The sequence below is a fragment of the Vicia villosa genome, unplaced genomic scaffold (genome assembly GCF_029867415.1).
Source record: "Vicia villosa cultivar HV-30 ecotype Madison, WI unplaced genomic scaffold, Vvil1.0 ctg.003280F_1_1, whole genome shotgun sequence".
Lineage (NCBI taxonomy): Eukaryota > Viridiplantae > Streptophyta > Magnoliopsida > Fabales > Fabaceae > Vicia > Vicia villosa.
In genome coordinates this window covers 113,053-185,141 of record NW_026706164.1, presented here as the reverse complement: position 1 = coordinate 185,141, position 72,089 = coordinate 113,053, and the positions used below count along the sequence as shown (strand labels likewise).

The window sequence follows — 72,089 nt, the reverse complement described above, 5'->3', positions numbered from 1 at the left end:
GGTGATCAACTGTAGTCCTTTCATCGACGCGTCGAATATCCTTCTGGCCGCTTCGATGTCGGTGTTGATGGCGGCTACTCGTCCCCTTTTTGTGTAGAACTTCATCTTGAGGTGCACGGTCGAGGGGACGGCCGTGAGTTCGGCTAGAGTGGGTCGTCCGATGATGCAGTTGTAGAGAGTTTTGCAGTCGATCACCAGGAATCGTGTCTTGACTTGTCTAGAAGCTTCTCCTTCCCCGAAAGTGATGATGAGCTCGACGTAACCCCAGGGTTTAGTGGTGGTTTCGTTGAAGCCCTGGAGGTCGGAACCTACGTATGGAGTGAGGTGGGAGTCGTCCAGCTTGAGGGTTTTGAAGAGATGGGAGTACATGATGTCGACCGAGCTTCCCTCGTCGATCAGGATTCGATGGACGTCAAAATTAGCCATCCTTGCTCGAACGAGCACGGGAATCGTGGCATTTGGGGCTCCGCCGGGGAGCTCTTCGAGGTAGAAGGTTATCAGGTCTGATTTTCCCTTGAACTTCTGGAGGGTTGGACCGAGGTCTGAATTGGCGCTGATGAGCTCGTCAAACTTTCTCTTTACCGAGCTGATCGTGAGAGAGCCTGGATCTCCGCCGTTGGAGATGACCATGGCGGTCGGGAATCCTTCCCATGGGTCAGAGCGGAGGTCACTCCGACCAAGGGTATGAAGTCTTCTGGTTTGGTGACGGATAGAGCAACCTGCAGTGGTCTGTCATCCGGTGAATTGTCCTCGTCAGAGTTCCTTGGACCTTCTCTCCGGGAAGATTCTCCCTTCTTCATATACTTAGAAAGGCGACCTTCCTTAATTAGAGTCTCGATGGCATCTTTGAGGTGTATGCATTTGTCGGTCAGATGCCCGTGGCTCTTGTGATACTTGCAGTATTTGGACTTGTCAGTCCCCGGCCTGGTGGGATTTGGCTTCGGGGGCCTGACGTGTTAGAACAAGAATTGTTCTGATCAATTATCTTAGTTTTGATGATAACAATAATATGAATTTTGCTTAAGATTATATGGTACTCTAATCCAATGCAATTTCCTTTTCAGGAAATATATAAAGAGTATGCATAATTCAGCGCTCAGAAGTTTTGTCTCAAAGGGTTCAGCATGCAACATCAGAACATGGTCTGGCAAGACATCAGAAGATGGTCGAAGCAGAATCAGAACATGGGTCTATGGAAGCATCAGAAGAACAAGAGAACAGAAGCACTGAAGTTCTGATGGTATCACGCTCAGAAGCACTTCAAGGTCAGAAGATCAGAAGATGCTTTGCACCAAGCTGTTTGACTCTGATGATATTCAAACGTTATATTCACAAACATCAGATCAGAAGGAAGTACAAGTGGCAAGCTACGCTGACTGACAAAAAGAACGTTAAAAGCTACTAAAGGCTACGTCAGTAGACACAGCGTGAACAAGGCTCGAGGTAGTTGACAAAAGCGTATAACATTAAATGCGATGCTGTACGGAACACGCAAAGCATTAAATGCACTCAACGGTCATCTTCTCCAACGCCTATAAATATGAAGTTCTGATGAGAAGCAAGGTTAACGAATTCTACACCTATTCTGTGAATATCAACTTGCTGAAACGCTGTTCAAATTCAAAGCTCAGAAACTTCATCTTCATCAAAGCTCACTACATTGCTGTTGTAATATATTAGTGAGATTAAGCTTAAACGTTAAGAGAAATATCACAGTTTGTGATTATAGCTTTTAAGAAGCATTTGTAATACTCTTAGAATTGATTACATTAAGTTGTAAGGAACTAGAGTGATCGTGTGGATCAGTATACTCTAGGAAGTCTTAGAGGTTATCTAAGCAGGTTGTAACTAGAGTGATCGTGTGGATCAGTATACTCTAGAAAAGTCTTAGAGGGTATCTAAGCAGTTGTTCCTGGAGTGATCAGTGTGTGATCAGAAGACTCTGGAAGACTTAGTTTCTGACTAAGTGGAAAACCATTGTAATCCGTGCGATTAGTGGATTAAATCCTCAGTTGAGGTAAATCATCTCTGCGGGGGTGGACTGGAGTAGTTTAGTTAACAACGAACCAGGATAAAAATAACTGTGCAATTTATTTTTATCTGTCAAGTTTTTAAAGCTACACTTATTCAAACCCCCCCTTTCTAAGTGTTTTTCTATCCTTCAATTGGCATCAGAGCGCCGGTTCTAAGGTGCAAGCACTTAACCGTGTTTAGAAAAGATTCAGGAAGAGAAAAACGCTTCAGTAAAAGATGGTTGATGAAAGTGAAAAGTCTACACCTGCATCTACATCTGGCTCTGCTGAGCAATACAACGGTAACAATGGTTATACTAGACCGCCGGTATTTGATGGTGAAAACTTTGAATACTGGAAAGATAAATTGGAAAGTTACTTTCTTGGTCTAGATGGTGATCTATGGGATCTTCTGATGGATGGTTACAAACATCCAGTAAATGCCAGTGGCGTAAAGCTGACAAGGCAAGAAATGAATGATGATCAGAAAAAGCTTTTCAGGAATCATCATAAATGCAGAACTGTTTTGCTGAATGCTATCTCTCATGCTGAGTATGAGAAGATATCTAACAGGGAAACGGCCTATGACATATATGAGTCTTTGAAAATGACTCATGAAGGAAATGCTCAAGTCAAGGAGACTAAAGCTCTCGCTTTAATCCAGAAGTATGAAGCCTTCAAGATGGAGGATGATGAAGACATTGAAAAGATGTTTTCAAGATTTCAAACTCTTACTGCTGGATTGAGAGTTCTTGACAAGGGATACACCAAGGCTGATCACGTAAAGAAGATCATCAGAAGCTTACCCAGAAGATGGGGTCCTATGGTGACTGCATTCAAGATTGCAAAGAATCTGAATGAAGTTTCTCTGGAAGAGCTTATCAGTGCCTTGAGGAGTCATGAAATAGAGCTGGACGCAAATGAACCTCAAAAGAAAGGTAAGTCTATTGCATTAACATCCAATATCAAGAAATGCACTAACGCTTTTCAGGCTAGAGAAGAAGATCCTGAAGAATCAGAATCTGAAGAAGAAGATGAACTGTCCTTGATCTCCAGAAGGCTGAATCAACTCTGGAAGAACAAGCAAAGGAAGTTCAGAGGCGTCAGAAGTTCAAAGAAATTTGAACGTGGAGAATCTTCTGATGACAGAAGATTTGACAAGAAGAAGGTCATGTGCTATGAATGCAATGAGCCTGGACACTTCAAGAATGAATGTCCAAATCTTCAGAAGGAAAATCCCAAGAAGAAGTTTCATAAGAAGAAAGGTCTTATGGCAACCTGGGATGAGTCAGAAGATGATTCAGACTCTGAAGATGAGCAGGCTAACTGTGCGCTGATGGCGACAGAAGATGACGGATCAGAATCTACATCAGAATCAGATTCTGAAGAGGTATTTTCTGAACTTACTAGAGATGAGTTAGTTTCCGGTCTAACTGAACTTCTGGAACTCAAGTCTCAGATCAGTCTCAAATACAAAAAGCTGAAAAAGCTATTTGAATTTGAAACAAAGAAGCTTGAGTTGGAGAACTCTGAATTAAAAGAAAAACTTTTAAAATTATCCAATAATGTTGGATCTACTTCTGATTCAGAAAAATCCACTCCTAGTCTAAACCATATTCTGAAAGAATATGATTTAAGTTTCAGGAAGTTCTTATCTAGAAGTATTGGCAGAAGTCAGCTAGCTTCTATGATATATGCTGTGTCTGGAAACAAAAGAGTTGGCATTGGTTTTGAGGGTGAAACCCCATACAAACTTGAACCTGTTGATGAAATGAAATTCACATACAAGCCATTGTATGATCAGTTCAAGTATGGCCACTCCCATGATATTAGGCACACTTCACATGCTCAAAGTTTTCACATAACACACACCAAAAAGCATGTGACACAACCTAGGAAATATCATGAAACTCACATTAAAAATTATCATGCTGTTCCTCCTATTGCTTACAATGTTAAATCCAAGTTCAATCAGAACTTGAGAAAATCTAACAAGAAAGGACCCAAGAAAATGTGGGTACCAAAGAAAAAGACTATTTCTTTTGCAGATTCTCTTGGCGACAAAGAAGATAAAAGTCAACATGTCATGTCACCTGGACTCAAGTTGGTCTCAACACTTGAAGGGAAGAAGGACTGTCTTCCAAGTTCTGGTACTTAAATCTGTTGAAGAAACTTTGTCTGTAGGAGATCAGAAAAGATAGTTTATCAGTCTTGAAATCATTTGTCTTGTTTGTTTCTCAAGCAATGGTGTTTCGTTCTTGAGTATTCTAAATGCTCTAAATGCTACAGAATATACAATATTGAAACATTAATTGTGGACGAATCAATAAATATCTGGTTTGATGATAAACTTGTTTCTGATGAAACAAAGCAGCTTAAGAATTTCTGCAGATACAATTTTGTCGTATCAGAAGCTGCAGAACAAAGAAGTGAACCTCCAGAAGCTGTGTATATCAGAAGTAATGGATCAGAAGATCATTCAGATTTATATCAGCACACTTCAGAAGGAGTGTCTCCAGAAGAAAAACTTGATCAATTCAGAAGCAGTGATTGGAATCAGAAGGTGTAAAGCCTATCAAATTTACAGCTGTCATCTATTATCTGATGGTGAACACGTGTCTGTACGGTTAGTACGAAGCGTGCAGTTGAAAAGACGCCGACCTAGGTAACCGTTTTAAATCATTTCTTTTACCACAATCTCTCTCCTCACGTCACTCGTCATTTAATGAAAATGATTTCTTTTGATTCTGAAACTATTCAATTTGTTTATTTATTCTTTTTCATTTTCTAGTCTCCTTATATTCTTTTCAAATCATATCTTACATCTTTTTCGCTCCCTTGTCTCTCTCTCTTCTTGCATTCTCTCGTTTGAAAAGTTCTTAGCCGTTTTCTAAAAACCCTAATCGAAAACCCAGTTCGCTTTTCTTGTACGTTTTTGTTCATTCTGCATCCATGGCTGCCTTCTCATCCCAAAATGCTGAGTCATCTGTTCCTCATCATCTCCAAGAAGAAACTTTGCAACTCACCCCTGTTGTTGCATGCTCCATTCCTAAAGATGAATTGGAAGTTCTGTGTGAACTCATGGTTGACTTTGACAACATTGAAGAAAACCAATTTCACCTTAAAGAAGACATCATCTTTCAAGGATGGACCTCGTTGTTTGCTGAGTTCGTTGGTCCAGTTTATCCGGATCTTGTCAAGGAGTTCTGGGCACATGCTGTGGTTGCTCCAAAATCTATACTTTCTTTCGTCCATGGAAAGTTTGTTGTTATTACTGAAAACATCCTAAGAATGATGTTTGATCTGAAAAACCCTGAAGGGGTTTTTGAGTTTGATCAAAGGGCAGATTTGGGAGATGTTCTATCCACTCTCTATCCAAATGTCAAGAAAACAAAACACGTCAAGGATTTGAGAGATGTCTACAGAATCTGGACAAAGATCCTTCTTGGGTGTTTCTACCATAGGAAAGCAACACATGCCTCGGATTTCATCAGTAATGATCAAAGGTATATTCTTTATTGCATTGCCACTCAGAAGAAGGTTGATGCGATTTACATTATCTTCAACCATATGTGGAAAGCAGTAAAGGATTCCAGAAACGCTTTCAGAAAAGAAAATGGTGGAACAATCATTCCTTTTGGTAGAATTATTACAAACCTTCTGGTGCATTCCAAGATTGTTGAGAGTCTGGAGTCTGAAGGTATTATCAAAAACCTTGCTGTCACCTCTGGAGCCTGTCTGAATGCTTTTTCTTTAAAGAAGATGAAAATAATTGACACTATCCTCAAAGTTCCTCAACCTCTAGCTGGAACAAGAATCAGAAGAAAACCAGTACTAGCTGACTTTGAAACCTTCTTCAATAGTGAGGTACCTGAAGTCAGAACTAAGTATCTGAAGTCACAAAAAGAGGATAAGAGTCTTAAAGATCAAGACAAAGGTGCTCCTATTAAAGTGAATCGTAAGAAGGAAGAAAGGACCAAAAGAAAGTTTGATCATCCTGCTGCTACCACCAAGAAAGAAGTGGTCCCAGAAGAAGTCATTGCAAAGGTTGTTAAGGCTGTCTCTGCTGATTTTGAGAAGAAAAAGAAGGAAGCTGAGAAAAAGAAGAAGAAGTCAAATAACAATGCTAAGATTGTTGAAGTTGTTGAGAAGAAGAAAATCAGAAAAAGAAAGATGATTCTTCAAGAATCTGATGAAGAAAATATCTCTCAAGAGGCTGAGAATCAACCAGAAGTTCTGGCATATGTCAGAAGGAAAGAAATCGCTAGCGGCAAAGCAAAGATTATTGAAGAGCCGAAGAGTAAGAAGCAGAAGAAGACTGAGGATGTGGCCAAAGCTTTTCTGAGAGGTTCCAAAGGTATATGCATTTCTGAACCTGATTCTGTTCCTGCTGTTTGTTCAGAAGCTGCACCAATAGAGGTTGTCCCTACACCTGAACCAGAAAAAGCCACATCAGAATCACCTGTCTTTGTCCATGTTCTTACACCTCCATCTTCTCCTATAACCATTCCTTCCTCTCCACCTACCATAAATCCTGTTCTGGATATACCACCCCTTCAAACTCTCTTTCCATCTCAACCTTCTCTCAATGCCACCCTTGAACATACTCCCTCCACCTCTCAAAACAATCTTTGTGATTCTCCTCTTCCAACCTCTGCATCACATGAGCAGCTGCTCCGTGATTGCAACTACACTCCCAAGCCTCGTCCTGAAGCTGAAGTGGTAGTGTTAGATTCTGATACTGAAGCAGAATCTTCTTATAGGTTGGATAGAGAACCTCATCCGTACTTCACTTCCAACCCTGCCTTTTCAAAAACCCAAATAAAATTCCGCCCTGTATATCCTATTGGTGTAGTTTTTGAAAACATAAAGAGGAATCTCAGAAGTACCTTTGATACTCTCAGAATTGCTGAAAGTTCTGGATTGAATGATGTTGCTATGCGGAACTTCTGGAGGATTTTTCGCAGAGAATCAGATGCTCTGTTTTTAGAACTTCAGGAAGCCTGTGTAGCTGCTGCCCCACGGCCTCGTGGAATTCTGAGGAATTATGAAGACTTCTGGTTTGCTAGTCTCAAAGGAAGACATCTGTTGGAAGAGAAGCCCTTCTTGGATGAGATGGAACAATTAAGATTGGCTGCTGAAATGGAAGCAAATCAATGCAGGGATATTGTTATCTTTATTCCTGATTATCCTGTTCTGCTCGGGGACTTCAAGACTCTCTTTGACTATCTGAGGGAAAACCCTTCTGAGAAAGATCCAAGCTTGGTCATTCCAGAAGTTGATGACCCACCAGAAGTTGAAGGTCCTTCTGCTCCCAGGAATCTAGCTGCCATTCTTCAGGCACTTGAGAATGGAGACTCGGAAATTCCTGCTGCAGAATATGGAGATGCTTCTATGCAAAAAGCAGATGCTGAAGATCATGTTGCTGAATCAGATCCTGTTGAGGAAATCCCTGCAAATGATCTATCCATGGAAGCTACAGATCAAGTTGTGATTCCTGTGGTTGAAAGTGGTGAAGCTTCTTCTGATGAATCTTCTCGTCTTGCAAGGACTCTGGAAGAAATTCAGAAGAGACAGGATGAGCAAAGCTCACTCAATGATAAGTATAACGCTTTCATGGTGAGGCAAGAAGGACACAACAATGAGGTTAAAGAGATGCTGGCCAAGATCTTGTCAAGGCTAGGGCCATCTTAGATTGAGTCTGTGTTGTTTCTTTCTTTTCGTTGCATCTGTCTTTGTGCATCTGATCTTACTTATCTTCATGTACTTCTGTACCTGCTGTTTGAACTTCAATGAAATCATCTTCTTCCTCCGTGTGTTTCGTTTTGTTTGTCTCTGAATCTTTTTTGCTTTTTGATGATATGACAAAAAGGGGGAGAAATATGTGATAAATGATTTGATTTAATCAGTTGCATTTACTAACAAGAACTGCAAGTTCTATATGGTTTAAGTGTTTTGCAGGTATAAAGAAGTGAAGAGAATCTTCAAAGCAAACACCAGAAGCAAAACCATAAGAAGTGTTATTCTGTAAAAAGAATAAACTCATGGAAACTGAAGCAAGCTGAGTGCTGTCAAGCTTCAGAAATCAGAAGCACAGATAATAGAATTTGATCCATATTTGTCTATCTGCTCTGACAAAATTCTATTTGCTCTGATACATTATTTCAGCCTATATGGCTCTGATACATATCATGTGTTCTAATATACATTTTATGTTCTGACTCGTTCATGCTGACTTTTGTCGTTTAGTTTTTGTTCTGTAACATTTCAGGATGTAGAGATGCTCTGATGATGCTCTGGTACATTCAACAATGTTCTGATACAAATCTAGCATGAAGTGATGTTGGTAGAAATTCAAGGCTCTGAAGCTATCCGAGGGAAGCAGAAATCAGAAGCTGTGAATGTTCTAAAGATCCAGAAAACTCAAGTTCTGAAGCTGTCCTAAATGGAAGCAGAAATCAGAAGCTGTGAATGTTCAGAAGATCAAAGAAATTCAAGTTCTGAAGCTGTCCTAGATGGAAGCAGAAATCAGAAGCTGTGAATGTTCAGAAGATCAAAGAAATTCAAGTTCTGAAGCTGTCCTAGATGGAAGCAGGAATCAGAAGCTGTGAGTGTTCTAGGGGATCTAAAGAAATTCTAGTTCTGAAGCTGTCCTATGGAAGCAGAAGTCAGAAGCTATGAATTCTCTGAAGACAAGAAGCTTATGTGATCGTCTCTACCGAAATAATCAGGGAAGTCTTTTATTAAAGTTCTTCGAGTATTTATTTCAGGGGGGATTATTTATCTCAGGGGGAGATTGTTAATCTCAGGGGGAGACATATTCATATGCTTATGCTATAGCTGTGTAATTTGTCTTTTGCCGTCTGCTCTTTCTGATCGCAAATTCATATCATTTATATATGTTTTTGTCATCATCAAAAAGGGGGAGATTGTTAGAACAAGAATTGTTCTGATCAATTATCTTAGTTTTGATGATAACAATAATATGAATTTTGCTTAAGATTATATGGTACTCTAATCCAATGCAATTTCCTTTTCAGGAAATATATAAAGAGTATGCATAATTCAGCGCTCAGAAGCTTTGTCTCAAAGGGTTCAGCATGCAACATCAGAACATGGTCTGGCAAGACATCAGAAGATGGTCGAAGCAGAATCAGAACATGGGTCTATGGAAGCATCAGAAGAACAAGAGAACAGAAGCACTGAAGTTCTGATGGTATCACGCTCAGAAGCACTTCAAGGTCAGAAGATCAGAAGATGCTTTGCACCAAGCTGTTTGACTCTGATGATATTCAAACGTTATATTCACAAACATCAGATCAGAAGGAAGTACAAGTGGCAAGATACGCTGACTGACAAAAAGAACGTTAAAAGCTACTAAAGGCTACGTCAGTAGACACAGCGTGAACAAGGCTCGAGGTAGTTGACAAAAGCGTATAACATTAAATGCGATGCTGTACGGAACACGCAAAGCATTAAATGCACTCAACGGTCATCTTCTCCAACGCCTATAAATATGAAGTTCTGATGAGAAGCAAGGTTAACGAATTCTACACCTATTCTGTGAATATCAACTTGCTGAAACGCTGTTCAAATTCAAAGCTCTGAAACTTCATCTTCATCAAAGCTCACTACATTGCTGTTGTAATATATTAGTGAGATTAAGCTTAAACGTTAAGAGAAATATCACAGTTTGTGATTATAGCTTTTAAGAAGCATTTGTAATACTCTTAGAATTGATTACATTAAGTTGTAAGGAACTAGAGTGATCGTGTGGATCAGTATACTCTAGGAAGTCTTAGAGGTTATCTAAGCAGGTTGTAACTAGAGTGATCGTGTGGATCAGTATACTCTAGAAAAGTCTTAGAGGGTATCTAAGCAGTTGTTCCTGGAGTGATCAGTGTGTGATCAGAAGACTCTGGAAGACTTAGTTGCTGACTAAGTGGAAAACCATTGTAATCCGTGCGATTAGTGGATTAAATCCTCAGTTGAGGTAAATCATCTCTGCGGGGGTGGACTGGAGTAGTTTAGTTAACAACGAACCAGGATAAAAATAACTGTGCAATTTATTTTTATCTGTCAAGTTTTTAAAGCTACACTTATTCAAACCCCCCCTTTCTAAGTGTTTTTCTATCCTTCATGACGTTGGAGTTTTTGAACTCGGAGCTCTTGCACTCGGCCAGAATACGTTCGCGCGAAACGTTCAGGGGGGTGTAATCATTGAAACGACCAGCTGGTCCTCTGTGTTCCTTCGTGTCGCGGGGCCTGTCATCTTTTCTTTTTTCATGGCCTCGGCGCGAAAGAGAATAGTCTTGGCTCGAGCTGTGGGCAGTGTCGTTGCCTCTTGAGGCTTTCTTCACAGCCGCTTCGCCTTCCTCGAAAGCAATGTAGGCCTGGGCTTTGAGGAGGAGGGTGTCCATGGTGCACACCTTCTCAATTTTGATGGCTTTCTTGAAGTTGCTCCCGGGGAGGAGTTCTCGCTCCAGGAGGTATCTCTTCACGTGGTCGGTTGTTTGCACCTTGACGGCCTCTTTGTTGAACCTGTTGAGATATTCCCGGAGAGGCTCGCCGGTTCCTTGGATCACAACTTCGAGGGTCGCTTCAGACTTCGGTTGTCGGTGAGAGGTCGTGAAGTGGTTCGAGAAGAGTTTCTTGAGTTCCGGCTAGGAGTGGATGGAGTTAGGAGGGAGGTTCCTGTACCAAGTCATCGCTCCTTTTCTGAGTGTGGTCAGAAAGATCCGACATTTGATAGATCCTCGGACCACGTGGTAATCCATGACGGTCTCGATGCTCCGAATATGATCGTCAGGGTCTGTTCTCCCGTCGTAGAGGTTCAGGGTCGGGGGTTTCTCCATTCCCCGGGGCAGACGGGCTCTTCAGATCTCCTCCGACAAAGGGCTGCGGAAGTCTTCCTCGACGCTTGGTCCGGGGGAAGTTGAGTGTCTTCCGCGGTTGCTGTGCTTTCGCCGAGCTTTTACTTGCGGTTTTCCAGAAGCCTTGTGATTGTCCTCGGGAGGGGAACGTTTGCGGCTCTTCACCACGGTTTTGGCGGGGCCCCGATGTTGAAAGTATTTGTGGGTAAATATTTTCGGTAATATATCGTATCCACAGGGATTGGTTAATATCACTGCCGTTCTATAGTTAGTTATTATGAGTGAGAAAAAGTTAATTGGATTTGTTTTATGATTATAGTACTATCAAATTTAAATAATAATTTAAATGCAAATAATGAACGTTTGTTAACGATTAAGGAAATATGTTGAGCTTTAGGGTTCATCAACCTATTCCTATACAATTTATCAATTAATTCACAATTGAACAATCTTTTGAATTACTATCTTCACTTATCCTCAAATATGATTCCGTGTCTGCAAATCAAATTAGATAAACTTTTACCGGTATGAGATTCGATCTCTCCAAATATCAATATCGATAATAGTAATAAGGAACGATAATTATGAAAACTCAATCACAATTCCATCTCTGCAAATTGGGATCGAATCAATATAGTAACCTAGGGCAAAAGTTAAAATCCTTTCTTTCGATCAAAGATTCAACAATGGTGTAAAGTAAAAACAAGGTTTCTTATTGATAATAAATTCAAACAATTGTTCATAGGAATTAATTAATGGCATTGTATATTCATAGGTTAACTACTACCTTAAACTCAACAAGAGGAATTTAGCTCTCCATAGACATGAAGAACACACAAGAATTAATAGATGGATTCATCTTCATCAATGGAATATCTTTGATTGGTAAAGATTTGGCCTTCAATTGTTGTTCTTGACTGCAAACTCTGAATGCTCTCCTAATTTCGCTCCAAAAAATCTGGTTTACTTGGAAGCTAGGGCTTTTATTTATAAGTTTTGGGCTTTTAACGCCGCGGCCGCGGCGCGGCAACGGATGTGCGCGGCGCGATCAAAAACAGAGACTTTGGCGCGGCGCCGGCTAGAGCTCCCGCGGTGCGCCCTTGTCAAACTTCATCTTTTTGTTTTGCCTTTGAGACTTCCAGCTTTCTTTCCTCTTCATGTTTTCCTAAAGTTCCATTTCAGCTCTAAACCTGCATCAATAATACCCACAAGTGATTCGATTTGCTTTACACATGAACTAAACCTTTTTAGTTCAATTCTCATTAAAAACCTATGGATCTATCACAATTTGCATTAGTTTAGACCATAAATTACTTATATTAACACATGAATTTACCATTAATTCACTCCTAACACCCGACGATCTTGTTCGGGGGAGAGCCTTCCTGTTTCTTCCTCCTCGGGTTTCTAGTTTTTTGTGCCCTTTCGTCGAGGGGAGCGGGAGTAGGATCTTTGGCGATGGTACCTCTTGGGTGGAGAGCATGAAGATGAGGGTGAACGTCGGCAATATCTCCTCGGTGGGGAACGAGAAGACGAGGAGGAACGCGATCGGTAGTGCCTCCGCGGGGGAGATCGTGATCGTTGCTTCCTTTCTAGCCTGTCGATTCGTTCACTTTGTTGCTGGATGAGGCGGTTGGTCTTTTTGAGGGCCGCGAGAAGGAGGATGGCCGTGGGGTCGGCATCCTCGGGGATGTCGACTTGCTCATGGTTGTCCTCGTACTGGGTCTCTTGCCTTTGGGAGGTATGAGTGAAGGAGGAGGCGGGCTTCCCGTCTCTGTAGTCAGCTTCGTTGTTCTGGATTTGAGCTCGCTCGTTCCTGTTGTTTTGGACTTGAGATTGCTCGTTCCTGTTGTTTTGAGTTTGCTCGTTCCTGTTGTTTTGGACTTGAGCTCGCTCGTTCCTGGTTGGTTGGGAGATTTCGTGCCTTGGTCTCCCTTGCCCGTCAGCAGTGGACTGTTGCCCTTCCCGTCGGTGTCGATTCTGCCCGTCAACTGTGGCAGCGTGAATGAGGGGATCGAGTTGGAAGGGATCAGGATCTCGGTTGTTGTTGTTGTTGCCGACCATGATGATCGCAAGATGAATTTGCTTTGATCTTTGTTTGTTAAAGAAGGGGAAGCTTGGTTCCCACAGACGGCACCACTTATCGTACTTGATCAGAAGGATCGTCAAGGCCTGCTCAGAACTAGGTCTTTGAGAAGTGAAGAGGGGGTGTACCTGCAAGGTACTCCGATGCCAAAGTAAGAAAATGAGCAAGGGAGTGCAAGTACGAGCTAAAGGTTAGAAGAGATTGAATACCTGACCCTCTAGTGAAAGAGGATATTTATAGCCCCCAGCGCTGGGCCATGATCTCGCTACTGGGCTGGATTTCCAGGCCCAACTAGGAGACTGCCAGGTTTCCTAGGCGGAAATGTCAGAGATGCGTGAGTACTCTCCGTCCTAGTCAACCACTCCGAAGTTTAAGGGAGACGCGGTCTTTTAGGGACCACGTGGACTCCGCATTATTCGGGGGGTTGGATGTGAAGGAACCCTACGAGGAGAAGGGTCCTCGGCAATGTAGGTGCTCGCGGGGAGCGCGTGCGCCGGGCACCAGATAGCTCGTGGGGAGCGCTTGTGCCGGGCACGGAGTAGACGAGCGCTGTTTGCTCTTTGTGGGCCATGGGATGGTTTGGACTCCCAAGGTTAGGTGGGCCAAAAGTAGATTGGGCCGAATCTTTGCCCAGTCCAGAACATCAACCTTTATTGTTATTAATATTTTCATAACACTTCTGTTACACTTGTTGCTAATATTTTATCTAAACCTTTTTTAGGCGTGGATCATCTCTCACTTTGCTCGCATATCCAGCTGGGAACCTGATAATAACTACATTGAGGATTGACCACGTGCTTGTGCCTTTACTTCGTTTAAAGGGAATCAGGCGATAAAGGTGTTTAAGGTGTTTATTGACTGCTTTGTAGCAGATGACTCATGCTTCTGCCTGTACGAAGGGCGCAGTCACACACGTCCCTTGGACGACATAAATTCTACTTTGGATGGTTGGCTTGTGGGTCGTGCCAGATGTATCTATATCTTCCTGAGCGGGTCATGCACCAGTTCAAGTTTTTTCAAATTATTCCCCCTCTATGTCTGCTCCTCCGATAGTCCGCCATAGAGATCTTGATGCCATACTTGATAATTTATGTAATCATCTAATATCAGATGATGCACGCGGTGTGCCAGGTGGTGATCTATAGGCTGCTTGACAAGACTACATCCAATGGTTGTATCGCGTGCCACATCCTTACATGACACCAGATGCCGCGGGAGCACCACTTAGATCATCTCATCAAGAGATATTGAAGAGGAGCAAACTAGGGATAACCACGTCCATGATCTATTGTTGGTCTGTCAGCGTATTGCTACGAATGCGAGAGATGCCATAGAAAAAGGAGATTTTGAGGAAGACAGTTCTGGTATGGGCATTGTACATGCCATCTTAGTCGAGATACGAAATGTCTTACACTATAGGCGGCAGAGGAGAAACAAGGGGATTAAATATACAAAATAGTTTATTTGTATTTGTATTTTAGTAACATTTGTATTTTCTAAACAAATTATGTGTTGTGATAACGTTTTCGATTAATTCATTAATGTTTGAATTTATATTTTTATTTGATTTGATATATGGCATGTTTGAATTACATTAGTATAATTCGCATACTATATACTTAGTATAAATGACCTAAAAATATTAATTTGGGACACTTGTTGCCATGACAAAAATTTGCAAATGCTTTCACGTGTTATTTCGAAGATACATTTAAGCAATCACTCTAGAAAAATTACGGAGTTGCATCTCCGGAGTAACTCCTAAAAGCATTTGGGGTGGATGGTTCACCTATGAAGCTAAAACACAAAGTATTTTTAAAAATTAATCTGAGAATGCATCTTTATATTTTTTGGTGATTTCGTATATGTATCTCCATACAATTTATTTAATAATTATGGAATGGATGACTCACTTATGAATTAATTACTTTGTGCATTTAAAATAGTTCAAAGATAAATATATGAAAATGACAAACTCAAGTTTTTAGTGTGCTCACCATCCCATTCGTAGAATGGACCTAACGAATTGGTTTGTTTTGGATCTCGGATCGCAAGTCCACATCCACGACCAACCCTCCGTTTCTTAGGGTCCGTTTGGTTGGGGGGTTTTGGAGGGGAGGGGAGGGGAGGGGAGGGAATATTTAAAGTTAATTATGTTTGGTTCAATTTTTTATGAGGGGAGGGGAGGGGACCGGAGGTAATCAGATTCCCTCCTAGAGCAATTTTGTGTTTCCTCCAAATTGGAGGGATTTGGAGGGGAGGGGAGGGAGAGGAGTTATTATAAAATTTATTTTTTGTTATATTGACAAAATTATCCTCACTTTTTAATTAAAATCCTAAATTGTTTTTGATATATATTATACGTTAATTTTTGTCGCCTTATTCGAATTTCTCCATTTTTTACGACAACTCTATTATTTTTTCTTTATTATTTTTATTTTTTATTAATATGCTAACTTAACTTTCTTTATTTTTTCACATTTTTTATTGTATTCATTTTTATTTATTATTTTGTTTTTAAGAACTTAATTGTTTTATAAGTTATGTGTTGTATTATATATCTATATATAATTATAGTATATGAGCTATATTATCTATAATCTAACTTTATAAATATTTTATGAATTTGAAGGATCATCAAAATGATAAAATAATTCACATATTATTAATAATATTATTATTGTATGAAATTTATCAATATTTTATTTATGATTTAATATATTTTAAAGTATTTCAAATATTAAATATTTTGTGTTAGATTATCTATGTTTATGAATTGACAATTTTTTTAAAATATCACATTGTTTTTATTTTATTTAGCATGAGTGTTACAATATTTTAAGGGTTAAAAAGTAAATTAATTTTAAAATCCCTCCCCTCCCCTCCTGAACCAAACATATTTCTGATTAAAAATCCTCCCTCCCCTTCCCTCCCCCTCTTTTGAACCAAACATACTTTTAATTAAAATACTTCCCCTCCCCTCCCCTCCCTTCCCCTCCCCTTTATTAAAATCCCTCCCCTCCCCTCCGTTGAACCAAACGGACCCTTAGGCTATGTTTGCGAGTTTGGAGGGGAGGGGAGGGCTTCCAAAAATGAAATTTTAAAAAAATATTGGAATTTTTTTGACATTTTTTGAAAAAATGATTTTGTTTAGAATGATAAAAGAGTCATTATCATTACTAAATTTTTAATTTTTAGAATACTATAACAACCTAAAATATATTTGGAAAATTTATTTAAGCCCTTCAAAACCCTCCTTCAATATAATTTTTGAGTTCCCCCATTTTATGGGGTTTTTGGTGTTATGAATAAACTCAAACCCTCAAAAACCCTCCTACCTAAAATCTTTTTATCCTTTTCATCAAATTCTTCCTATTTTTCAAAGCCCTCCCCTCCCTTCCCCTCCAAACTCCCAAACATTAGCCTTATAAAACCGGTGTTATTCGGGGTAGGGCATAACAAACATTGTGTAATCTTAAAATATTATCAAATCATGTTAGGTTCACTCCGTGTTGCATAATTACATGTCAGGTTCAGAGTACAATAACAACACAAGTACGTCTTCGCTTACGTTAAGTCGACGAGAACTACTAGTATACTACTAGCTGCCAACAACACGCGTGTAAAATACTCGGCACGTGCAAAGTGGTTCATCATCCACATCCAATTTTCAGTAACTCAACAACACCTAGAGAGTGGCTTTCAACATGGGTTGGAGAGGAATATTGGGTTTCGAACATGGCATAGTTCAGGCACCATTAGGTCCTGATATCTCTGGTCCTCAACTTGTTGCTGCTGTCGCCAATGCTGGGGCCCTTGGCCTACTCAGAGCTCCTGATTGGGTAATTTCCTTATCATTTCAACACTCTGATTTTGTAGTATTATAAATGATTGAGTTTTATGTTCTATCAAGAATCCCCGGATTACTTGAGGGAGCTCATAAAGAAAACCAGGGCATTAACTGATAAACCCTTTGGGGTTGGTGTGGTTCTAGCTTTTCCTCATGAGGAGAATTTGAGGGTCATTCTTGATGAAAAAGTTGCAGTCTTGCAAACTTATTGGGGTGATTGTACACCTGAATTGGTTGCCAAGGTTCATTCAGCTGGGGTTAAAATTGTTCCACAAGTCAGTTTTTTCTTATGCCACCCCATTTCTAATTTTAGTTTTTGTTTTGATTCATATGCTGTTAATGATCTTTTTTGCTTATTTTATCTGATGCATAGAAGCATGGTCCTAGAGAGAACATTATAGCGAAAGTTTTTCTATTCCACTTAGTGGGATACTGTTTACCCATAAAAATGGTAAACAAGCGCTAGTTTCCTTTTTAAAGGTTACTTTTGCGGAATCAACTAGAATACTCCAGGACTAATTGCTTTATTTTGTTATATTATGTGTATCTGGTTTGTATTGAATGCAACAGTGACTTTAAAGTAAAAGTAAAACACTGAAATTAAAGGCTTTAAAGTAAATCAAAGCAATAAAAAGGCAGTAAATGTGCACTGAAAGATGAAAATATAAAGCAAAATGACTGCATTAATTAAACTGGTACGCATACGTACATTCCAAGGTTGCACTCGTCACTCATTATTACACAGAGATTTGAGTTTACTTGTGTTTTGTAGAAAATGCGGACCCCTAACTATTCCTATGGAACTTGCTTAAATAGTAAAATAAAATAACTACTAATAACGGTCGACTGATTATCAGTCAACACGTGTCTTCGACATGCAAGATCTTCAACTGTGAGACCTCCACGCGTCTCTTGTAACTGCTGAAAACTGTCTCCTTTTAACTTCTAATACCTCTCGACTTCCACTTCAGTTTCTGCAGCAAAATTCTTAAGTCTTCGCATACTTCTGATCGAACGCTGAAGCCTCTGATAATCTTTCTAGTCGAACAGCTTCGACTACTAAGCATTACTTAGTCGAACCACTTCAACCCAAATGGCAATGTAATTATTTAATTGAGGCCCAATTACCAATTTAGGGCCTTTCTACCAAATTGAGGCCCAATTACCAATTTTGAGCCCCAGTTGCCCATTTATTGGTAAGTCGAAATCCTAGGGTAACAAATTGCCCCCCAAGCGACTTCTTTCGACTGACTTTAGGAAAGAGAAAAGATGGCGTTTCAGTTCTTTCTTGGGTTTCGACTTTTGTTAATTCCCATTATGCCATGATTACATTACATTTTCCCAGGCACTAATTATTACCTAAACACTAGGTAGTGGGCTATTTACCTGTTCCCAACTTGCTTGTGTCAGTTTCCAAGATATTTAATATGACTCTTTGATTCTCTAACTTCCTTTCCCACGTTTGTCTTGCTGAAGTAACTACATATTCTCTATATATATATATAGCCTCATTCCTTCCATTTCCTTTTGCATTTCCCTACGCATAACATCTTAAACATTTTCATACCTCAATCTTTGTCTTCAAACCATGGCACAACCTTTAACAAACGCCCACATAAGATCCTGCATCAAGAAAGAATTTAAACTTTCTGAAGAAGAGTTTGATGCAAACCACATCAATGTTCGTGCTCTCTATGCTGGTCAGGGACTTGAGTTTTATCCTGAAATTTTAGATGGTAACATCTATCCCTGCATGCTGACTGAATTTTGGAGGTTTGCATCTTTGCGCATAGATCCAGAAGGGAGGACTACTATAACCTCCACCATTCGAGGGGCTCATGTCATCATCACTCCCTCAACAATCTCTGATTTGTTGAAATGCAGTAATACCGGTGAAACTTTTGGTGACAATATTTTCGACATGAACACTTCTAATATGTTAAGGGATCTCATGGGCAATGACCCCTTTTGTGCCAAAGTAATCAAAATTTGGCACCAACTTTTGGTGGGGAACTTTCGTCCATGCAACCATGATGAAAATAGCATCATGGTGGAAGACTTGGAATTCATTTCCTGTGCCCTTCAGGGGAAGAAAATCAACTTTCCTCTATTGATTCTTAAGCAACTTGTGGAAGCTGTCTCTTTGACTGCCTCTCGTCAAGGAGTGGTGACTTGTCTTCCTTATGGAAGATTCTTATCCTACCTATTCCTCAGGCAAGGTGTGGTGAGGAAAATGCGCAAGGCTGGACGTATGGATATGTTCGAAGCCGAAAGTCTGCCTCTACTATCCTTGAAAGACATCGACCGAAGGGTTAACTAATATTGGATATTTTAGTGACTTTGGTTTTTTTTTCCTTTTTTTTTTTGTATTCTTCGATCGCTCCACTTCTTTATGATTATTTTTGTAATAGTTGGCTACTTTTATAGCCATTTTTAATCTAATATTTCAGCTTCGGTCTATTATGCGTATTTCTTGAAGTGTAGGTTTATATTTTTTCAAATATTTACCATTCACCCTCAAAATTCGACCATCTGAATTTAATTCTTCAATTTCATATGCATTGTTTGAAAACACTTGCAAAATTTTAAACGGTCCTTCCCAACTTGGGGACCATTTACCCAATAACTTATTCCTTTGATCCATGGGCAGAATAACTTTCCATACATAATTACCTACCATGAATGTATTCTCTTTGACTTTCTTGTTGTAAGCCTTCGCCACTTTTTCTTTTTGTCTTATTAACCTATCCAACGCTATTAGCCTTTCTTCGTCTAATTCTACTAATTCATCTAACATCATATTCCAGTATTCGTCAGACGAGAGACTATTTTGTCGTTGAATTCTTGTCGACTGTAGATGAATCTCTGCAGGCAATACAACATCACGCCCAAAAGTCAAACGAAATGGGGTAGTATTTATTGCTTCCTTTGGTGACGTCCGACAAGCCCAAAGGATTTGGTCGAGCGTTTGATGCCAATTTCTTGGCTTTTTCCCCACATGCTTCTTTATTAAGTTTATAATAACTTTATTAGCAGCTTCGACTTGACCATTAGCCTGAGCATAATACGGAGTGGATGTTAGCAATTTAAATCCTGTCTCTGCTGCAAAAGCTTGCATCTTTCGACCAACAAAAACTGATCCTTGATCAGTAGTAATAGTTTCTAGAATCCCATATCTATAGATAATGTGTTTTTGTATGAAACTAATCACTGCTTCTTGATCAGCATTAACTAGTGGGATTGCCTCTATCCATTTAGTAAAATAATCTATTCCTACTAAAATGAATCTTTGTTGCTTAGAAGATGCAGGTTTGATGTCTCCTATTAAATCCAAAGCCCATCCTCTAAAAGGCCAAGGTTTGACAATGGCATGCAATTCACTGGCTGGAACATGTTGAATGCCTGAAAATTTCTGGCACTCTTGCATCCTCTTGCATATTCAATACAATCTTTTAACATTGTTGGCCAATATAAACCTTGTCTAAACAACAACCACTTCATCTTATGGCCTGATTGATGAGCTCCACAAACACCACTATGAACTTCTGACACAGCCAAATATGCTTCAGCTTCACTTAAGCATTTCAACAATACACCCTCGGCTGTTTTCTTGTATAAATCATTTCCTAATATCACATAGTTTAGAGCTCTATATTTAATCTTTCGATCAGTTCCTCCGACTGGATTATTTAGGTATTGGACCAATGGGTTTCTCCAATCAGCATCAGTCATATTGTCGATGGCAAAAATTTCCAAGGCATACAAATCTTTACTTTCAACTTTACTTTCAACATTATCACCTACCCCCTCAAATTTTGACGTCGACAATTGACCTAACTTGTCTAATACTTCATGGGTTTCTTTATTCTTGATCTCGACCATATCTTCTAACTTGTCTTTAGAAACTCTATACCCAGAAGCAATTTGTGCCAATTCATTGGCAATGCAATTGTTAGATCTTGGTACATGCAAGATCTCAACATGTTCGAATTTTTCTAATAAGCGTATCACAATTGCATAATACATTATTAGATTTTCTTTGATGCATTTATACTCTTTTTTGATTTGTCGAATTATTAGCTCAGAATCACCTCGAATCTCAACTCGTTTTGCCCCTAAATCTATTAGGGCCTTCAAACCAGTTATCAAGGCTTCATATTCGACCTCATTGTTAGAGCATACTTCTTTCATTTTATAATGGAACTTTGTTGGAAGTCCTTTGGGAGAAATAATCAAGACTCCAATGCCTGATCCAATTTTGTGACTAGAACCGTCAAAAAACAGTTTCCAGTTAGTTCGTTCGACTTGATTTACAGACAATTCGACTAACCCATGGTCGACTATAAAATCAGCCACAACTTGTCCTTTCATGGCTTTTAAAGGGACATATGTCAAGGAAAATTCAGTTAGCGCTAAGGCCCACTTACCAATTCGACTATGCAAAATTGGTTTAGACAACATATGTTTAACAACATCAAAATGAGAGGACACATACACATCAACAGGCTTTATATATTGCTTAAGTTTATTACATGAGAAGTACAAGCATAAGCATAATTTTTCAATATCATTATACCTAGTTTCAGCATCTACTAGGGTTCGACTTAGATAATATATAGCTCTTTCGACGCCATTATCATCCTCTTGGGCTAACATACTCCCAATTGTCGAGCCTGATGCAGCTATGTATAATTTCATACTTTTGGTCCTATTGGGGGGTAACAAAATAGGAGGCTTAGTTAAATAAGCTTTTATTTGGTCGAACGCCTGTTGATGTTCTTGCTCCCATTTGAATTGATCTTGGTTCTTGAGCTTCACAAGTGGTGAAAATATCTTCGTTTTGCCACTTAGATTTGAGATGAATCTCCTCAAGAAATTAATCTTCCCCAACAATGACTGGAGTTGTTTCTTTGTTTCTGGCGCCTTTAGCTTCAAGATTGCTTTCGTCTTATTTTGGTTTATCTCAATGCCTTTCTTGTGAACCACGAAGCCCAGGAAATCCCCTGCATGCACACCAAAAGCACATTTTAAAGGGTTCACTTTGAGTCCATATTTCCTCATTCGTTCAAAAGATTGTCGAAGATGGTCTAAGTGACCATTTTCAGAGTTAGATTTTATTACAATATCATCAATATAAACCTGCATAAACTTGTCAATAAAATCATGAAACATGGAATTCATGGCTTGTTGGTATGTAGCTCCAGCATTTTTTAAACCAAAGGGCATTACTACCCGTTCATAAGTTCCTAAAGCACCTGGGCATCGAAACGCCGTCTTAGGTACATCTTCTTCAACTATAAAAATTTGGTTATAGCCTGAATATCCATCCAATAAGCTGAGATATTCAAATCCGGCTGCAGAGTCGACTAACATTTCAGCAACCGGCATGGGATATTCATCTTTAGGGGTAGCCTTATTTAAATCTCTGAAATTTATGCATATACGAAGGCTACCATTTTTCTTTATCACCGGCACTATATTAGCTAACCATTCGACATACCTCGCAGTTCGAATAAACTTGCTTTTCAGCAATCTTTCAATTTCTACTTTGATTTTTTCCATAACCTCTGGCGCAAATCTTCTAGGAAGCTGCTTGGTCGGTTTTTTACCTGGGTTTAAAGGTAGTCGATGTTCCACCACCTGTCGACCCAAACCAGGAATTTCGTGATAATCCCAAGCAAAACAATCTTTGTATTCTCTTAGGAGTCGAATCAACTTGGTTTTTAAACAACTTGCAAGCTTCGTGCTCACATATGTAGGCTTTTTAATGATCCCATCACCCAAATCAACTTCTTCCAGGGGATCTTGAGCTTGCATTCTTTTGACTGATCCTAATGGATCCATTTCGAAACCTAAAGGTTCATCATCGTATATCCCATCAAGTCGTTCGACTTGGTGATCGACTTCAGGCCTGTCCTCATTTTTTACCAACATGGCCTCAATAGCCATATTTTTCTCTAACTCGGCTTCTAAAGCCGTTCTTTCTTTGTTTTCGGCCAAATAAGCCGTTATTCGAGCCAGGTATTCTGACTCAGTGGTCATCATCTTTGACTGATGTCCTCTGCTCTGGAGGACTTTCATGGTTCAATGGTTCATTAGGGTCTTCTTTATTCCAAATGAAACCATAATTTGGGTCTAAGTTCAGATACTTAGACACAATTTCGTCAGAAGAATACACCTCTTCTGCTTTGTAGCAAGGAGCTACATTTGCCAGATGTTGGTCGAAGTGTCTACGACCACTTTCAGTTTTGTAATAACTTTGGTCAGCTTCAATATTCTCCACTATACCATCTGGCCTCCAAATGGCCACACGCTGATGTAAGGTCGAAGGAACTGCCCCTACTCCATGGATCCATTCTCGACCCAACAGCAGTTTAAAATTTTCTTGCGATGCAATCACCATAAAGATGGTTGACCTGACAGTCGAACCAACAGCTAGTTTTACTTGAATTACTCCAAGTATTCCACTTGTTTTGCCCTCATAATTAGACAACACCATATTATGGGGCCTTAAATCTTTGTCAGATTTACCCACTTTCTGAAGTGAGGAATAAGGCATTAAGTTTACAGCAGCCCCACCATCGACAAACACTTTGTTTATTGGAACATCATCCACTTTTGCCCTTATGAATAAAGGCTTCAAATGATACATCATTCCTCGACCTGGCCTCTCAAACACAGCCTTTTGCTCTTCTACCACTCCTTTTCCCATTACATAGTAACAAACAGGTGTTTCTTCCACATTCTCGTCAGGAAGAAAATCATCTTCGTTCTCAGATACCTCAGATACTCTGTCGAACTCTGCTGGAAGTATAGAGACAATTCCACAGTCGATTAGCAACTCATCTGACTCTATGTCAAAGTTGTCGTCGACCTCTTCGTCCGACAGTGGAGAATACTCAGGCTCTTTTTCTGTATTGAGGGTCGGAGCATCATCGTCAACCAATTCTTTAATCAGTTTCTTTCCTAGGATCATTCCTGCAGCCAGTCTTTCATTTGCTATTTTAGCCTGCTCTTCAGTCAACTTCCTGTGAAAAAGCTTTGGCTGATAGTGAGAAAATCCTGCCTGCACCATTTTCGAATTTTCCTGTCCATTCTTATGGCTTCTTTGGTAACGCCTCCACTGCGTTCGAGTCATGGGGTTCTTTCCTTTGTAGTTTGGAGATATGTAATCTTTTCTTTTAGATCCACTATCCGTCCAAGAGCCTTCAGCATTGGTTCCCTCGCCTTGAATTTTCCATTCTGGGCGTTTACCTCTGAAGTTAATGGGTTTCACCCATTTGTCTTCAGGGACATCCGTCTTGGGACGGAAAGTCCTTGGTTTTTCAAACATCTTCCTGTATTCTCCAGCCCTTCGACCACTGTTTTCTCCTGTGTACATGAATTGACGATTCTTGCCTCGACGAGGATCGAACCTCACTTTGTTTGCAACATCGACATTGAAAACAGCATCACACCTTGGGCATAATCCAACTTGAGAGTTGTTATTGTGGCATCTCTCAAGGAATTTCAAAAGACTTTCATTTGGTTCAGGATAAACCATGTTCAAAACTTTGCCATCAGTAGCGCCGTTTTGCTTTCTAACGAAACCATCAGTAGTCTCGACCATCATCACATCAGCAAGCTCAGTATAGTGAGCCTCTTCGACTTGCAAAGGATCAATATCAACTTGCATTGATGACTTTGGCTTTTCTCCAAACTATAACCTTCCTTCTTTCAAAGCTTTCTGCACCAAATCCCTGAAAAGGACACATTGAGAAGTTTTATGACCCAAGAAATTATGAAATTTACAAAATCCTCTTTTTTTCTTTTGTTCGAGAGGAGGATTTTTAAGTCCTGGGGGTACTATGATTTGCCCATCAGAAACCAACAAATCAAATATTTCATCACATTTTGTTATATCAAATGAATACGTTTTACTAGAAAATTTTTCATTTTTACTTTCAATCAGATTTTTATCTTTTGAGGGCTTGAGCAATTTACAGATATATGGTGGCCCTGGCTTTAATTCAGCCACGTTGACCTCTCCCTCTTCGTATTCACTATCGCTAGTAGAGTCGAACTCACTTGTAGTGACATAAGCTATCTTTTCTTTCTTATGATATTTACTAGCTCTGGCTTTTTCAGCTTTTAGCCTTTCGACCTGGCGTACTCTATCTGCCAGTTGTGCCATATCTCTCAAATGTTGGGTGTCTAATTTCTTCCTTATGGAATAATCTAACCCACCTGCAGCCATTTCGACTAACTCATGTTCAGGAATTTGTGTGAAACATCTAGCTTTCAGTAACCTAAAACGGTTTAGATAGTCATCGACTGGTTCTGTACCCTTTCGCCTAACTCCAGCTAATTCTTTCAAATTAATTTTCGACTGTCCCATATAAAATTGTTCATGGAACAATCGTTCTAATTGGTTCCAGGAGAACAAAGATTGTGGAGATAAGGTCGTGAACCAAGTAAATGCATTTTTTGTTAAAGAACTTGGAAAATACTTCATCTTTAGATTTTCATTGTTTGCTATTTCTCCAGCCTCTATCTGGAACCTAGCAATATGTTCGACCGTCGACTCTCCAGTCTCACCAGCAAATTTGGTGACTTTTGGGACTTTCCACCCCCTAGGCAATTCTGTTTGCCTTACGTATTCTGACAACGGGGAAACGAAATTTGGTCTATGCAAACCTACATTTATTCCATTCTGAACTAAAATTTGTTCGACTACATTAGAGATATTACTGTGTCCAACATTGACATCTTGCTGGATGTTCCTAAGAACCTGGTCAGCATCTTGATGCCTTTGTACTATTCTAGGGATCTCTTGCTCAATTTGATCTCCTTGTCCTATATGTTCGACCCCTCTCACATTCGACCCTTGAGTAGTCGAAAGGTTTGGTTGTGGGGGCGCTCCAAAGAAATCTGCAATTCTGGCCATTTGTCCAGCCAATATTTCATAACTTTGGTTCGTGTTATTTATCATGGGAGTAAAAACAGTTCCCATTTGTTGAGTAAGGGCATTCACCATTTCATGATTACTTTCGTCTATTTGTTGTCGAATTGACAACATTGACGTAGTATTTAAAGATGGCAAAGCCTGGTGATTATATCCTATGCCTATAGGTCGACCCCCTGGATTTGATGTGCTTGTAGCCATCATGCTGTCAGAATATAATGAATGATTTGTGTGCAAACCTTGCATCATAGACGTGGGCATTCCAAACTGAGGGTTAAAACCTGGTGGAGGCATCATTCCATGAAATGGCGGTCGTAACGGATTAAACGGTGACCGTACATTCGTTGGTGATGATACCAATATTGCTGCCGTCGATCCACCAGTATTTGTTGTTCTAACTGGGGATGAATCTGCGGCACTTTGTGGTGTTGTTCCGGTCAGAACAACCCCTTGATTTCCAGAAAGATCAGAATTATTTGTATTAACTTCAGCCATGTTAGTTAATTTCCGACCACTTCTTAATATCATACATAACTATTATACTAACAAATATAAAACAAACAGCAATTGACGGATCCCACCGGGTGTGCCAATTTGTTTACCCAGAAAAATGGTAAACAAGCGCTAGTTTCCTTTTTAAAGGTTACTTTTGCGGAATCAACTAGAATACTCCAGGACTAATTGCTTTATTTTGTTATATTATGTGTATCTGGTTTGTATTGAATGCAACAGTGACTTTAAAGTAAAAGTAAAACACTGAAATTAAAGGCTTTAAAGTAAATCAAAGCAATAAAAAGGCACTAAATGTGCACTGAAAGATGAAAATATAAAGCAAAATGATTGCATTAATTAAACTGGTACGCATACGTACATTCCAAGATTGCACTCGTCACTCATTATTGCACAGAGATTTGAGTTTACTTGTGTTTTGTAGAAAATGCGGACCCCTAACTATTTCTATGGAACTTGCTTAAATAGTAAAATAAAATAACTACTAATAACGGTCGACTGATTATCAGTCAACACGTGTCTTCGACATGCAAGATCTTCAACTGTGAGACCTCCACGCGTCTCTTGTAACTGCTGAAAACTGTCTCCTTTTAACTTCTAATACCTCTCGACTTCCACTTCAGTTTCTGCAGCAAAATTCTTAAGTCTTCGCATACTTCTGATCGAACGCTGAAGCCTCTGATAATCTTTCTAGTCGAACAGCTTCGACTACTAAGCATTACTTAGTCGAACCACTTCAACCCAAATGGCAATGTAATTATTTAATTGAGGCCCAATTACCAATTTAGGGCCTTTCTACCAAATTGAGGCCCAATTACCAATTTTGAGCCCCAGTTGCCCATTTATTGGTAAGTCGAAATCCTAGGGTAACAAATTGCCCCCCAAGCGACTTCTTTCGACTGACTTTAGGAAAGAGAAAAGATGGCGTTTCAGTTCTTTCTTGGGTTTCGACTTTTGTTAATTCCCATTACGCCATGATTACATTACATTTTCCCAGGCTCTAATTATTACCTAAACACTAGGTAGTGGGCTATTTACCTGTTCCCAACTTGCTTGTGTCAGTTTCCAAGATATTTAATATGACTCTTTGATTCTCTAACTTCCTATCCCACGTTTGTCTTGCTGAAGTAACTACATATTCTCTATATATATATAGCCTCAATCCTTCCATTTCCTTTTGCATTTCCCTACGCATAACATCTTAAACATTTTCATACCTCAATCTTTGTCTTCAAACCATGGCACCACCTTTAACAAACGCCCAGATAAGATCCTGCATCAAGAAAGAATTTAAACTTTCTGAAGAAGAGTTTGATGCGAACCACATCAATGTTCGTGCTCTCTATGCTGGTCAGGGACTTGAGTTTTATCCTGAAATTTTAGATGGTAACATCTATCCCTGCATGCTGACTGAATTTTGGAGGTTTGCATCTTTGCGCATAGATCCAGAAGGGAGGACTACTATAACCTCCACCATTCGAGGGGCTCATGTCATCATCACTCCCTCAACAATCTCTGATTTGTTGAAATGCAGTAATACCGGTGAAACTTTTGGTGACAATATTTTCGACATGAACACTTCTAATATGTTAAGGGATCTCATGGGCAATGACCCCTTTTGTGCCAAAGTAATCAAAATTTGGCACCAACTTTTGGTGGGCAACTTTCGTCCATGCAACCATGATGAAAATAGCATCATGGTGGAAGACTTGGAATTCATTTCCTGTGCCCTTCAGGGGAAGAAAATCAACTTTCCTCTATTGATTTTTAAGCAACTTGTGGAAGCTGTCTCTTTGACTGCCTCTCGTCAAGGAGTGGTGACTTGTCTTCCTTATGGAAGATTCTTATCCTACCTATTCCTCAGGCAAGGTGTGGTGAGGAAAATGCGCAAGGCTGGACGTATGGATATGTTCGAAGCCGAAAGTCTGCCTCTACTATCCTTGAAAGACATCGACCGAAGGGTTAACTAATATTGGATATTTTAGTGACTTTGGTTTTTTTTTCCTTTTTTTTTGTATTCTTCGATCGCTCCACTTCTTTATGATTATTTTTGTAATAGTTGGCTACTTTTATAGCCATTTTTAATCTAATATTTCAGCTTCGGTCTATTATGCGTATTTCTTGAAGTGTAGGTTTATATTTTTTCAAATATTTACCATTCACCCTCAAAATTCGACCATCTGAATTTAATTCTTCAATTTCATATGCATTGTTTGAAAACACTTGCAAAATTTTAAACGGTCCTTCCCAACTTGGGGACCATTTACCCAATAACTTATTCCTTTGATCCATGGGCAGAATAACTTTCCATACATAATTACCTACCATGAATGTATTCTCTTTGACTTTCTTGTTGTAAGCCTTCGCCACTTTTTCTTTTTGTCTTATTAACCTATCCAACGCTATTAGCCTTTCTTCGTCTAATTCTACTAATTCATCTAACATCATATTCCAGTATTCGTCAGACGAGAGACTATTTTGTCGTTGAATTCTTGTCGACTGTAGATGAATCTCTGCAGGCAATACAACATCACGCCCAAAAGTCAAACGAAATGGGGTAGTATTTATTGCTTCCTTTGGTGACGTCCGACAAGCCCAAAGGATTTGGTCGAGCGTTTGATGCCAATTTCTTGGCTTTTTCCCCACATGCTTCTTTATTAAGTTTATAATAACTTTATTAGCAGCTTCGACTTGACCATTAGCCTGAGCATAATACGGAGTGGATGTTAGCAATTTAAATCCTGTCTCTGCTGCAAAAGCTTGCATCTTTCGACCAACAAAAACTGATCCTTGATCAGTAGTAATAGTTTCTAGAATCCCATATCTATAGATAATGTGTTTTTGTATGAAACTAATCACTGCTTCTTGATCAGCATTAACTAGTGGGATTGCCTCTATCCATTTAGTAAAATAATCTATTCCTACTAAAATGAATCTTTGTTGCTTAGAAGATGCAGGTTTGATGTCTCCTATTAAATCCAAAGCCCATCCTCTAAAAGGCCAAGGTTTGACAATGGCATGCAATTCACTGGCTGGAACATGTTGAATGCCTGAAAATTTCTGGCACTCTTGGCATCCTCTTGCATATTCAATACAATCTTTTAACATTGTTGGCCAATATAAACCTTGTCTAAACAACAACCACTTCATCTTATGGCCTGATTGATGAGCTCCACAAACACCACTATGAACTTCTGACACAGCCAAATATGCTTCAGCTTCACTTAAGCATTTCAACAATACACCCTCGGCTGTTTTCTTGTATAAATCATTTCCTAATATCACATAGTTTAGAGCTCTATATTTAATCTTTCGATCAGTTCCTCCGACTGGATTATTTAGGTATTGGACCAATGGGTTTCTCCAATCAGCATCAGTCATATTGTCGATGGCAAAAATTTCCAAGGCATACAAATCTTTACTTTCAACTTTACTTTCAACATTATCACCTACCCCCTCAAATTTTGACGTCGACAATTGACCTAACTTGTCTAATACTTCATGGGTTTCTTTATTCTTGATCTCGACCATATCTTCTAACTTGTCTTTAGAAACTCTATACCCAGAAGCAATTTGTGCCAATTCATTGGCAATGCAATTGTTAGATCTTGGTACATGCAAGATCTCAACATGTTCGAATTTTTCTAATAAGCGTATCACAATTGCATAATACATTATTAGATTTTCTTTGATGCATTTATACTCTTTTTTGATTTGTCGAATTATTAGCTCAGAATCACCTCGAATCTCAACTCGTTTTGCCCCTAAATCTATTAGGGCCTTCAAACCAGTTATCAAGGCTTCATATTCGACCTCATTGTTAGAGCATACTTCTTTCATTTTATAATGGAACTTTGTTGGAAGTCCTTTGGGAGAAATAATCAAGACTCCAATGCCTGATCCAATTTTGTGACTAGAACCGTCAAAAAACAGTTTCCAGTTAGTTCGTTCGACTTGATTTACAGACAATTCGACTAACCCATGGTCGACTATAAAATCAGCCACAACTTGTCCTTTCATGGCTTTTAAAGGGACATATGTCAAGGAAAATTCAGTTAGCGCTAAGGCCCACTTACCAATTCGACTATGCAAAATTGGTTTAGACAACATATGTTTAACAACATCAAAATGAGAGGACACATACACATCAACAGGCTTTATATATTGCTTAAGTTTATTACATGAGAAGTACAAGCATAAGCATAATTTTTCAATATCATTATACCTAGTTTCAACATCTACTAGGGTTCGACTTAGATAATATATAGCTCTTTCGACGCCATTATCATCCTCTTGGGCTAACATACTCCCAATTGTCGAGCCTGATGCAGCTATGTATAATTTCATACTTTTTGTCCTATTGGGGGGTAACAAAATAGGAGGCTTAGTTAAATAAGCTTTTATTTGGTCGAACGCCTGTTGATGTTCTTGCTCCCATTTGAATTGATCTTGGTTCTTGAGCTTCATAAGTGGTGAAAATATCTTCGTTTTGCCACTTAGATTTGAGATGAATCTCCTCAAGAAATTAATCTTCCCCAACAATGACTGGAGTTGTTTCTTTGTTTCTGGCGCCTTTAGCTTCAAGATTGCTTTCGTCTTATTTTGGTTTATCTCAATGCCTTTCTTGTGAACCACGAAGCCCAGGAAATCCCCTGCATGCACACCAAAAGCACATTTTAAAGGGTTCATTTTGAGTCCATATTTCCTCATTCGTTCAAAAGATTGTCGAAGATGGTCTAAGTGACCATTTTCAGAGTTAGATTTTATTACAATATCATCAATATAAACCTGCATAAACTTGTCAATAAAATCATGAAACATGGAATTCATGGCTCGTTGGTATGTAGCTCCAGCATTTTTTAAACCAAAGGGCATTACTACCCGTTCATAAGTTCCTAAAGCACCTGGGCATCGAAACGCCGTCTTAGGTACATCTTCTTCAACTATAAAAATTTGGTTATAGCCTGAATATCCATCCAATAAGCTGAGATATTCAAATCCGGCTGCAGAGTCGACTAACATTTCAGCAACCGGCATGGGATATTCATCTTTAGGGGTAGCCTTATTTAAATCTCTGAAATTTATGCATATACGAAGGCTACCATTTTTCTTTATGACCGGCACTATATTAGCTAACCATTCGACATACCTCGCAGTTCGAATAAACTTGCTTTTCAGCAATCTTTCAATTTCTACTTTGATTTTTTCCATAACCTCTGGCGCAAATCTTCTAGGAAGCTGCTTGATCGGTTTTTTACCTGGGTTTAAAGGTAGTCGATGTTCCACCACCTGTCGACCCAAACCAGGCATTTCGTGATAATCCCAAGCAAAACAATCTTTGTATTCTCTTAGGAGTCGAATCAACTTGGTTTTTAAACAACTTGCAAGCTTCGTGCTCACATATGTAGGCTTTTTAATGATCCCATCACCCAAATCAACTTCTTCCAGGGGATCTTGAGCTTGCATTCTTTTGACTGATCCTAATGGATCCATTTCGAAACCTAAAGGTTCATCATCGTATATCCCATCAAGTCGTTCGACTTGGTGATCGACTTCAGGCCTGTCCTCATTTTTTACCAACATGGCCTCAATAGCCATATTTTTCTCTAACTCGGCTTCTAAAGCCGTTCTTTCTTTGTTTTCGGCCAAATAAGCCGTTATTCGAGCCAGGTATTCTGACTCAGTGATCATCATCTTTGACTGATGTCCTCTGCTCTGGAGGACTTTCATGGTTCAATGGTTCATTAGGGTCTTCTTTATTCCAAATGAAACCATAATTTGGGTCTAAGTTCAGATACTTAGACACAATTTCGTCAGAAGAATACACCTCTTCTGCTTTGTAGCAAGGAGCTACATTTGCCAGATGTTGGTCGAAGTGTCTACGACCACTTTCAGTTTTGTAATAACTTTGGTCAGCTTCAATATTCTCCACTATACCATCTGGCCTCCAAATGGCCACACGCTGATGTAAGGTCGAAGGAACTGCCCCTACTCCATGGATCCATTCTCGACCCAACAACAGTTTAAAATTTTCTTGCGATGCAATCACCATAAAGATGGTTGACCTGACAGTCGAACCAACAGCTAGTTTTACTTGAATTACTCCAAGTATTCCACTTGTTTTGCCCTCATAATTAGACAACACCATATTATGGGGCCTTAAATCTTTGTCAGATTTACCCACTTTCTGAAGTGAGGAATAAGGCATTAAGTTTACAGCAGCCCCACCATCGACAAACACTTTGTTTATTGGAACATCATCCACTTTTGCCCTTATGAATAAAGGCTTCAAATGATACATCATTCCTCGACCTGGCCTCTCAAACACAGCCTTTTGCTCTTCTACCACTCCTTTTCCCATTACATAGTAACAAACAGGTGTTTCTTCCACATTCTCGTCAGGAAGAAAATCATCTTCGTTCTCAGATACCTCAGATACTCTGTCGAACTCTGCTGGAAGTATAGAGACAATTCCACAGTCGATTAGCAACTCATCTGACTCTATGTCAAAGTTGTCGTCGACCTCTTCGTCCGACAGTGGAGAATACTCAGGCTCTTTTTCTGTATTGAGGGTCGGAGCATCATCGTCAACCAATTCTTTAATCAGTTTCTTTCCTAGGATCATTCCTGCAGCCAGTCTTTCATTTGCTATTTTAGCCTGCTCTTCAGTCAACTTCCTGTGAAAAGGCTTTGGCTGATAGTGAGAAAATCCTGCCTGCACCATTTTCGAATTTTCCTGTCCATTCTTATGGCTTCTTTGGTAACGCCTCCACTGCGTTCGAGTCATGGGGTTCTTTCCTTTGTAGTTTGGAGATATGTAATCTTTTCTTTTAGATCCACTATCCGTCCAAGAGCCTTCAGCATTGGTTCCCTCGCCTTGAATTTTCCATTCTGGGCGTTTACCTCTGAAGTTAATGGGTTTCACCCATTTGTCTTCAGGGACATCCGTCTTGGGACGGAAAGTCCTTGGTTTTTCAAACATCTTCCTGTATTCTCCAGCCCTTCGACCACTGTTTTCTCCTGTGTACATGAATTGACGATTCTTGCCTCGACGAGGATCGAACCTCACTTTGTTTGCAACATCGACATTGAAAACAGCATCACACCTTGGGCATAATCCAACTTGAGAGTTGTTATTGTGGCATCTCTCAAGGAATTTCAAAAGACTTTCATTTGGTTCAGGATAAACCATGTTCAAAACTTTGCCATCAGTAGCGCCGTTTTGCTTTCTAACGAAACCATCAGTAGTCTCGACCATCATCACATCAGCAAGCTCAGTATAGTGAGCCTCTTCGACTTGCAAAGGATCAATATCAACTTGCATTGATGACTTTGGCTTTTCTCCAAACTATAACCTTCCTTCTTTCAAAGCTTTCTGCACCAAATCCCTGAAAAGGACACATTGAGAAGTTTTATGACCCAAGAAATTATGAAATTACAAAATCCTCTTTTTTTCTTTTGTTCGAGAGGAGGATTTTTAAGTCCTGGGGGTACTATGATTTGCCCATCAGAAACCAACAAATCAAATATTTCATCACATTTTGTTATATCAAATGAATACGTTTTACTAGAAAATTTTTCATTTTTACTTTCAATCAGATTTTTATCTTTTGAGGGCTTGAGCAATTTACAGATATATGGTGGCCCTGGCTTTAATTCAGCCACGTTGACCTCTCCCTCTTCGTATTCACTATCTCTAGTAGAGTCGAACTCACTTGTAGTGACATAAGCTATCTTTTCTTTCTTATGATATTTACTAGCTCTGGCTTTTTCAGCTTTTAGCCTTTCGACCTGGCGTACTCTATCTGCCAGTTGTGCCATATCTCTCAAATGTTGGGTGTCTAATTTCTTCCTTATGGAATAATCTAACCCACCTGCAGCCATTTCGACTAACTCATGTTCAGGAATTTGTGTGAAACATCTAGCTTTCAGTAACCTAAAACGGTTTAGATAGTCATCGACTGGTTCTGTACCCTTTCGCCTAACTCCAGCTAATTCTTTCAAACTAATTTTCGACTGTCCCATATAAAATTGTTCATGGAACAATCGTTCTAATTGGTTCCAGGAGAACAAAGATTGTGGAGATAAGGTCGTGAACCAAGTAAATGCATTTTTTGTTAAAGAACTTGGAAAATACTTCATCTTTAGATTTTCATTGTTTGCTATTTCTCCAGCCTCTGTCTGGAACCTAGCAATATGTTCGACCGTCGACTCTCCAGTCTCACCAGCAAATTTGGTGACTTTTGGGACTTTCCACCCCCTAGGCAATTCTGTTTGCCTTACGTATTCTGACAACGGGGAAACGAAATTTGGTCTATGCAAACCTACATTTATTCCATTCTGAACTAAAATTTGTTCGACTACATTAGAGATATTACTGTGTCCAACATTGACATCTTGCTGGATGTTCCTAAGAACCTGGTCAGCATCTTGATGCCTTTGTACTATTCTAGGGATCTCTTGCTCAATTTGATCTCCTTGTCCTATATGTTCGACCCCTCTCACATTCGACCCTTGAGTAGTCGAAAGGTTTGGTTGTGGGGGCGCTCCAAAGAAATCTGCAATTCTGGCCATTTGTCCAGCCAATATTTCATAACTTTGGTTCGTGTTATTTATCATGGGAGTAAAAACAGTTCCCATTTGTTGAGTAAGGGCATTCACAATTTCATGATTACTTTCATCTATTTGTTGTCGAATTGACAACATTGACGTAGTATTTAAAGATGGCAAAGCCTGGTGATTATATCCTATGCCTATAGGTCGACCCCCTGGATTTGATGTGCTTGTAGCCATCATGCTGTCAGAATATAATGAAGGATTTGTGTGCAAACCTTGCATCATAGACGTGGGCATTCCAAACTGAGGGTTAAAACCTGGTGGAGGCATCATTCCATGAAATGGTGGTCGTAACGGATTAAACGGTGACCGTACATTCGTTGGTGATGATACCAATATTGCTGCCGTCGATCCACCAGTATTTGTTGTTCTAACTGGGGATGAATCTGCGGCACTTTGTGGTGTTGTTCCGGTCAGAACAACCCCTTGATTTCCAGAAAGATCAGAATTATTTGTATTAACTTCAGCCATGTTAGTTAATTTCCGACCACTTCTTAATATCATACATAACTATTATACTAACAAATATAAAACAAACAGCAATTGACGGATCCCACCGGGTGTGCCAATTTGTTTACCCAGAAAAATGGTAAACAAGCGCTAGTTTCCTTTTTAAAGGTTACTTTTGCGGAATCAACTAGAATACTCCAGGACTAATTGCTTTATTTTGTTATATTATGTGTATCTGGTTTGTATTGAATGCAACAGTGACTTTAAAGTAAAAGTAAAACACTGAAATTAAAGGCTTTAAAGTAAATCAAAGCAATAAAAAGGCAATAAATGTGCACTAAAAGATGAAAATATAAAGCAAAATGATTGCATTAATTAAACTGGTACGCATACGTACATTCCAAGGTTGCACTCGTCACTCATTATTACACAGAGATTTGAGTTTACTTGTGTTTTGTAGAAAATGCGGACCCCTAACTATTCCTATGGAACTTGCTTAAATAGTAAAATAAAATAACTACTAATAACGGTCGACTGATTATCAGTCAACACGTGTCTTCGACATGCAAGATCTTCAACTGTGAGACCTCCACGCGTCTCTTGTAACCGCTGCAAACTGTCTCCTTTTAACTTCTAATACCTCTCGACTTCCACTTCAGTTTCTGCAGCAAAATTCTTAAGTCTTCGCATACTTCTGATCGAACGCTGAAGCCTCTGATAATCTTTCTAGTCGAACAGCTTCGACTACTAAGCATTACTTAGTCGAACCACTTCAACCCAAATGGCAATGTAATTATTTAATTGAGGCCCAATTACCAATTTAGGGTCTTTCTACCAAATTGAGGCCCAATTACAAATTTTGAGCCCCAGTTGCCCATTAATGGTAAGTCGAAATCCTAGGGTAACAGATACGGCATTGTTATTGTTGTTGTTTATGTTTATTTGGAATCGAACCAATTAATTGTGTTTTGTGATTCTATTATAGGTTGGCAGTGTCGAAAGCGTAAAACTGGCAATTGATGCAGGTGTCGATGGAATCATCGTACAAGGACGTGAGCAGTGGCGGATCCAGAGATTTTGTATAATGGGGGCAAAAAAATAATATTGTGAATTTCTTTTAATACATAAATAAGAGTGTATAATATTGAAATTTAAAAATAAAAAGTTTAAATTTGTTTAGTTAAAATTTTATATAAAATCTATTAAATTATTTTAACTTCTATAAATTAAGAGAAAAATTTATAAATTGTAACCATTACAAAATGTGCTAGACAATATAATGTCATAATTTTTCAAGTGAATTGTAGATTAGGTAATTACTAAATAGGAAGTATCAATTTTACTTTACAAATTATAAAGAAAATAATAAAATTCTATAGCTCATATGACTTTGAGTTTTATATATATTACTAGAATAAAACAGATAAAACATCAAAAAATTGTGGGGGCTAACTTCTTTAAACTTTTGCATATAGAGAGAAAATATTAGCATGGTCAAAGAGAGAGGCAACTAGATGGTGGGGGCTTAAGCCCCCATATCAATGTACATACATCCGCCCCTGGACGTGAGGCTGGTGGTCATGTTATTGGTCGGGTATGCATGTCTGTCATGGTTTTGACGCATGCCTAGGTTTTGATGTATGCATATGTTTTTAAGTATAAATCCCTAAATCACTTATACTGAAACAAACAGTACACGAAACCAGGGCCGTCTTTGAGGCTGTGCAAGACGGGCTATCGCACGAGGTTCGAAATGCGTCACAGTTAAACTGTAGTTAAATAGGGCCTCATAAAATATTATCACGGTTAAATCTTGGTCAATTAGGAACTTTATTTGCTTTGTTATGGTTGAACTGCAGCTAATCTACACATGACCTTCAAAAACTTTAGACGACTTTGCAAGATACTAACATGGACACTGATTATAACTGGAAAAGATAAAAAATATTGAATGTAAGCACATGTGTTAGTGCCTTACGAGTGTTGTACATTCGGACACACTTTTAACTTGGAGTGTTAGTGCTACATAGGTAGAAAAATTGCTGATATTTTGTTATTCGTTACTTTCTAGTGGTTTTTACTATTCTTGAGTAATGTTGTTAATGACTTGCACAATACCTACAGATTGACTACAACATACTCCATGTTTTAGTGCCTATTTTTTGAGGAAGTTGTGAATTAAAAAGCAAAACTTCATCTTTGATGTTTTTCTGTCATAAATTATGAGTTTAGTATTCAATGCCTATTTTTTCCCCATATCTGTAGTGAAAAAAAAATCTGGTTACAATTATTTTTGAAATTTTGTCAAGGGAAGGCAGTGACTTACATATGTAATGTTTATATCCTTTTAAAGAGTTCATCTTTTATTCTCGGGCATTGCTTTATTGATCTTAAGTAGCTGATGCAAATGATAGCTAATCATTCTTTTCGACTGAGTACAAAACCCTAGCCCTTTCAATTTCTGTAAGCTGTTGATAACAGATGGTGGTATTCCTCACTTTGTTTTATTGCAGGATAGTTTAATTTCATTGGTGCCGAGGGTGGTCGATCTTGTTGGCGACCGTGATATACCTGTTATCGCAGCTGGAGCAATTGTAGATGCGATAACAACTTCAGATTTCGATTGACATACAAACCACTCTACATCCTCAGATTTAAGAAGATTGAACAGGGGCAGCTGTCATACCCCAAAATTTGCCCATTACATTTCAAGATAATTGAGCTCAGTTAGTCTCCCCAGGCTCATATGATCCCTGACTGAAAGCATGTTCATTCTCCTCCTAAGCAATGAAGGTCAGAACTAGGGTTTGAATTTTCTCAAGGTTAATCAAATTCTGAGACCCCAAATAGGCTCCATGGCCTCTCATATGCCTCAAAGGACCCTCATGACAAATTTCAAGCCTTGATCCACAGGATTGCTCATTCGAACGCTCAAACGATCAACAGTCGACTATTTTTGACCTAGAAGTCAACTATGGACAAAGTACAGTCAAAACTCCCGATTTTTGGGCAACATCAACATTTCTATGTTATATTCATCATTTGATCAAAATTTGATCATGATTCATCAGGAAAAAGGTCCAAAATCATCAAAGGAAGAAGTTACTAAATTAGGGTTTTAAGGGGAAAGTCAACTGAACTTTGACTGATCATAACTCTCACATGGTTCATCAAAAATTTCCCAACCAAAGCCTATTCTCAAGGAAATTCAATTCTCTACAACTTTTATGTTGAGCCCGAGGTCAAGAAATGCTTCCGCATAAGAGATATAAGCCAAAACATTACAGGTCCTTCTAGGAACTCGCAAAAAGCAGTTTTCTCGCACAAGCCATATCATCAAGATAAAATCTCCAAATGGAAAAAAGCTTCCAAAGTAGCTTGTAGAGGACATCCTAAGCTTTCCAAAAAGTCCTAAAACACCTTTATACGATAAAAATTGGATGAGTTATGATCGGTGCAAGTTGGGCAAAATCTGAGAAATGCATAAAGCTTTAACTGACCAATTTCATATTTTTGAGCAATGGGCCATAACTTTTTGATCACCCACGAGATTCCAAGTTTATTAAAGGCCCAAAGACTATTTGATACTTATTTTATGATTGTATTATATTTATTTTTGGATTTATTTAATTAAATTCAATATAAATCAAATTAAATCAAAAAAATAAACCAAATCAAATTATTCAAAACTTTCCATATGTGTAAACATGTCCAAGTTCATTCCAATACCCCATTACACGTGAAAGAAAGGGGAGGAAAATAGATGGAAATTCAAAAAAGAAAGATTTGATTCAAAAAACAAATCAAATTTTCTTCAATCAAAACAAATGATTCTTTCCATCTTTTTAAACCCTAAAATAGCCTACTATATATTCATAACAATTGCAGCATGGTGGATCACGAAACCCTAGCCTCCAAAATACCTCTCCCATACTTGCAAAATTCTCAAAGAAAGTGAAAATTCGTGTTCACTATTGCAGTCACTTTCAAAGCTTTGCAACCATTCCAATCTCCACCTGAGGAAATTTAGGGTAAGTATGGATCCAAACATGAGCCCTTTAACGTTTAAAAACTCGTAGCATGCATGCTCATATTCCCTCATGATTGTGATTCTCGTTTTTTATTATACAGCATGTTTTGATTTGATTCGATGCTTTCAATGTGTTTGTAATGTTGTTTAGAACAAGTTTGGATCACTAAAGCTAAGCCATAATGCTTAGAACGCCTAGCACCATTGTTAGGGTTCCATGAGTTTTGTTTTCGGATCTCCGTATGCAGGAGTTTTTAACCAAAACTAATGGTTGATTTGGACTCAGAGGGACATGTTTATGTAACCTGGATGCCATTTATTATTGCTAGTTTCATTTTGTTCGTGTTTCCATGGCTGCAGGTTTAAGTATGGAGGAGATAGTAAAATCCGCAGGTAACTCGGTGGCAAATATCGCAACAGATTCCGCAGGTTCCAAGGAAGAGGATGATGAACAGTGATGCTGAAATATGGACACCTCTGCGTGGCGCAAAATATCTCTCCCATTGGCCGTTCAATGTTGTCAATTTCTCTCTCCGCGCCTGATTGGAGAGTCAACAAATTGGATTTCTCCCTCCTTACAATTAGCTGACACGCGCTACTACCATGGCCCACATTTGACTCTTGCTTTGAAAACACCATTTAAACCTTTGTTATACTATTTATTTCTTGTTTCAGGGATCACTAACAACAACTACTTGCAGCACAGATGGCAAACGCAGCCCTTGCAAGCCCCATGACCCTAGTTCGAGTCTAGTTGGGGGCGGCTTTGAAATTCTTTTTTTTCCTTTCTGATTTTTCCATTTATTTCCACCTCCTAACTTATTTTACATGTTTTTTTAATTAATTAGTAAAAATATATTAGGTTAGTTACATAATTTTAATTAGTTATCACCATTAAAAATAATTAGAATTAATTAGGTTTTGATAATTTTAAACATAGCTTTTTTATTTAAAATTTAATTAACTTAATAGATTTAGGATTAGTTAATTAATTAAATAATTTGATAATTAATTTTTAATTTAGGAATTAATCAAGAAATTTAATTTAATTAACCACTAGTTTCCTATATTTTTATTTTCTCCCGATTTCTTCTCTCATCTCAAAATCCAATGTATGGCGCATGTTTGTTTATTTTTGCTTCTACATTAGAATGTACATAGGTCAAATGTAAATATCATAGTGAATATCTTTATGTTTCTGCACCTTTAAATTCCTGTATTTTATTGTATATATTGTTTAGATGTATGCTAATTAGGGCGTGTATGGCAAGATAATCTAATCAATTTTTAGCTAACTAAAAAATACAAGACAAAATATAATCGAATCCAACACACTTGCACGCACTCACCCTTAGGGTACGTCCCTCTTGGTTGCCTTCGATTAAAAGGTCGTGTCCCTCGAATGTAGAGGTACCAATTAGCAAAGTCCCTCGATTAAAAATCATTGCAAAGATCATAAGTCCCTCGATGACCCGCGATGTTGCCTTACGATAATATGATCTAGTCCCTCGAATGGTTGCCTACGAAACAATGATTGCCCCTTCGAATATTGCTAAAGGTACCTCTACTTGTTTCCTTCAAACGACCTCGACGACCCTTCGATGACCCGTACGTCCAATATAACAAGGATTTCCTACTTCTATATAGTATGGATGATCCTGGGAATAGTAAAAAGTATAGAAAAGGACCAATTAGTTAGGATAGTGCTCTTAACCTGCCTAGCTCAATAAAAAAAATCTTTTCACTACTATTTCGAAAAACTAAGGCTACGCATTTACGCTAAAGTCCTAATGCCCCTTTCAAACTCAAAACAAACAAACATGAGCTAAGCAAGTTAAGAGCCCGTAGATAACTACGGATGAAAAGGGTGCTTGCACCTTCCCTTTTCATAACTTACCCCCCGAGCCCGTTTTCTTTTTCAAAAGGTCTTTTTCTGTACTTTTTACCTTTCCTAGCATTGGACAAAATAAAAGTCGGTGGCGACTCTTGCTCACCGCAACATTGTTGCATATTAAAAATAAAAGTCAGTTCACCGAGTTACAAAACTGGCGACTCTGCTGGGGACAAATAAAAGAGGGGTTTACCTTAGGGCTTAGTTCATTATAAATGTTCTCAATTGTTTGTTTTGTGTGCTTTATTTTTAAGGGTATTGTTTGGGTTTACTTGTGTGAAAGATCCTACACCCGGATCTAGTGTACCTTAGGTATGTGGCAATAGACCAAGGAGACTGTACGGCTCGTCCCGATATGGTTGATCTGGTGGCCACTGTTAGTGTGACACTTTGGTTGGTTCTGATGGCCCTTGAACATGATCGAGGAGACATTAGGCTACCATGTAGTGTCGTGAAGCACTAATTTTCCCTTAGAACCCTAGTTGAACTTAACCTTGGCCTATTAAGAAGTAGCGAGATGGCCGGCTTTGGACCTTGATCGAAGCTGGTTGATACTCGAAGCTACACTCATTGAGATCAATCTTTCGAGATGTTTTCGGTCAGCCACTCGAGCGCTGACTGAGATAATGCTTTCGAGAACGATCGTCGAGATGAGCACCATAGAACCCGATCTTTATTTAGGACAGGTTGAACCAACTAAACTTCAGTGGGAGGGTATGTACCTAATAAACCTCACGCAAGCCTTAAACCTAAGGCTCTTGTGTGACTTGTTTGTGTTTGTTATCTATATGACATCATAACATCATGACATCATAACATGGCATCTTTACTAACTGTTTCAAGGACCCAGGAATTTATCTTTGTTCTGTTTTGTAGGTTATGGCTCCCATTACCAGGAAATTCATCAAAATCAACTTTGTGAGCGTACCTACCGAGCTTAAAGAATTAGTCTTAGAGGTCCCCAGAAATTCTCGATTCGTTGAAAGACATGGTTGCCTACTCAGGTTGGTTTCCTCAGATTTTGAAGAAGATATGATGAGGGTCTTATTCCAGTTCTTCGATCCTACGCATCATTGCTTCACTTTTCCCGACTATCAGTTGGTGCCTACCCTGGAGGAATTTTCTGAGTTGCTTTGCTTACCTATCCGAGATCAGGTGCCCTTCACAGGTTTGGAGGAAGTTCCAAAATCTGAAGTTATGGCAAGCGCGCTACATATAGAGAAATCAGAAGTAGAGTCTAATTGGGAAACAAAGAGTGGAGTCAAAGGCTTTCTCGCCAAGTTCCTATTGAAGAAAGCTCGATCATTCCTAAAGGCCATGAGTTATCAAGCTTTTGAAGACGTGTTAGCTTTATTAATTTACGGGTTAGTACTATTCCCTAATCCTGACCAGTTTGTAGATGTGCATGCTGTCACGTTATTTCTAGCTCGCAATCCGGTACCTACCTTGCTCGGAGATATTCTACACTCGCTTTACACCCGTACCGACAAGAAGCGGGGAACTCTCATGTGCTGCATACCCTTACTTTCCAGGTGGTTTATTTCGCACCTTCCCCGATCGGTATTGAGGAATGAACAAAGGATGCAATGGTCACAAAGGATGATGTCACTATCTCATTCGGATATTCATTGGTATACTCGATCTGACAAGGATTTCACTATTATTGATCGTTGTGGGGAATTCCCTAACGTACCACTCCTTGGTATCAGAGGAGGTATTACCTACAATCCTTCATTAGCTTTACGTCAGTTTGGTTATGCTCGAAGGGATGGTCCTCATGACATGATCATCAAGGGTTAAGTGTTTGATTATGAAGACGACCCCCAGAATTATCGGCGAAGTTTCATACGTGCGTGGGAAAAAGTATATAAGTATGATAGCAAGGAGTTAGGCCAGAAAAACTCTATTCCTTTGGAGCCTTATCTCAGATGGGTGCGCATTCGTGCTCAAAAGTGTATTATGCCATACCCTGCTGTCAGACCTGTGATTATCGAGCCTGAATTTGAGGGAGATGCTCCTCAGGTTATTCTTCATCCAGACATGCCTACCGATCTTGAGGAATTGAAGAGATCTTGGATCCAGTTGAAGGAGGAAAGGGACACCTTTGAAGCTCAATTTCGCGCTAAATAGAAGAAAGTATTAGAGCTCACAAAGCAACTTCAGGATGAGCAGAGTATCAACACATTCCTTGGGGCAAAGCAAAAGCGTCCATGGGAGACTTGAAGACCTTTTCTTTTATGCTTTTATTTTGCTATTTCAGTTTCTTTCTTTGTAAAGCCTAAAAATGGAAAATAATTTTATGTTTTTTAACATTATTAATGAGAGTTTCTTTCTTGTTTGGTTTAAGCAAATTTAAATTTCGAGGTCCTTGAAAATATTGCATAAACATAATCATATCATTCATAAACATTGCATAAACAGGTTTCTATGACAAGGTACTCATATTCTCGCTGTTTATTTAGGCTAAGAAAATGAATCCTCTCGAACAATCAGTTAAGGATCTGCAAGTACAGAACGCTGAGTTTCAAGCCTTGATCTTGAGTCTGGATAAAGGGCAGGAAGAGCTGAAGACACTCCTTACTAAGAAGGAGAAGAAGGCAAAGAAGCCTGTGGGTGTTCTCAACATGGGAAGAAGATTCCGAGGCCCTCTCAAAAAGGCCAAAGAAGTCGAGATCCCAGAAGAAACTGAACAAGAGGAAGGTGCTAGTGGCAAGACTGATCAAACGAGCAACAACGGTTCTGGCAAGCAAGACGAGGAAGAGGAGGATTACTATGAGGACGAAGAGTATCCGGAGGATAAGTACAGATAGTTGGAGGAACGAATAAGGGCTGTAGAAATCCAGAAGATCCCAGGGCTAGACTTTGAGGAACTAGGGCTCATCTCAGGAGTCGTGATCCCTCCAAAGTTCAAAACTCCGACCTTTGCAAAGTATGATGGAGTCTCTTGTCCCAAACTGCACCTAAAATCATATGTGAGGAAGATCCAACCTCACACCGCTGGCAAGAGGCTATGGATCCACTTGTTCCAAGAGAGTTTGTCAGGAACTCAACTCGAATGGTACTATCAGCTGGAGGGTACCAATATCCGTACTTGGGAGGACTTGGCTGTTGCTTTCTATATGCAATACCAATATAATGTTGATCTCGCACCAACTCGTGCACAACTGCAGAGTATGTCCATGGGTCCGAGAGAAAGTTTTAAGGAGTATGCGCAAAAGTGGAGGGATTTGGCTGGCAGAGTTCAACCTCCTCTGGTCGACAGAGAGCTAGTCGACATGTTCATGGGTACTTTGACTGGTACATTTTATAGTTATTTGCTGGGAAGCTCATCAGCTGGATTTACTGATTTGATATTGACTGGGGAGCGTGTCGAAAGTGGCATCCGGAGTGGGAAGATTCAGGTGGCAACTTCTTCTAGTGTTACGAAGAAGCCCTATAGTGGAAAGACTGAAGCTAATGCTGTGCACAGCCAGAAGGGTCGCAACAGAAATGATAGTAGCCAATCTGTTGGAGCTGTTTTGATTTCTACACCAACACCTCGACCAAATCAACAACAGGGATACCAGCATAGACAAGACGCGCCTAGAAGAAACTTTACAAAGATCAATATGTCTTTGAATCAGGCATGGCAACACCTGCTGAAGGCAAATTTACTTGCACCAGTAGCTCCGCCAAACATCAATACATCTTCTCCTCGCTATGATCCTAACGCAAGATGTGCTTACCATTCTGACTGTGTGGGGCATGACACCAACAACTGTTGGACACTGAAACACAAAATCCAAGATATGATTGACGCAGGAGAAATTAAGTTCGATCCTCCAGAAACTCCCAATGTTATCACTGCTCCTATGCCAAAACATGACAGAGTAGTCAATGCTGTGGACCAAAATTCTTATGTTACTAATGTGTTGGGTCTGACTACTCCACTCCCTCTTATCAAGAAGAAGCTGTTGCAAGCCGGTTTATTTCCGGGTTGCATTGAAGACTGTTACTACTGCTCGTCTCAGTCAAATGGTTGTGCAATATTGAAGACTGATATTCAATGCTTGATGGATAATCGAACGATCATGTTTGAAAAAGTGCCTTCTATGGAAAACTTATGTGAAGATCTAGCTCAGAATTTGAAATTTGAAGACGTGTCCGTGATTTCTAAGACTCCCGTGAGGATTCCTACCAAGGGCCCCATAAGGATTACTGTTGAGCCCAAGATAGCTCCCTTGATCATCACCAAGCCTGGTCCAATCCCGTACTCCTCCGACAAGGCTGTCCCCTGGAACTATGGCAATGATGTGTATATCCATGGTGTGAAACAAGAAGCTGTGAATGATGAACCCGTTAAAATTCCAAATCCCGACATTGACAATATCGTGGGGACTAGCAAGGTTACAAGAAGCGGAAGAATTTTCTCCTCGGAAATTTCTCCTGATGCCAATACCTCAACCCAGGTCCCTGTTTCCGATTCAACCGCTGATGTGCGAGGAAAGGGACCAATGCTGGAACCAGTTCAGACACCAGTAGAAGCTACTGCTGAAGAAGTCTCCCAGAAGGAAATGGATGAAATTCCGAAGATCATCCGGAAAAGTGATTATGATGTGATCGAACAATTGGGGCACACTTCCTCCAAGATATCCATGCTCTCATTGTTAACCTGTCCTGAGGCTCATGTTAGGGCTTTGATGAAATTTCTAAAAGCTGCACACGTACCACAAGAAATTTCTGTTAATCAATTTGAGAACTGTGTTGCAAGTTTGACAACGGACAACTACCTGGGGTTTTTTGATGCTGATTTGATTCCTGCTGGAAAAAATCATAACAAGGCCTTGCATATCTCCATTGAGTGTAAGGGCACTACTCTGTCCCATGTGCTGGTAGATAACGGTTCCTCCTTGAATGTATTGCCTAAAATGGTGCTGGATAGACTTGATTCTGAAGGGACAGTGCTAAAACCCAGTAATGTGGTGGTCAAAGCTTTCGATGGGTCGAAGAGTACAATCTATGGAGAGATTGAGCTCCCAATCAGAGTGGGTTCTCAAACTTTCAACTCCTTGTTCTATGTGATGGATATTCACCCTGCCTATTCTTGCTTGCTTGGGCGCCCGTGGATACATGGGGCAAGTGCTGTGACATTTACTTTGCATCAGAAGCTGAAGTACCCTGCAAATGGCAAGATCGTCACTGTGCATGGGGAAGAAGAGTATGTGGTTAGCTATGTGAATGAGTATAAGTATATCGAAGTGAACAGTGAATTCATCGAGACTCCTTGCCAGACTTTTGAATTAGTTCCTCAAGTTGTCTCTACTGCCAAGCACACTCCTACTGTTCCTAAAGTTACTCGGATTCCTCCGACAATGGCTTCTCTGAAGGATGCTAAGGCTATAGTTGAAGAAGGTGGTTGTACTGTTTGGGGCCAACTCATTGATGTCCCATATAAATCTGACAAACTTGGTTTAGGCTGTACTAGTGGAACTCAGAAGAGTAATCATCACACCCGTCCTGGAGGATTAATGTCTCACTTCGTTAGCAAAGGAGTCAATGCCTTGGAAGATGGGGAAAGCAACTGTAATCTAGACAAGTGGATCTTTGCGACACCTGACCATGGGCTGAGCAACTGGAAGACCGAAGATGTTATCTCTATCTCCTTCAACCAGGAGTAATTGCAATTTTTCCTGTTTTTTACTGTTTTCTATCCCAAGTTTTGGTTATGTAATTCAAACAATAAACTTCAAAGCCATATGCCTTTCCCGGGGCACAGTGGTCCATTTGTTAGGGCTTGTCATTTCATAATCATATTTTCATTCAAATAAATCATTGGACGTTTCATATTAAAATATTGCGCTCTATGTTTTTGCTTCTTTTTTATATTATTAAATAGCTATGTGTTCTTACACACACCCACATAATACACTGCAGATTCACATCCACTCTGGATCCCATTGATAACGACTTTGCTACTGCCAATTATGACTTTGACAATCTGATCTACCAAGCTGAGGAGGAAGGCGAGGAAGATTGTGAAATGCCTAGAGAACTTGCCAGACTGTTAGAGCAAGAAGAAAGAACTATACAGCCGCACGAAGAGCCGATTGAAGTTGTGAATCTTGGTACTGACGAAGAAAAGAAAGAAGTCAAGGTAGGCGCTGGGTTGGAAGACAGTGTCAAACAGAGACTAATCCAGATGCTACAAGACTATGTCGAGATTTTCGTTTGGTCTTACGAAGATATGCCCGGTCTTGATACTGATATTGTGATGCACCGCCTACCAATCAAGGAAGATAGTCCTTCGGTAAAACAGAAGCTACGAAGAAGTAGACCTGATATGGCCAAAAAGATTAAAGACGAAGTTGAGAAACAGTTTAATGCTGGGTTTCTGAAGGTAGTGAGTTATCCACCATGGATCGCCAATATCGTGCCAGTACCTAAGAAGGATGGGAAAGTAAGAATGTGCGTTGACTATAGAGATTTGAATCGAGCAAGCCGAAAAGATGATTTTCCGCTGCCTCACATTGATACACTGGTGGACAATACTGCACAATGCAAAGTGTTTTCTTTCATGGATGGCTTCTCTGGTTACAATCAGATCAAGATGGCGCCAGAAGACATGGAGAAGACAACATTCACAACACCTTGGGGGACTTTTTGTTACAAAGTAATGCCTTTCGGTTTGAAGAACGCAGGGGCAACATATCAGCGTGCTATGGTAGCCTTGTTCCATGATATGATTCACCAAGAAATAGAAGTGTACGTGGATGATATGATCGCAAAATCTGACACTGAAGAGGAACACCTCATCCATTTGCATAAGCTTTTTGACAGGTTAAAGAAATACAAATTGAGATTGAATCCGAACAAATGCACTTTTAAGGCAAGATCCGGTAAGCTCCTAGGGTTCGTCGTCAGCAGTAAAGGTATTGAAGTCGACCCGACCAAGGTTAAAGCTATTCAAGAGATGCCTGCACCACGTACTGAGAAGGAAGTCAGGGGTTTCCTGGGACGTTTGAATTATATTGCAAGGTTTATTTCCCACCTGACGACCACTTGTGTACCAATCTTCAAACTGTTGAGGAAAGATCAAGTGGTAAGATGGAATGACGAGTGTCAGTTAGCTTTTGACAAAATCAAAGAGTACCTTCAAGAACCTCCAATTCTGATGCCACCAGTTGATGGAAGACCTCTGATAATGTACCTAACAGTGTTAGAGAACTCAATGGGGTGTGTACTGGGGAAACATGACGAGTCTGGTCGAAAAGAGCATGCAATATACTACCTTAGCAAAAAGTTTACCGACTGTGAAACAAGATACTCACTGCTCGAGAAAACTTGTTGCGCTTTGGCATGGGCTGCTCGCCGACTGAGACAGTATATGTTGAACCATACTACTTTATTGATCTCTAAAATGGATCCTATCAAGTATGTCTTTGAGAAGCCTGCTCTCTCCGGGCGAATAGCAAGATGGCAAATGATATTGACAGAGTACGACATCCAGTATACCACGCAGAAAGTAATCAAAGGAAGTGTACTAGCTGATCATTTGGCTCATCAAGCGGTAGATGACTATCAGTCCATGAATTTTGAATTTCCAGATGAAGATATCATGCTTGTTACTGACTTTGAAGAGCCTGGTCCGGATGAAGGACCTGAACCAGGATCCCGATGGACTATGGTTTTTGACGGAGCTTCGAATGCACTTGGCAATGGTATTGGTGCTGTAATTATTTCTCCCAAAGGCGGACATACACCATTCACTGCTAGACTATGCTTTGACTGCACCAACAATATGGCCGAATATGAAGCGTGCATCATGGGTCTCAAAGCCGCAATCGACTTGAGAATCAAATTTCTAGAAGTATATGGGGACTCAGCCTTGGTAATCAGTCAGGTCAAAGGAGAATGGGACACGAAGCATCCTAATCTCATCCCTTACAAGGAACATGTGTTAACTTTGATCCCTTATTTTGAAGAGATTACTTTTGAGCATATTCCACGAGAAGAGAATCAATTGGCAGACGCATTGGCTACCATGTCATCTATGTTCAAAGTCAGGTGGGACAATGAGGCACCGATGATCACTATTGAAAGATTGGATGAGCCAGCACATTGTTGTGAGATTGTTACAGAAGAGGAAGACGAGAAGCCATGGTTCTATGAAGTAAAGAGATACCTTGAAGCTCAGGAATATCCTGAAGGGGCATCCATCAATGATAGGAAGTTTTTAAGAAGGTTCTCTGCCAAGTTCTTCCTGAGTAATGGGATCTTATACAAACGCAATCACGACTCAACTTTGCTTCGTTGTGTGAACAAGAAGGAAGCAGAAAAAATAATGGAAGACATGCATGACGGTATTTTTGGAACTCCTTCCAGCGGACATACCATGGCTAAAAAGATTCTGAGAGCAGGCTATTACTGGTCCACCATGGAAACTGATTGTCACCATCATTCCAGGACTTGCCATAAGTGTCAGATCTACGCTGATAAAGTGCATGTACCTCCAGTTCCACTAAATGTCTTGACTGCTCCTTGGCCTTTTGCAATGTGGGGCATTGATATGATCAGAGAAATCAAGCCTACTGCTTCCAATGGGCATCGCTTTATCCTCGTGGCTATTGATTATTTTACAAAGTGGGTGGAAGCGGCCTCATTTGCTTCAGGAACTAAGAATGTCGTGGCTCGATTCATCAAGCATAATCTCATCTGTCGGTATGGTATCCCTGAAAGGATTATTACAGATAATGGTACTAATCTGAACAACAAGATGATCACTAAGCTCTGCACGCAGTTCAAGATCAAACACCACAATTCTTCTCCATACAGACCAAAGATGAATGGCGCAGTGGAAGCCGCTAAAAAAAACATAAAGAAGATCGTACAAAAGATGACGGTAACATACAAAGATTGGCACGAGATGTTACCATTTGCCCTTCATGGTTATCGCACTTCTGCACGTACCTCAACTGGGGCAAATCCTTTCTCATTGGTTTATGGTATGGAGGCAGTCTTGCCTATCGAAATTCAGATTCCTTCCCTGAGAATTATGAAAGATGCAGACTTGGGCGAAGACGAGTGGATCCAGACTCGACTAGATCAGATAAACTTGATTGATGAGAAGAGGCTTGCGGTTGTATGTCATGGACAATTATATCAGAAACGTATGATCAAAGCATTACACAAAAAGGTCAAGCACCAGGCATACCAAACTGGTGACTTGGTAATAAAGCGCATCATCCTTCCACAAGGTGATCCCAGGGGAAAATGGACTCCTACGTACGAAGGACCATTTGTGATTAAGAAAATATTTTCTGGCGGAGCCATGATGCTTACCACAATGGATGGCGAAGACTTCCCGCACCCTGTGAATGCAGACATAGTTAAAAAATACTACGCATAAAATAGACCCGCTAGGTTGACATACCTAGGCAAAAATAAGGGCATCCTGACGAACCAAAAGGGTTCGGGCAAAAGTTAGGGATATATATATAAAAAATGTACACCCGGCAAGTCGAAAACCTGAAAAGGCGGCTTGGGCAAAAAAGGGTATCCCGGTAGGCTGAAAACCTGAAAAGGCGGTCTAGGCAAAAGTTAGGGATTAAAAGCGTACGACTATGTCCCATTGGATCATCACTCATCAATCTCCAGTTGATTTTGTTACCAAGGTCAAGTTCAAAAGGCACTAATCAATGCAATCATCTCCTCCAAACAAGCAAGGGATGAGATACTCGAAGGCATAGTGGCAATAGCTGAGTCGAAACCCAATGAGATCACTTCCACATAGCTGTTTTTCTTTATTCTCTTTGTACTTCCTTTCAAAAATTGCACGGCGATTTCCTCTTACTAGGAATTCTGTCTCCTTGTACTAATTCGCCTGTTTTATGGCCCTTTTCCAAATCAATACAAAATTACTGCAAGTTTACCTTTTTTTACTTTCTCTGTTTTGAATATGCAAACGTCCAATGATGATTATGAATGAACATATGCATTCTGAATATGACTAGTGCTTGCCAAAGTATTCTTACATTCACAGGAAACAGGAAAAACAATAGAATAACATCTAAGTCATCCATGTGTCCTCCCATAGTCAACAGTATGGAAATATCCCCACAAATCATTCCTCAAAGAAGGTATCTTTCTCCTACAAGGATGTACGCCTCAAGGGTAAATAAAAATCCCCAACCAGATATTCTTGCACAAAAAGACAAGAAATTCGTCATACAATCATATTGTTATCATCTCCAGCAACAAATAGGGATTTATTTTCCTACAAAGAGCTACTATACAGGGTTATCAATGAGTATTTACATACACATACCCATACATCATGCATCTACATCTATGCATCATCATGGTGAACACAAACATAACATGCGAAGATTCTCATTTATTTTGAGAGTTTCATATTACAGTGCAATACATGCATCATGACATTGCATAAAACTAACTTTGTTTTTCAGGTCGACCAACTGGCCAGGAAAATATAATCAACAAAACTAATTTCTATCAAATATACAGTCTGGAAGCTTGAACCCCAGATTCTCAATAGATATGTTTCGGAAGCTTGAACCCCGAATGATCTGAACAGATATGTTCCAGAAGCTTGAACCCCGGATGATCTGAACTCTACGCCAGAAACGTTCCGGAAGCATGAACCCCGGATGTTCTGAAAAACTACGACAGATATGTTTCGGAAGCTTGAACCCCGAATGATCTGAATTCTACGACAGATATGTTCCGGAAGCTTGAACCCCGGATGATCTGAACTCTACGCCAGAAACGTTCCGGAAGCATGAACCCTGGATGTTCTGAAAACTACGACAGATATGTTTCGGAAGCTTGAACCCCGAATGATCTGAATTTTACAACAGTTATGTTCCGGAAGCTTGAACCCCGGATATTATAAATTCTACGATAGAAACATTCCGGAAGCCTGAACCCCGGATGTTATGAAATCTACGGCAGATATATTTCGGAAGCTTAAACCCCGAATGATCTGAATTCTATGGTAGATGTTTCGGAAGCTCGAACCCCGAACATCTATGAATCTCTATCCCAGATATATGTTTGGAAGCTTGAACCCCAAACATTCTGAAGATCTATCATATACGCACCTTGGGAAGCATGACCCCCCAGGTTGCTGACAAATACCTCAGCTAGATGGCATCTCTAAGCCCATCTCAGCTAAAAATCCCTACATCCGCAAGGGCAAATTTCTTGGTATTCTAGTGTTCAATCCTCTTCCATCTTCAGATTTCGACTGGCATACAAACCACTCTACATCCTCAGATTTAAGAAGATTGAACAGGGGCAGCTGTCATACCCCAAAATTTTCCCATTAAATTTCAAGATAATTGAGCTCAGTTAGTCTCCCCAGGCTCATATGATCCCTGACTGAAAGCATGTTCATTCTCCTCCTAAGCAATGAAGGTCAGAACTAGGGTTTGAATTTTCTCAAGGTTAATCAAATTCTGAGACCCCAAATAGGCTCCATGGCCTCTCATATGCCTCAAAGGACCCTCATGACAAATTTCAAGCCTTGATCCACAGGATTGCTCATTCGAACGCTCAAACGATCAACAGTTGACTATTTTTGACCTAGAAGTCAACTATGGACAAAGTACAGTCAAAACTCCCGATTTTTGGGCAACATCAACATTTCTATGTTATATTCATCATTTGATCAAAATTTGATCATGATTCATCAGGAAAAAGGTCCAAAATCATCAAAGGAAGAAGTTACTAAATTAGGGTTTTAAGGGGAAAGTCAACTGAACTTTGACTGATCATAAATCTCAATTGGTTCATCAAAAATTTCCCAACCAAAGCCTATTCTCAAGGAAATTCAATTCTCTACAACTTTTATGTTGAGCCCGAGGTCAAGAAATGCTTCCGCATAAGAGATATAAGCCAAAACATTACAGGTCCTTCTAGGAACTCGCAAAAAGCAGTTTTCTCGCACAAGCCATATCATCAAGATAAAATCTCCAAATGGAAAAAAGCTTCCAAAGTAGCTTGTAGAGGACATCCTAAGCTTTCCAAAAAGTCCTAGAACACCTTTATACGATAAAAATTGGATGAGTTATGATCGGTGCAAGTTGGGCAAAATCTGAGAAATGAATAAAGCTTTAACTGACCAATTTCATATTTTTGAGCAATGAGCCATAACTTTTTGATCACCCACGAGATTCCAAGTTTATTAAAGGCCCAAAGACTATTTGATACTTATTTTATGATTGTATTATATTTATTTTTGGATTTATTTAATTAAATTCAATATAAATCAAATTAAATCAAAAAAATAAACCAAATCAAATTATTCAAAACTTTCCATATGTGTAAACATGTCCAAGTTCATTCCAATACCCCATTACACGTGAAAGAAAGGGGAGGAAAATAGATGGAAATTCAAAAAAGAAAGATTTGATTCAAAAAACAAATCAAATTTTCTTCAATCAAAACAAATGATTCTTTCCATCTTTTTAAACCCTAAAATAGCCTACTATATATTCATAACAATTGCAGTATGGTGGATCACGAAACCCTAGCCTCCAAAATACCTCTCCCATACTTGCAAAATTCTCAAAGAAAGTGAAAATTCGTGTTCACTATTGCAGTCACTTTCAAAGCTTTGCAACCATTCCAATCTCCACCTGAGGAAATTTAGGGTAAGTATGGATCCAAACATGAGCCCTTTAACGTTTAAAAACTCGTAGCATGCATGCTCATATTCACTCATGATTGTGATTCTCGTTTTTTATTATACAGCATGTTTTGATTTGATTCGATGCTTTCAATGTGTTTGTAATGTTGTTTAGAACAGGTTTGGATCACTAAAGCTAAGCCATAATGCTTAGAACGCCTAGCACCATTGTTAGGGTTCCATGAGTTTTGTTTTCGGATCTCCGTATGCAGGAGTTTTTAACCAAAACTAATGGTTGATTTGGACTCAGAGGGACATGTTTATGTAACCTGGGTGCCATTTATTATTGCTAGTTTCATTTTGTTCGTGTTTCCATGGCTGCAGGTTTAAGTATGGAGGAGATAGTAAAATCCGCAGGTAACTCGGTGGCAAATATCGCAGCAGATTCCGCAGGTTCCAAGGAAGAGGATGATGAACAGTGATGCTGAAATATGGACTCCTCTGCGTGGCGCAAAATCTCTCTCCCATTGGCCGTTCAATGTTGTCAATTTCTCTCTCCGCGCCTGATTGGAGAGTCAACAAATTGGATTTCTCCCTCCCTACAATTGGCTGACACGCGCTACTACCATGGCCCACATTTGACTCTTGCTTTGAAAACACCATTTAAACCTTTGTTATACTATTTATTTCTTGTTTCAGGGATCACTAACAACAACTACTTGCAGCACAGATGGCAAACGCTGCCCTTGCAAGCCCCATGACCCCAGTTCGAGTCTGGTTGGGGGCGGCTTTGAAATTCTTTTTTTTCCTTTCTGATTTTTCCATTTATTTCCACCTCCTAACTTATTTTACATGTTTTTTTAATTAATTAGTAAAAATATATTAGGTTAGTTACATAATTTTAATTAGTTATCACCATTAAAAATAATTAGAATTAATTAGGTTTTGATAATTTTAAACATAGCTTTTTTATTTAAAATTTAATTAACTTAATAGATTTAGGATTAGTTAATTAATTAAATAATTTGATAATTAATTTTTAATTTAGGAATTAATCAAGAAATTTAATTTAATTAACCACTAGTTTCCTATATTTTTATTTTCTCCCGATTTCTTCTCTCATCTCAAAATCCAATGTATGGCGCATGTTTGTTTATTTTTGCTTCTACATTAGAATGTACATAGGTCAAATGTAAATATCATAGTGAATATCTTTACGTTTCTGCACCTTTAAATTCCTGTATTTTATTGTATATATTGTTTAGATGTATGCTAATTAGGGCGTGTATGGCAAGATAATCTAATCAATTTTTAGCTAACTAAAAAATACAAGACAAAATATAATCGAATCCAACACACTTGCACGCACTCACCCTTAGGGTACGCCCCTCTTGGTTGCCTTCGATTAAAAGGTCGTGTCCCTCGAATGTAGAGGTACCAATTAGCAAAGTCCCTCGATTAAAAATCATTGCAAAGATCATAAGTCCCTCGATGACCCGCGATGTTGCCTTACGATAATATGATCTAGTCCCTCGAATGGTTGCCTACGAAACAATGATTGTCCCTTCGAATATTGCTAAAGGTACCTCTACTTGTTTCCTTCAAACGACCTCGACGACCCTTCGATGACCCGTACGTCCAATATAACAAGGATTTCCTACTTCTATATAGTATGGATGATCCTGGGAATAGTAAAAAGTATAGAAAAGGACCAATTAGTTAGGGTAGTGCTCTTAACCTGCCTAGCTCAATAAAAAAATCTTTTCACTACTATTTCGAAAAACTAAGGCTACGCATTTACGCTAAAGTCCTAATGCCCCTTTCAAACTCAAAACAAACAAACATGAGCTAAGCAAGTTAAGAGCCCGTAGATAACTACGGATGAAAAGGGTGCTTGCACCTTCCCTTTTCATAACTTACCCCCCGAGCCCGTTTTCTTTTTCAAAAGGTCTTTTTCTGTACTTTTTACCTTTCCTAACATTGGACAAAATAAAAGTCGGTGGCGACTCTTGCTCACCGCAACATTGTTGCATATTAAAAATAAAAGTCAGTTTACCGAGTTACAAGGCCCAATAGGATTTATTTGTTTTCTGTATTTAAAGACCTTTGGCATGGCCATAAGGATTATCTCTTTTATTATAATAGAATCCAAAGTTTTCTTTATTCCTGGTGGACTCTAGAGCTTATCTATAGGGTTTGCGCTTGCAACCCCGTTTTCGTTCAAGGTTTAACGCTTGCTATTCCTTTGGGCGGCTTCCGACTGCGTCAGTTGGTATCAGAGCAGGTTTTCTCCTATTCTTTTCGTAGCTTGACAACTATGGCGGATCAACCGGTGACCAAAGAAGATCTTGAGAGAATTACCACGGCTTTTACCGCGGCTCTAACTGCTTTGACTGAACAGATGGCGAATTTAGCAAATCTACAGAACAACCATGACTATCGAGTGAAGGCTGATATTCCATTGTTCTACGGAACTATGGGAGTGGAGGAGTTTCTTGATTGGAAGATCGACGTCGACAGATTCTTCGACGTTATGGGTGTCCCTGAGAACAAGCAAGTCAAGATGGTTGCGATCAGGCTTAAAAGTACTGCAGCTGTCTGGTGGGATAAACTTGTTGTTCAAAGGTAGAGACAGAGAAAGGGGCCAGTCAGAACTTGGAGAAGAATGAAACAATTGATGTTGGAGCAATTTTTACCGGAGGATTATGAGCAGATTCTTCATAAGATGTACATCGAGTGTGTTCAGGGCAAGAAAACCGTGACTGAATACATAACTGCGTTCCTGCGGTTTTCTGAGCGCAATGAATTGGGAGAATCAGAAAGTCAGAAAGTGGCTCGATACATCAGTGGCCTAAAGGGATCCTTGCAGGAGAAGATGGGTTTACAGACTGTATGGACCGTAGCTGAAGCATCCAGTTTGGCTTTGAAGGCAGAATTGATGGAGAAATCCCCTCGAAATTTCTTGTCTATTGAGAGGTATTCACCCCAAAGTAACTGTGAATCAGCAGGTGACAAGGAAAAGAATGCAACACCCTGGGATTCCAATCTTGAGAATAAGGGGGCTAGCAGCTCTAGCAGTGTGCAGCATGGTAAAGCACCAATTCAGTGGCCAAATAATCCATATGCTAGACCCGCTATAGATACATGTTATCGTTGTAACGGAAGAGGCCACAAATCAAATGTTTGTCCAACAAGAAGAGTCGCTGCTGTTGTGGAAGAAAGGGAGGAAGATGAGGAAAGAGAAGATTCTACAGTTAAGAACGATGAGTATGCCGATGTTGAGTTTGCGGTGGAAGAATCTGATGAGAGGGTAAATTTTGTGTTGCAGCGAATGTTACTAGCATCCAAAGACGAAGGGCAACACAAGAATTTGTTCAAGACACATTGTTCTATCAAGAACAAAGTGTGTAATCTAATTGTGGATAGTGGCAACATGGAGAATCTGGTGTCGAAAAAATTGGTAGATTATTTGAAGTTGTCCACAAAACCACATGAGAAGCCGTACAACCTCGGTTGGGTAAGTAAGGGTTCCCAAGTTCGAGTAACACTAACCTGCAGAGTTCCTATCTCCATCGGAAAACATTATAGAGAAGAGGTACTTTGTGATGTTCTTGATATGGATGTTTGTCATATTTTACTTGGTAGGCCTTGGCAGTTTGATAATGATATCACTTATCGAGGACGGGATAACGTGACGATGTTTACATGGGGCACACATAAAATTGCTATGGCTCCTGTTTTGCACTTTGATAAGAATCCAGGAAGAAAGAATCCTAGATTCTTGATGATGACGCAGAGTGAAAAGGAGCTTGATGAGGCTGTAAAAGAAACTGAAGGTTTCTGTCCAGTGGTGATCAAAGGATTGATGAATACTGTAAAGGAGGAAACAATTCCAAAAGAACTGCTAGGGATCCTAAAGGATTTCAAGGAGTTGACCGCAGATGAGCTGGCAAACGATTTGCCTCCTATGCGAGATAAACACGTGGAAGTTAAAGTTTTCAATGTGGGAGAAGATGTGATGGCATTTAGGCGTAAGGAGAGGTTTTCAGTTGGTACTTACAATTATAGCAAGCTACCAGATGAATTTCTTTATCAAGAAGAGAACTCGGGGTCGAGTTCTTCAGAAGTGAAGGAGACTGATGTAGGAGGATTGTGCGTATCAAAGAAGAAATCGCACGTCGGAAAGCATTTTAATATTTAAGCAATTTTAGTTTTAATATTTAAGCAATTTCTATTTTATTTGTTTTATTTAATTTTGTTTTGGATTAAAGGCCCATAAGGCCCAATAGGATTTATTTGTTTTCTGTATTTAAAGACCTTTGGCATGGCCATAAGGATTATCTCTTTTATTATAATAGAATCCAAAGTTTTCTTTATTCCTGATGGACTCCAGAGCTTATCTATAGGGTTTGCACTTGCAACCCTGTTTTCATTCAAGGTTTAGCGCTTGCTATTCCTTTGGGCGGCTTCCGACTGCGTCACCAAAATGCTGACTCAAGTACAAAGACGACAGTTTGCTCAAAAGATGCATAGTATACAACTTTTGAAAACTCAAAAGGCTAGTAACATGTTATGATTAACCGTGAGTATTGTATAGAGATGTTATATTTAGCTCCAGGTTAACTCTTGCAAAATTCGTGACAAATGTATAGAGACATTATATTTGGCTTCGATATAATTTTGCAAAATTTTGGAGTTTGTAGTTCATCTTACAGAGGTTAATCATCAGCCTCACCTTCATCATACCACTTTAGAGCTTGCAACACAATCGAAACAAAACCACAGGCAAAACTGTAAAATATACACACACACACACACACACACCTATCATTAAAACATGCTTATTAACGCTCTAATTTACACTACATCATGCTCTTTTTCGTAATTGACTAATACCCAAGTCTTGACTAATGATAAGTTAAGGTTTGTCCAAGTGGCACAACCAAAGCTACTAACATCCCATTTTATTCAAATTTCAAAACCTCTCTCTCTCTCTCCCTCTCCCCCCATGGGTTTCTATGCATGTTTATGAGATACCCTAAAGGAGTCAAAAATTTATAGGCTATGATGCATAGAGCCATGCCACATAAGGTGTATCATTAGTGGAGATGTAGTTTTCAATGAAGCTGAGATGTTTTTCAAGAAAACTGATGACATTGGACGAAGTGCAGAGATATGTGAAGAAGATCTGGAAAAGGAAGAGATTCCTGTTGAGGTGGAGCATGTCGATGTTGAATTGCGTATCATAGATTAAGTCGAAGACGAAGCTCAAGATGCTAAAGATACTGAGGACATTGAGGAAACTGTCGATGACCACCTTTTGGCAAGAGATAGGCCCAGAAGAGTCATCAAACCACCTATAAGACTTGGATATGTAGATCTTATAGCTTATGCCTTAATCATTACAAGTGAGGTTCTAGATGAAGAACTTAGAGACTATAAGGAAGTTATGAGAAGTCGAAATAAGACTGAATGGCTAAAGGCCATGGATGATGAGATGAAATCTCATCATGATAACCATACTTGGGAACTAATAAAAAACCTGCTGGAGTCAAGTTAGTCAGCTGTAAATGGATTTTCAAATTCAAGGAAAGAATCAAAGGAGTGACGTCGAAAAGACACAAGGCAAGATTTGTAAACTGAGAGTGTTTAGGCTTTGAACTAATACTGCTAATATTGGATTTACTTCATGACCTGATAGCCCCAAAATTAGGTGTTGTTGCACTGAACTGGATTAACAATTCCTCTGTGTTATTTACCATTTTGCAATTGTTCTTTGCATATCTTTATGTTTGGTAAATATGTATTTTGTCAGCAGATGATGTTAAGACATATGTCTTGACATTATTATTTGAGTTGAGATATTAATCTCAACGTGTGATTTGTGCTGGTTCTCACTCTGTGATTTATCTGTATGTAAAATTTACAAGTGAATTTTATTATTAAGTATCAGGATCAGATGTCATAGCATCTGTCTTGATGTCATGTTCTGATGTTGGAACATCAGTATTAACATGTTGTATCTACCATTGTACCAAAGAAATTTCAACTCGCATAAGAGCAGGCACCCTGTCTGTTTATTGGGTAAGCTTTAAGGAGATAATTTTATGGTACTGTATGTTTGTGGAAAATCTAGAATGATAGTATTCTGGAATTTATTGTCAACAAAATCTTGAAGGTTGTCAAGATTATATCTTTGAAGGTGCAACGGATTGATTTGATGAGCACTGTTCAGACTAATCATCATAGGTGGTGTGACCAATGATACTTGGGAGATTCTCAATTCCACTCATAAAGAAACATACAAGTTTTTAGGAGAAAAGAGCATGTCTTTTATCTCCAACTTTACAAGAGGTTGTTTCAAAATCTCTGATGAAGGGTATTTCCAATGCTATTATGCATTGTTATCAGGTTCTGGGTAAATAAAAGATCAAGGTGTCATACCCCAAAATTTGCCCTCTTATATTCAATCAAAGGTTCCTCAATTGCCCAAGAGCACTCAGGGTTCTATCAGACAAAGCTCCTCCTAATCCAGGATCTCCAAGACTAGGGTTTGCATTTTATCAAAGGAGTTTAAATCTCTAAGGCCTCAAATGGACCTTAAGGTATCTCATATGTCTCAGAGCATCTCCAGGCAAATTTTCAAGCTTTGGATCACAAGATTGTCCAGTCAATGGTTCAGATGATCAATAATCAACTATGTTGACCTAAAAGTCAACTATAGTCAAAATACAGTCAAACTTCAAGACTTTTGGTCAACATCAAGTATTTGAGGTTATATCCATAATTTGATCAAAGGTTGATCATGATTCATTAATAAAAACTCAGAAATGAACAAAGTCAAAGGTTCAAATTAGGGTTTTTTTAACTAATAGTCAACTGAACTTTGACTGGTCATAACTCTCACATGGTTTGTCAGAAATTTCCCAACCAAGGCCTATTCTGAAGGAAATTGGATTCTCTACAACTTTATCTCTCACATGCCAAGGTCGGAAATGCTTCATTCAAGAGATATGATCCAAAAGATTATAGGTCCTTTTCAAAGGTCAACCAAAAGCAGTTTTTTTTCAAAGGCCATATCATCAAGATAAAATATCCAAATGAAAAATATGTTACAAAGTGGCTTGTAGAGGACATCTTGAGGTTTCTAAAAAGTCCTAGAACTCTTCCATATCTTAAAAATTGAGAGAGATATGCCTTGTCAAAGTTGGTCGATTTTGGATGGAAAATTTGAAGCAAATAAGGGTTAACCTTGGATTTTTTTTCCAAATGGGCCTATTATTTTATGATCTAAACTTGCTTATAAGAGTACTAAGAAGCTCCAAACTCAATCCCACGATTATTTGAATTTTATTATATTTTTGGTGAATTTTTATTCATTTAAAAGGCCATTTAAATCAAAATAATGAAAGGAAATGTGGGAGATTTGATATGGTTTTGATTTCCAATCAAATTTAACTATCCAAATGCCATATTTTGGTCCAAATTCGTGTAAGGCTTGATTGGAGAGAGATTAGCTAAACCTAGACCAAAATAGAAATATTTGAATAAAAAATATCCTTCTTTCAATTAAGAGATCAATCAACCAAATCATTGGATTTTTGATCAAGTTTGTTAACCTAATCAATACCCTATAAGTATACAACAATTGCAGATGCCAAGGGGAGGGATTTTTCTGGCCTCCAAGAACCAAAATCGAGTTCAAAAATTCCTGAAAAGACAAGGTTCGTTTTCTAACTTGCATACGAATTCAGGGCGTTTGGAGATTGGAATCAGCTTCCTTGATATTCACTGAAGCCGTTGGGATCATCTTCAAGGTCGCACGCACTCAGAATCCTCGCCTACACGCTCACGATTTGGCCGTTCTTGACTTTTTCGATTTTAACCTTACAAGCATTATAAATAATATTTGATCATGTATTATTGTTAGTGTTGATGCATAGAACGTTTCTGGATACTTTGATTTAAGTTTTGAGGCAGGTGCGGCAAGTTACCATTGTTAGGGTTCTTGAACTTTAATTTACGGATTTTTGTTTGAAGCAAAATCGGGCCAAATAATTGATACCAATGGACTCAGAAGGCAATTTGCAATCGATTCATGTCCTTGTATTCAATTTATTTGCCATGTTTCTTTAGCTTATCGTTGCAGGGATAGACTACGAAGAAACTCGTAGCAAAGGGGTGCTAATCCGTAGCTAAAATTCCAGAAGAAAAAAGAACCAACGAAGAAGATGACATAGGGTGCGCGCGAATTCTGTTTGACTTTTTAAATGGACTTTGTTTCTTTCATAAAGTTTAGTGGTGGTGTAATTAACAGCAAACGAGTCATGGTCCAGTGGCGAATGCGTTTCAAGTTTCCGTACGCAAGGGCAGGGGTTCGATCCCTGCCTCTTGCAATTTCCATGTTTTTTTCTGGTTTGTATTCATATGTAGATTCAGTGCGTCACAGGCCTAAGGGAACGTCAGACGCCTCCATCAATCAACCGTCTGATCATTTTGGATGTAGATCCAACGCACCAAAACTGAAGGAGCATACTATGGACCATCAGCTTGACCATATTCAATAAAAACCTGGTTTTTCTTCTATTTACTTTTTATTTTCTTATTTTACTTATTTGTTTTTTTTTGTTAAAACTTAATAATTAATTTAAATTGGGTTTTGTTTAATTAGGGTAATTAGGTTAATTATATAGTTAATTTAATTTAGGTTTAATTTAATTTAGTTAATTTAGGTTAGGATTTATTTATTATTCGTTTCGACCGAATTAATCGGTCGCGATGGTTAATAATTAATTATTTAATTAATTAAATAAAATAATTTCAAATAAGGAGTATTTTGCTAAAGAGTTTTAACCATTCTATTGGTTACGATGATTAGCATTTTTATCAAATTCGTTATTATTTTTAATCGAATCTATTGATTATGAGGAGTAACGATAATTAATAATCTAATTAAAACACATCAATTTGCTAATGGTGATAATCGAATCAATCGATTAAAATAATTAGCAATTCCTATTAATCTGTTAATTATGGTGATTAAATCTATTGATCATCGCGATTAATAGAACATATTATAATCAGGGTTGTACGCCATTCAAAACACATCTCTTTCACAAAACTACGGATTTTCAAAACTACGATAAGGTAATTCAAAATACCTTGCAAACTACGGATTTTCAAAACTACGATAAGGTAACTCAAAATACCTTCAAACCACCTCATATCAATTCTAAGGCGTACAACCCTGCCCCAAACTACGTAGACTCTGATCCTCCATAAGGAGGTACGTAGGCACTTGGCAACAAGGCAAGTCCCCTTCCCCAAAACCTCAATTCATTCAAATCTCACTCTTCGCCCTATTCATTTCCTTAGCTATAAACCTTAACACTTTTAGCCATAAACCTTTGCCTTAGACTCAAAACCTTAGGAAAGGGTTAAGGGTGCCTAACACCTTCCCTTGACCCGAATATAATAACTTACCCGGAATTCTCTAAAACTGCGTAGGGTTTCCTATTCGCCCTGGTAGAATAGGTGGCGACTCTAAAAAGCTAATTTTTTAGGGCAGGTTGCTACACAAGGCCAGATGTCATCAACATCTATTTTAACATCAACAAGATCCTTGATGTTCAATGATGTCAAACAACATGTCTCAACATCATTCATGACATCAGAACCCTCATGCTATTGACAGGGGATTGAATCGAAAATGTCACTTATGTTGGAATGGATGAGCATATCTGGCCACCTTATTCTCTAGATGTATATTTATCCCAAAGGTTGACCAAATAAGGGATAAAACTTAAGGAAGATATTTCCCTTAGATTTTTTTTAAGGAAGACTGATATTTCTTCTTTGACATTGGTTGTTCCAAACACATGATTGGGTGAAATAGTCATGTTGATCTTTAAAAGATTAGCTAGTCTTGTTGAGGTTCTCTTACTAAAGGACCTAATGACTAGTATGATAATCATAAGCCAACTGTATGACCAAAGATATGAAGACAAGAGTTACTATCTGGTCACTAATAAGATGAATGAAGATTCATGGGGAGCTGAGTCTAAAAACAGTTTTTATTTGTGGTGTTCCTCAAGAATCCACTAGCTCATCTACATGCTTACTGATCAAAAGAAAGATGAAGCCTAGTTTTCATACTGAAGTGGCAACATCAGATTGTTGACAAAGTTCTAGAACTTCCTACCAGGGATCCAATGAAGATTAATACATGGTGGAAGGTTTGTCCTTAAGTTTGTTGATGATTTTTCTAAAGAATCGCCTGATTAATTCATATCAAAGAAAAATAAAAAAATATTCATCATCTCCTTTAAGTTACCAGAAGGATGTACTCTGTTGATAACAAAGTTATTGAAGACACCATAACCTAAGTCAATGGTTCAGTAATGGAGAAAGGGCCCGATGTCCAAACAGATGTTGGAACATCATCTAGTAGATTGACACTCCAAAAGAGAGACTGATTCAAAAAACTTGCAGACACTGAATCAGATAACTTCCAAGACATCAATGTTTTCTCTAGAGCTCAACTTATTTTTGTAAGAGAATTCATTATTTGGAGTTTGTATCTCCTCTGTTTTAAAAAAAAGGAAATATTTAATTATGGTGATTTTAGGAGTTAAATTATAGGCCAAGTCTGATAATTTGTTTCTTCTTAAGAAACAATTTGTGTCCATTGGATCAATAATAAGCTAATTTTGATCTTCAACAAAGGTTATTCTAAGAGAGTATTAATCTTAATTATTTTGGATACTAGAAGAATATAATGTTCAACCGTATGTCCTGACATTGTACTGTAGAAAAAAATAATTTAAATACAAACATTCAAGGATGTTAGTGTGCTTAGCTGAGAGCATTCTACAAAGCTATAATTGTTTGGAAGTTGTCAACAACATTTCTTCCTTCCTCATCTAGTGTTGCGTACAAATTCAGAGAAACATGTTCCAATGACATACAAAATGTCAATTCAAATGTTTGAACATTTGTTTTCACCAGTCAATGCTTGGGAAAGGAAAAAGTAGAATAAAAGAACATCTCTCTCCCATGATAAGTGGTGCGCCATTTCAGAGATGATTTCACGTATTTCAAGCACGTTCTCAATGGCCAAGTGGTCGTTACAAGAAAGGAATCGTTACAACCAAGGTAACTTATTTGCATTTAAACACCTTATTGGCTGATCCTTCCCTCAAGTTGCGTTTCTCCTTGAGCACATCAAACAAAAATGCTGAGAAGGAAATGATCTTCTGCTAAAAGCCAGGAAGGATGAGATTACTGATCAAAATAATATTGTATCCAATGTTGGAACATCTAATGGAGCATCAATAACAGGAAAAAAATTGTGTCAAAGATGAAGTTATTCAAGAAAAATCATGTTCAAGACTCTGACTCAGAAGCTGAAGAAGATTGGGTCATCTACAATGACTCAGGCGAAAGTATTTGGTAGTTTTTAGCATTGTTTTTGTTTCTGTCATATTAAAAAAAAATGTTGTTTCTTGTTTTTTTTCTTTAGTAAGTGTCTGTGTTCACTCACATTATTTTTGTCAAATTTTGGCTAAAAAGGGGGAGTATAGGAGTAGTAGTAGTCTTTTATGATAGGAGTATTGTTTTATGATAGGAGTAGTAGTATTTTCATGTAATAGGATTAGTAGTAGTAGTAAAGTTTTTAGAAGGGCCTAGTTTGGTTGCTTGCTGAATGTAACCATTTAGGAGGAGTATGATAGTCTGTCATGTCGGTGTTGCTGCTACTGTTGGTGTTTTTCTTCTGCTGTTGAGTGCAAGATGTTCTACCAGATGTTATACCATTCTGAACGTCGAGGTCTATGTAGAACCTTGGCTACCGTGCTCTGAGTTATGTTTGCTACTTCTGTTGCATGTTCTTCTAAGAAGAAGAACTTTGATTGTTCAAGTCTAAGTTCAGGGTGGTAAATTGGAGCTATCTTTTAGGGGGAGTTTGAGGATATATCTGAAACAACATATAATCTCTGAAATAGAGTTCTGGACTATTATACAAGCTATTAAGTTGTGTTAAAGAAAATATCTGATTGTATAAGCTCTTAAGCCGTGTTAATGATGATGTAATTATATGATTACAAAAGTTACAAAGTTTACATGTTTATCATGAAAGCTTGTGTTGTTTTGATTGTGGTTCTATTTCTATCACCAGGTTTAATTTCGCTTTGGTTGCTTTAGCCAAAATTTTCTCAAGGGGGAGATTGTTAGTTCCATGGTTTTGGGCTTGGCAACAATTTTGCTAAAACATGGTTCTTGACAGATGTTGAGCAAGATGTCGTAACATCTTGATTATACTGATACAATAGAGTTTGAACTTATATTGAAGATAGATGTTCTAACAGATGTCATGACATTTTGAACCAGAACATCAATACAGACTATTTTAAATCTTGACAGATTTGATTTGATTTTGTGATATTTTTTCCAGATATATCTCAATAATATTCGTAGGTCAAGAAGATTTAATCTGAAACTATAGAATCAAATCAAGTCAGAATTAAAGTTTCTAAAATTAGTTAATTAAACAATTTAGGAAACTTGAAGATTTGTTCCAAGATTCAAAAAGATACCTATGCAGATTTGGTGCAGTCCCTAGCGAGTGGATTAAGTAAAGAATTTGGGAAAAGGTTTCGAACTCCATGGACTGAAAAATAGACTATTTAAAGAGAACTCTAACCTAATGTAATAGCAACTTAACAATTGTAAAATAGGGGAATTCTTAGGTTAGCTGTTTTGAGAGTCTATTGTGTGTGTGTGTGTGCAAGTCACCCACATATTTTTTGATACACTATGGTAGATTGTCTGTTACTTGACTATCAGTCAAGGTGTTGTTCTCACTCTTTAAGAATTTAAGCATGAGAGTTGAATTTTGTTCTTGATCAAAAATTTTAAGCAAGATCAAGTATTGTTCTTAGTTGAAGCTATGAAACAAGACTAAGTATTTTTATTGGAAAGTGTAATTTTTCTATTTGGGTTCCCTTGGTCACAGTGTGTGTGACTGTTATTTATCACTGTGGTGATTGGAAATGGGATGTCGATTTCCCAGGTCTAGATGTTGACTTCTAGGCAAAAGTAGCACTGGGTAGTGATTAGGTGAGAAGTTGTAAACTGGGACTATTTGGGCTTTGAACTAATACAGCTAATAATGGATTTCCTTCCTGACTTGGTAACCCCCATATTAGGTGTTGTTGCACTGCATATGTTTTTGTTATTGACCATTCTACAATTGTTCTCTACATATCTTTTTGTTTGGTAAGTATGTATTTTGTCAGTAGATGATGTCAAGACATTTGTTTTGATATTGTTGTTTGAGTTGAGACATCAATCTCAACATGTGATTTGTGATGATTGTCACTCTGTGATTTATCCGTGTGCAAATGTTATAAGTGAATTCTATTATTTTGTATCAAGATCAGATGTCATAGCATCTGTCTTGATGTCATGTTCTGATGTTGGAATATTACTATTAACATTTTATATCTACCACTGTATGAGAGAAATTTCAAACCACACAACAAATCCTCTCCAATGTTGCAAGCTCAAAACCTCCCCAATCCTTAAAACAACCTCACGTTTCACTCACTCTTTCAGCTTATCCTCAACCTTACCATCCACATATAACACAAACCTCACAACCACACCTCATAATCTCAATCAGAACCTCCCTACACTACACATTCAAAATACACTCACAAACAACCCTTAAGCCTCTCAAGTTCACAATCACATTCGCTCAACTCAGCAACACCAAGCAAGTTACAAACGCACCACAACAATACACACATCGAAAAAAAGGAATAGCAACAACTCAAGACAAAACAAAACAAAACAAAAAGAAGTAGATATCGGAAGAAGCTTACCAAGAGGGACTCAAATTAGACTTTCTCCTCCATTATTGGTGCATCACCGTGTTCCCTTTGATGTAATTTCATGTTTTTTGTTCGTCTATGATTTCTTGTGCATTTGTAATCATGTAACCGCTACTACATATTGAAAATGGGGTATTGGGTTTCATGTGGATTTCAAATATTTTGGTTGTTTTTGCTTGAACGAAAATAGAGTGCGAGATCGAGAGAGGCTTGAGCGAAACAAGAAGGAATTAGTCGTTGTGTCGTGAGAGCGCGAGGAAGAGTTACCAGGCAGGTTTTTTTCTTCTTTATGTGTTTTGATGGAGAGCATGAGATTAGAAGCAAAGAGGAGCGGGTTCATATTTGAATCGTGAGAGGTGGACCAAAAGAGGGCTAGGGTTTCCTTTGGGAACTAGTGGAACATGTGGGCCTTCGACCCAAATTCCAAGACCCAATGACTTGCCAACGCCCTTCCTCTGTTAATTGCACCCACTTGTTTATTTTATAGTTTAGTTTTTTTTTTTTTTTACTTTTATGGGCCTTAACACCCATTATGGGTTTTCACACTTCCCTCTAAGCACAATTTATTTTCTATTGTTACTTATTTCTTTTATGATAATAATGCTTTCCTTTTTCATAAGTAATTTCAAAATGCCAAAAAATATTTTAATTAAACATTTTTTAAGGACATTTTTCATATAAAAATCCATAAAAAAAATGTGTTTCTTTCCTAGATGTATACTTAGGATTTTTATTCCTTCATTCATGAAACATTTCAAAATAAAAATTAAAAAATAAATTTAGTATTAAATCTTCCCTTTTAGAATATTTTCACTAAAAGATAAAAAATATTTTCTTATCTAGATGTATGTATGATTAGAACTTTAATTTTCCTTCATCAAAAATCAAAACAATGCATGCTTAGATGTATGAATTGCTTGTGCCATGGTATGAATTGCTTGCCATCTTGTGTATGTTTGTGCTTGTGTGTATGCTTATACTTTGATCTTATACTTTCTTCATTTCCTCTTGCCATTCTTTAGACCATACTAACCATACTATTTATTAATCAAGATAAAATAAATACCGATAAAATTAATCTTTTTAAGATAAGTTTAAACGTTTAATCAACATTAAATTGCTTTTTCATTACACTTCGTACTCAAGCCCACTTTTTGAAACAATTTGATAACAAACTTTGGTCAATACCAAATATTTTCATAATCAAATCATTTTCAAATAAATTTTGAATAAGTCAAATACTTGATCAACATCAAGCCTCCTTTTCAAAATCTAATCAAGACTTTTTCCAAAATCTTTTTGCAATAAACATGTGAGTGTATTGGAGGACTTAGTGCATACTTTGCTTGAACCAATTACTCACTCTCACTTAAAATCATTTTCAACCCATGAAACTTCTTTTTTTTGATCTTCTCGCCTCCATGCGATCGAAAACCTTTTCACAAAGAGTGAAAATGGATCACCTAACAACAATCTTCATTAAGCCATTTAGACCTTCACCAACTATTACAAACATAAATAGTGAGAATGGATCACCTTATCTTAACCCTCTTTGTGGTGATAATAGTTTATTTTTGTGATCATAAATAATTATGAATTATTTATATTATCATTCAATTTTAATATAATTTATTTCATATACTCTCTACCATAATGCGTGGGAAATTTTTTTAATAATCAAATTTTAAAAAAAATATTCATAACTAATTCATATTTCAAGAAAATTACCCCAATAACCATGTTAGGGGGTATGGCGCCTCCTATTTCTTTTAAAAAAATTCAGTTACCTGCGGATTTAGTGTTACCTGCGGATTTACCTGCAGAATATTTTTAATACTTGGTCTGCTTGTAAATCCATAGGTAAATTCGCAGGTAATGCTAAATCCGCAGATAAATCCGCAGGTAACTGAAAAAATTTGAAAAAAAATAGGAGGCGCCATATGGAATGGCGCCTACGTGTAAAACACCCCAAAACATGGTTATTAGGATAATTTTCTTGAAATATGGGTTAGTTATGTAAATATTTTTTAAAACTTGATTATTAAAAAAAAATTTCCTAATGCATGAGTCATTTGAAATAAAATAGTATTTTAAAATGTACGATGCATTTCAATTTCTAATACTTTTTTCAATTCTACCCTTTAATTAATAAATTTTTTATCATTCCTAATATATGATAAGGCTACTATAATAAAAATATTATTCTCTCTTATTTTTATATATTTTTTTAATACACTAAATCACTTAGTGTGGAACTGAGGTAGAGTATTATTTATGTATTTACCACTCATGCAATCATACAATTTACTTAATATATATTATATATTATTCCATATCTTACGGTTTAGATATATCATGATATTTTTGTATAGAAATCACAAATGTAATACAATCAAAATATTTATGATTATAAAACTCACAGGTTAATTGAAAAAAATGTAAATGTATGATTATCTAAGAGTATCATTTTTGTGATCACACAACACTTATGAATTATTCATATAATACAATGTAATTCAAACAATTTTTTTATGTGTTTAGCAATTATATTGTAGTACAATTATTTTTATATAGCATAATGCATGCCTCGCCATTTAGATCTATTATGATTTTAGAAAATTTTATGAAATATAATTTTTATAAGTTAAAAGTAAATAAATTTTATTTAAAATATACAAAAGCACAAATACTTTGTTAAAGTTTAGTTTGTGATTTTTATTTTTTCATATTAATATTTTTAAACACTTATTTTTTTATTCTTCTATTTTAGTCAAAACATTTTTTAATTTCTCTATTAATTTTATTTATAAAAAAAATCATCATGTACGCTATTGCTTTATAAACTACCTTATTGTTAATTCTTATGCACTTTTATTGAAACTAATAATAATAATAATGAAAAATAAATAAAAATAATAATAATTAATTTTAATTATAATATCATTATTATCAATGATTATTTATTTTGATATAATCCATTCTTAGGTGCTTTTAATATAGATTTTTTAGTGGAAGCCTCATATGATAAAAATAATTAAATAATAATTATTAATAATTAAGGTAGAGTGGTGAAGGATTAACTAAGTTATTAACATTCAAATTTAAAAATTTATGGGGATTTTTATAAAAAATAAAAACTAAAACGTACATTTTAAAACTGGTGTTTTTTTCCACTTATCAATACTGGTATTACTACATTCTTATATTACCACCATTGTCTTGTTATTAGCAAAAACTTGTTATTAGGAGCAACATATCTAGAACACAAATATAAGAAGGAACAAAAACACAAGCACTTGGAAATCATAATTTGTCCTTCAAGCTCTCTAAATTGAACTTTTGTGAAAGGATTCCCTAAAGAAGCAGTCATTACATTCTGTGAAACCACAACCAACACACAAACACATACCACTATTATTAATTTTAACATGTTTTTGTTCAATTTTTTTTAAAAATTAATACAACTTAACATGCATATTTGATCGAATAGTTGGACTAGAGCTGTTGTTGCTTTTTTGGTTAGTCCTGTTCTTGTTATTGAAACTTCTCATGCTGAAAATATAAAATAACTTCTTGTGGTTTATCATTTGGTTTGATGTGTATTTTTATTCCTATACTGAAATGATATTAATTATATAGAAGAAAGATTTGAGGCAGGTCTCTTTTAGGCTAATGTAATGTAATTTATAATATTCACACTTGGAGATAAATACAAATATAAAATATTCACACTATGTACACTAAAAATTTCTCAAGATTTATAGTATTCCTTCTGGTTGGGTTGGAGATAAAGTATTTACAGATAACATTCACACTATTTACTAAAACTAAAAATATATATGATTCACACCTAAAGATTTATATTATTCACTAAAAAAAAATGTGAGACCTTCTCGAGATTAGACTTCTGGAAATTCACAAGTAACATTGCATTGGAGATAAAGAAAAAGGATGTGAGACCTTCCCAAAATTTGGCTGTAACATTCACACTATCTATTAAACACATAGGAATAAAAAAATGACTCACTTGTTTTCTTTAAAAAGATGTCTTTTTTTTTGAATGATGTATATTTTTAGTTCATCATAGACCGCTTATATAGTGATCAATTTAATACAATATTTTTAAAATACAATACTTTTAGAAAAACTAAAATATATCAGCTTTGTTGGCCTCTCATTCTTTTTTTCTCATTATATGAAATAGCTCATCACAAAATAAAATTATTTTTTAAAATAAAATAATATATAAGAGATATTTTAAATATAAATTTAATGTAAAAAACAATGTCACTTGTACATAATAAAAA

General features: G+C 38.1%; 3 protein-coding genes across 3 annotated transcripts; all 3 read left to right on the top strand.

Moving 5' to 3' along the window:
* Positions 1-16,443: 16,443 nt before the first annotated feature.
* Positions 16,444-37,968, top strand: LOC131640725 (uncharacterized). Its single transcript, XM_058911111.1, has 5 exons — positions 16,444-16,813; positions 16,884-17,096; positions 36,327-36,389; positions 36,903-36,935; positions 37,855-37,968. Exons 1-5 carry the CDS (start codon positions 16,679-16,681, stop codon positions 37,966-37,968), a joined length of 558 nt encoding a protein of 185 aa, XP_058767094.1. The 5' UTR covers positions 16,444-16,678.
* Positions 37,969-42,141: 4,173 nt separating this feature from the next.
* On the top strand, positions 42,142-44,072 carry LOC131640724 (uncharacterized). The gene is made up of 3 exons (XM_058911110.1): positions 42,142-42,976; positions 43,079-43,284; positions 43,725-44,072. The coding sequence occupies exons 1-3, from the start codon at positions 42,142-42,144 to the stop codon at positions 44,070-44,072; spliced, it is 1,389 nt and encodes a 462-aa protein (XP_058767093.1).
* Positions 44,073-44,441: 369 nt separating this feature from the next.
* LOC131640723 (uncharacterized) lies at positions 44,442-46,919 on the top strand. Its single transcript, XM_058911109.1, has 2 exons — positions 44,442-45,004; positions 45,131-46,919. Exons 1-2 carry the CDS (start codon positions 44,442-44,444, stop codon positions 46,917-46,919), a joined length of 2,352 nt encoding a protein of 783 aa, XP_058767092.1.
* The last annotated feature ends 25,170 nt before the right edge of the window (positions 46,920-72,089 follow it).

Coding starts and splice junctions, on each gene's coding strand:
- LOC131640725 (XM_058911111.1), top strand. CDS start 16,679: ATGGGTTGGAGAGGAATATTGGGTTTCGAACATGGCATAGTTCAGGCA. Junction 16,814..16,883: donor TACTCAGAGCTCCTGATTGG/GTAATTTCCTTA, acceptor ATGTTCTATCAA/GAATCCCCGGATTACTTGAG. Junction 17,097..36,326: donor GGGTTAAAATTGTTCCACAA/GTCAGTTTTTTC, acceptor ATTCTATTATAG/GTTGGCAGTGTCGAAAGCGT.
- LOC131640724 (XM_058911110.1), top strand. CDS start 42,142: ATGGCTCCCATTACCAGGAAATTCATCAAAATCAACTTTGTGAGCGTA. Junction 42,977..43,078: donor ACTCCTTGGTATCAGAGGAG/GTATTACCTACA, acceptor TTGATTATGAAG/ACGACCCCCAGAATTATCGG. Junction 43,285..43,724: donor TTGAGGGAGATGCTCCTCAG/GTTATTCTTCAT, acceptor CTGTTTATTTAG/GCTAAGAAAATGAATCCTCT.
- LOC131640723 (XM_058911109.1), top strand. CDS start 44,442: ATGGGTCCGAGAGAAAGTTTTAAGGAGTATGCGCAAAAGTGGAGGGAT. Junction 45,005..45,130: donor TACCATTCTGACTGTGTGGG/GCATGACACCAA, acceptor AAAACATGACAG/AGTAGTCAATGCTGTGGACC.